We start from the raw sequence: 60,948 nt of genomic DNA, 5'->3' as shown, positions 1-60,948 counted from the left end.
GTTGTTGTGAGGATCAAATGAAACAATTGTTAAGCACTTAGCATAGTGCCTTTCCTATAGTGAGCTTTATAGAAATGCTCGCTATTATTAATATTTTAAAGATGAGAAACTGAGACCCAGAGGGGAAGTGACTTGCCCAGGGTCACACAGTCATAAGCAGCATTTGCAGCTATGTCTTGTGATTTCAGAGTCAGTGGCCTTTCTCCTGTCTGAGATCTCATAACTAGTAAACGATAAGACTTTGACATCTTCCCTTCAGGGGCTTATTAGCTATGTGACCATGGGACCTGCCTGGGCCTCAGTTTCCTCCTCTGAGAACTGGGCATAATCATGCCTGAAGTGTCAACCATAGAACTGTTGGGAGATTCAAATGAGATGTTAAGACATTTTGTGAATTTTAAGGTGTTATAGAAATGTCGGCCATTATTGTTAATGTTTCATTTTTTTTCATTTATTCATTTTTTTTGACTTCACCATTTTGACAGCGCTTGGAAATGGCCAAGAATGAATCTTTATCTTTATGCATTGGAGCTTGTTCGGCCTAGAGGCCGAAGGGCTACCCGAGCCTTCCTTACCTGTCGTCCAGGTCTTCAGAGATCAGCCAGATAAACGTGTTGAGAGAAGAGACTTTCCAGAGTCGAACAAGGGTTAGGCTTTATTCAGGGTCTTGGTTACATGTGCAGGGTGAATTCTTCCTCAGGAGAGAGGAAGCCTCCTCCTCCCAAGGGGCAAGGATCATACATCAAGAGGATGGGAGCGGAAGAGGGGGGGAAACCCTCTTCCCTCCAATGGCCCCTCAGCGTGAAGAGCCCCTGGAGGGGACTCCGCATCCAGAAGAGGGCCTTCAGGCTTTCCTGTCCCTACTTAAGCTCTCCCGCCGCATAGTTTGCACGTGAATACTGTGCGTGCTCTCAGCCCCTAGCTAATTAACAACAGACCACGGACCAATCTCAAGGGTGGGATGCTCTCCCCAGCAAGTTTCCCACTGAGAAGAGGTGGAAATGCACGAGATAGCCCGTGTTTCACGCCTCAATCCCCAGCTGTTCCCTGGGGGGCCTCGTGAGAACTCTGAGGTTTAGAGGTCCTCACTTTTACCTGCCCAAGACTGTCCTCATGAAACTGAGCTTACACCCCTAACAGGAGCTTAGATAGAAACAGACAACTTGCAGCCCTGTTCTTGAGTGGTCAGTGTTTGGCAAAGTCTTGTGCTAGTGGGGAAAAAAAAGAACTGGTTTTTAAGCATTTCAAAACAGTATTGAGATGCAGGACCATCTTCGGTAGGCTGGCAGACTGGGACAATCATTCCATCAGGAAGCCTTAAGCACCTACTATGTGCCAAGCACTTTGATAAACCTTGGGTATACAAAGACAAGGGACTAGTGACCTCTGTAGTAGAAAGACTATGGGAATAAGACAGGCTTTTTCTTGTTCTCCCCTGGTTTGAATTTCTAACAGGAAGTTTCTGTATCTTGAAATATTTTCATTCCAAGTTATCATCATCATCATTAATGTTGAAAACAATTATCTCAACGTGATGGGAGAAAACTGACCTTGGAATCAGGGAGAAGAAGGTTCAAGTCTACATACAGTGACACACACTATCCCTGTTACTTTTCCCATGTGTAAAGGTAATTGTCATCATTCACTTTTAGACGATTTTGAGTTGCAAATTTTTGCTGCCTCCTTTGCCTCCATCCTCCCCAGATGGCATGAAATCTGATATAGGCTTTACATGTACACATGTCCACTTTAGTCATGTTGTGAAAGAAGAATCATAACAAAGGAAAAAAATGAGAATGAAGAGAGAGAGAGAGAGAGAGAGAGAATAGTCTGCTTCACTCTGCATTCAGACTCCATGGTTCTTTCTCTGGATATGGACAACATTTTCCATCATGAGTCTTTAGGAATTGTCCTAGATCCTGGCATTGCTACGAAGAGCTAAGTCTGTCAAAGGTGGTCATCGCACGATGTTGGTATCACTATCCTCATTCTTGAAGAGGACCAATGACTTCAGGAAGGTGATGCCATGACTTGAAAGTGAGTTGGATTTGAGTGAGGGAGGGCTGTGCAAAGTCACCAACCTCACTCTCTCCCCCAGACACATCTGGGTCTAGTGGCAATACATAGGTCAGGATGGCTAACAATGGCCCTGATGCAGTGGGAACTTTCCATTTTTTAAGTGAATTTCTCAAAGAGTTACCAGGATTTAGTAGAAGCAAAAGAGATTATGAAATCCAGAGGTTCATATTCTCCCTATGGGTAGTGGATAGCAGGGAGATGGGCTAGGCACCTGGGGGTTAGTGGCATCTGCTGAGAAGGAAGGTAGCTCTGGGCTAGCAGAGGATGTGATCATAGGGCTAGAAGGTGGTCACCCCTATTCTTTCTCCATTTGACCATCCAAACTAATCCTTTCCCCCTGCTACCCCCACTTTCCCCTCCATCCCAGATCCTGCAGGGTCTTTCCTAACCCAGGTCACCTGTCACTTTCTAGGCCTCGTGCAGGGCCCCGAGGGAGCATCGACCCATTGACCTAGGAGTTCAAAGACTACTGAGCTTTGTTTCAGAGAAAGTCAATACCCCAGGAGGGGGAGGAGGGAGGGGATGTCCTCAAACTCAGTGCTGCCTCCCCCAACCCCAGGGCTAATGAGCTCCCCCCCCCCACACACACACACACACTTATGACTCAACCTAAAATAAGGAAGGAAGATAGTCAGTGAGACTGGGAACTGAGTGAGAGATAATAGGGAAGGAAGGGGAGCTGGCAAGGTACCAGACTTTGGGCTCATCAGTACCAGGAGGGAGAAGGACAATGACTGCCATGGCGATGTTCCTGGGCATGTTCCTCCTGGCTCACCTTTCGGGACATCTGAACGGTAAGAGCGGGGCCAGGGGCACCCTTGGGCCTGCCAGCGCTGGAGTGACCAGCTAGGGTCTTGAGGGTGGGGGAGCTCTATTTCCATTGGGCTGAGGGAATCCTCTGGAAGGGGAACCGGCACCGAGTAGCCATCAGAAGCCCTGAATGAAGAGCTAAGCATCCTGGGGGTATGGTCTAGGGCAAAGAGCACCACATCTGGTGCCAGGAAATGGAGTCTCAGGTGTCACGGGCTCTGGGATCATGTCTGCCTGAGTTAGCTGCTTAATCTATTTGCTTTTCCATCTGGAAAATGGGGAGAATAACATTTGTACCGGCTTCCTCCTGCACAGGACCGTCATGGGGCTAGCTGGTAATTTTGACAATGGCTTGTTCTAAGTCATTGCCAGGGCTGCCCCTGGAAAGGGATTGGGGTCAGAAGACTGAGAATGAAAGCTCGGCTTTACTACTAAGTAGCTGGGTGACTTTGGGCCCCTCACTGCACCTCAGTTTCTTCCTTGAAACATTATTCAAACTATTATTCATAGGCAGACTAGGTGACCATTTAGGGAGAGGGACCGTACCTGATAGCACTCTAGACTTGGAACTGGGAAGACCTGAATTTGAATCCTGCCTTGACCGTTGCGTGACCAGCCGTGTGGTGCTGACCAAGTCACCTCAGTATGAAAAGAGAGGCTTGGATTCAATGACCCCCAAGAACCCTTCTTGTTCAACTATAATCCTAGGAGTAGAATTTGATTGCTATAGGGAACTCCCAGGGAAGTAAGTGCCTTCTAATAAAGCAGGTCAGCACTTTCTCTGAAATGGCAAGACTTCCAGAGCTGCCCAGAGCACAGAGAGGTTGACTAATTTGTTGAGGGTCACTCAGTGTCAGGAGCTCAAGATGGGACTTGAGCTCAGGGCTTCTTGACTCAGAGCCCACTGAGGCTCCCAGGGATTCTGGAGGTCTCCAGGCCTCCACCTGTTTCTGAGAGGGGAAATCAGTTCACTAGAGCCTAATCCCTTTAACAAAGGCTGTGATCCCCATCAAAAAGAAATCTCCACTCCCAGAGTGAAGCTGTTATCAGGCACTGAGACGTGAGTCTCACTATATAGAGTCTCATGAGTCTCGTTCTATAGTCTCACTAGGGGTCAGGAGGTCCAGCTCTGCTTTTTATTACCTGCTTGAACTTGGACAAGGTACCTCTGTGTCTCAGTTTCCTCATCTGTAAAATTTGCCAGTAGAGGACCTAATTTGGAATGGTTGGTCCATAAGGTCTCTTCCAGATCTGACATTGTCCATTCTATGTTCTAAGTGCCGCCCCTCCCCTCCATGCTGACATTCCAAGTTCTAAGTTTCCTCCAAGTTTTGGCACACCATCATCTAGAATTGTAAATGGAGATTTTGATAAAAAGGGCACAGTAGGGCATTTGGGAGCTGTTGTGGACACTGTGGGGGGTCCACTGGGTGGTGGAAAAGGATGAACAAAGAGAAGGCTGGATCAGCTGCAGGCACATTTCTCCCTTCTGCCATGACTGGGTCCTCCTGGCATGTTGTGGAGTGATGGATGGGTCCTCCAGGCTTCATTTGACCTTCCCTCCTTTTTCCCATTCCAGCAATTGTCCAGCAATTGTCAGTCCTGGATCAAAGAGCCTACCATTTGCCCCAGGCTCTCCACAGATCAAATTTGTGCAGTAGGGAATGTCAGGATTATTATCTCACCCCGCATTTTACAGAGGAGAAAACTGAGGTTCGGGGAGCTAGGCTCAGACAGAAGCCACACACACTAAACCCATAGCCAGGGCTGGCCTTAAGTCTTGTAGGGTCCATCCCTTGTTCTTTGCTTCCTTCTTGTTGGTCTTTTGTTGAAATCTAGAACTCCATACCCAGGGAGGACCCTTGACTTTATCCCCTTCCTGCCCTTCTCTGGGCCTGTTCTGGGGAAAGGACCTGCTGTGAGCCAATGATTGATCTCCATGGATCTCCCAAGGGAAGAGACCTACAGAAAGGGAGGCCCAAGCCCTCCAAGCAGGTGGAGGGGGTTGGCACTTTCCAAATTCACTTCTCTTTAAACTATACCATCTCCCCATATAGTTTTGCTAGAAGGACCCTAGAGCTGGAAGAGGCCTTAGGACATAGAATATCAGATCTGAGATTGACAGGGCTGGTAGGGGATTTAGAGCATACAGTGCCAGAGTTAGCCAAAGCAAAAGGGCAGGTAGGCGGTGCAGTGCATAGAGCACCAGTGTAGGAGTCAGGAGGACCTGAGTTCAAGTCTCACCTCAGACACTTGACCCTCACTAGCTGTGTGACCTTGGGCAAGTCACTTCACCCCAACTGCCTCATCCTGATGAATATCTGGTCACTGGATTCAGATGGCTCTGGAGGAGAAGTGAGGCTGGTGACCCGAACAGCCCTCCCTTACTCAAAAACAAAGTCAAGTGCCAGTCATGTCATTATTTCTCTGATGGCATGGTCTCCTTGGGCAACAAAGGACAGACACATAGCCAGAACATTAGGATATGGAGAATTAGAGCTGGGAAGGACCTGGATTATAGAGTGTCAGGGCTGGTAGGGACCTTAGAACAGGGAAAGGCAGGGCTGAGGACCTTAGAACATAGGATCATAGAGCTAAGGCAGGCCCAGTGACTATTTCCCTGAAATCCTGTTTTATCCTGTCCACATTTTCAGTAAGGTTAGGGACATTGCTTAATCCTTACTGCTGCTCCCTAGCTCAGAGCTGGGGAAGGAGCAGTTCAGTTCTGGTTCCAGGTCACTGCTCCCAGAGAAGGTGATGGTCAACTCTGTTTCTGGTTTGTATATCTCCAGCACCTAGGACAGTGCCAGACATGTGATAGTTGCTCTCTAGATGATTGTTGATTGATCGTTTGATTTGGGGAAGAGAGTACCATTCCTTCCAGAGCCAGGGACTGAACCAAGATGACCAGTCTCTCCAGCCATCTTCTTGATCAATCATCAAATCTTATAAAGCACCCATGCTGTGCTACCAGAGAAGAGTGGTACAGGGGATAAAGCCCTGGCTCTAGGTTTCCCTGTGTGAAGACCTTGAGCAAAAGCCTTCCCCTCCCTGGGCCTCAGTTTCCCTTTCCGTAAAATGAAGGGATTGCTCTAAATGGACCCTGAGTTTTCCTGCAGCTCTAGATCTAGGATCCTATGTGCACCATTGGATGACTCCCTTTTCCTCCTTGAGCCATGGTTTCCTCCTCTGTAAAATGAGAGGTCAGGCTAGGTAGCATCTGAGGTCCCTTCCAGCTCTAGCTAACCATTTCAAGTTGGAGGGGGCGAGCGCCTACTGCTTCACACTTTAGTGACAGCCAGGAGAGAAGGATGTTGGCTATCAAAGAAATTGTGGATGGTGAGGAGAATGATTGGAATGGGGGAAGGGGCAGGGAAGACGGTATTGAGGATGATATTGATGAGAACTGTGGGCACCAGTGTCTCCCTTAAAGTTCACTCCAGCTGGACTATCCCAAGCTCTCTCTTTGGGAATGCCTTTCACCAAGTCAATCACTCTTCAGGCCTTGGATGGCAGATTCTCATCTCTCTCTAGCCATTACAAAGTAAGTCAGTTTGGAAATGGGGAGAGGGAATAGAGAATAAAAAGACAGAAGGGTGGAGAGAGTCATCTAAAATTCCTTCCTGGGGTTCCCCAGGTCCTGAGAGAATAATGGGCAAAAATGGAAAAGCTGTGTGACCTAGGGTAGGGTTACCCACCCGCTGATCTTCAGTTTCCCTGTTTATAGAATGTGGACAGTAAAATACAACCTACCTTCCAGGAATGGAACTTTGTCAACTAAGATACATTGAAGAAATGTTAGGGATCAGGATTATAACGATTTCTATACCCCATCTCCCAGCTGTGCCCAACTTGGAAGGACCTGTCAAAATGACTGGCCCCTGGAAAGGGAATGTCAACATTGCCTGCACCTACCAGCCCATGGAAGGTTACACCCAAGTCCTAGTGAAGTGGTTGGTCCAGCAGGATAATGACCCTGTCACCATCTTTTTGCGAGATTCTTCTGGAGACCACATTCAGCAGGCCAAGTACCGAGGCCGCCTAGAGGTGAGCAGAGAGCCACCTGGAGATGTGTCTCTGTTACTGGAAACTCTGGAAATGGATGACAGGGGTCGCTACCTGTGTCAAGTAACCTGGAAGGGCCCTGATGGGAGGCAATTGATGAAAGAGCGCCTGACAGAACTTCAAATTCAGAAACGTGAGTTTGGGACTTGTGGAGAAGACTTGGGCAAGGGGGAAGTCTAGAGGAGAGGGCCTAAAGTCTCTTCCTGGGCTGACATTCTCAATTCTCAGTTCTAAGGGCCCTACCAACTCTGTCATTCACTGCCCCCAAATCCTCCTCAGTTCTGACATTCTGTGTTCCAAGGCCCCTTCCAGCTCTTACATTCTGTGTTCTAAGAGCACTCTCATTCTATGTTCCAAGAGCCCTCCAAGCTCTAACATTCTGTGCTGAAAGCATCCTCTCAGCCCTTACATTCTGTGTTCTAAGCTCCTCCAAACTCTGTCATTCCCTTTCCTAAGGCCCTCCCACCTCTGACCTACTCTGTTCTAAGGCCCCTCCCTGCCCTGACGTCCTGTGTTCTTAGGTCCATGACATCTGTGACATTCTCAGTTCTAAGCTCCTTTCCAGCTCTGACTTCCTCCCCTCTTGGGTCCGTTGTGCTTTTGTGGACACTAACCTTTCTGTTTGCCTTTGCCCTTTCCCCATTCCTCCATCCCTTCCCAGCATCTCTCTCTTACTTCTGTGAGCCAACAAGGTCTTCTTTTCTTCAGTATTTTGCCTGTTCTAGCCCTCCAGGCCTGTGCCCCAAGCCACACTCGCCTCATGAGGACCCTAATTCAGTCACCTTCCAGCTATGTATCCCAGGGCCTTGCTCTCAGTTTCTGCATCCTTCCTAACCGTTTCTCTCTCTCCCTATTGCAGTTCCTGCCTCCAAGCCCCGGGTGACCACGGGCTCTGGCTATGGTTTCCAGGTACCCCATGGCATGAGAATCAGTCTTTTGTGCCAGGCCCAAGGCTCTCCACCTATCACCTACAAGTGGTACAAGGGGAAGCCAGACGGGACCCAGATCCATGTGAATTCTCTTGGCACCCTCTTCTTTAAGCCTGCCCAGGTCTCTGACTCAGGGACGTATTTCTGTGTAGCCAAGGCACGTGTTGGTTCCGAGCAGATAAGTGATGTTGTCCACTTTGTGGTCACAGGTAAAGTACCACCTCCTTCACCCCATTTTCACACTTGTGACCCAGGGATGGCCCTGGGGAAACTTGGTTTCTTTCGTTGAACTGCCTTTGCTAGCTTCAGTCACCTCCCCCCGAAGCCTAAGGCCAGACTTATTCTGGAAAATTATCAGAAAAGAAGGCTGCTCTTATATTCGCAGAAGGCTTAAGCATTGGAAGGAATGCTAATAGTCAATCAATCAGTCAATCAGCAATCATTTATTAAGTGCTTACTGTATTCCAGGCACAGTGCAGAGTACTAAGGACCCAAAGTGAGGGCCAAAGACCAAAACTTGTCCGCCCTCCAGCAGCTTACATGTGAATGGTCACTTCCAGACCAGTGACAAAAGCTATTTTGGGAGGTGGGGCAGAGGTCAATGGGATGGAGATACAAGTGCAGCTGGTTTAGCCTAATCAAAAACAGTGTGCATTGTGGGAAGGGCACTAGATTTAAAATTGGAACTGACTTTTGAGTCTTACCTCTGACACACGTCTTTTGTGGGAAGTCACTGTACTTCTCTGAGCCTCAATTTTCCCTTCCATAAAATGGGAATGATGGTATTGATACCAACTACCTCTCAGCACTAAAGAAACTTCAGTTATTATTTACATGCTTAGATGAAGGTACCTAGAACCTCAGAGTCATACCAGAAGCTGCTTGAATCATCCGAGACTGGTTGGAACCTACTGGAACCTGCTAGAATCAGAGACACAGATTAGATTTTTTAAGCATCATCTGATGTCACCAGCTCACTTTACAAATGAGGAAACTGAGGCCCAGAAAAGGGATGGAGCTTGCCCAAGATCACACAGCTGGCGAGTGACCAAGCTGGGATTCAAATCTCTGACCCTGGCACCTGGTGACCTCAGAGCTCAGGATCATCTGAATTGGACCCTCACAGCTGGTCAGGGTTGGTAGAAGGAGGGCATTTCAGAGATTGCAGAGATGGAAGGGGAAGAGCTAGGGACATATTGGGTTTAGGCCAGACCCTTGACCCATAGCAGTTATCCATGGAGTGGGAGAGAGGGGAAAAAAGATGACAATAACTGGTATACTGTTACCTCCCCTGGCAGACTCTTCTAAGAAGCCTACATCAGCGATGCTGCCTGAGGAACTAACAACCACTACACCCCTCCCTGAAGGTGAGTCCTATTGGAGGCCAAGGAAAGGTACCAAGATCTCTGGTGAATCAGGACGAGACAGACAATTTTGAGACTTGAGGGCCCACCAGGAATCCAGAGAGGGTATCATAGATGGCAGTGCCAGGGTACAAGGGCAAGGAATCTTGGTTCTGCCACTTCCTGGGCATGCAAAATTGGATTCAATACTCACACCAGCAAACCTTGGCTGCCAAAGTCTCTCTGAACTAGGAAACATCAAAGATTTTGGTGACAACATTGCTGTGCGAATTATGAAAGGGCCGGAGAGATGTGAGTTCTTGCCATGATGAGGATCTTTCCTGCTCTTAGTCAATATTGGTAATGACACTTCCATGAGATGCAATTCCTTCTCCTGAGAAGTTTATAATCAAAAGGCGAAGTCAAGGCTGGCACTTTTGGCCATCCATCATCTAAGAGAGACCTACATGAGGAGGTGAGGGGCACAGATGAGGAAGCAAAGGGAAGGGAAGCTCCTTAGCTGAGGAGATGAAGCCAATTTCATTCATTCAGTCAAGCATTCGTTTAAGGCAATCATGGGACTAGGATCAAAGACTTGTGGAGAAGTGACTTACCCAAGGTCATAGTAAGTGGCAGAACCGGATCTTCCTGCTCTCTAAAATGAGGGGATTGGGTAGATGGTGTCTAAGGGCCCCTCCATCTTAAGATATGCTCAATCTGACCATCACTTCTGACTGGATGGCCAGAGCAGATTTCCTGGAGGAGGTACAATTTGACTTGGGCCCTAGAGGATGGGTAAGATTTTGACAGATAGAAATAGGGGATGGATGAATGAGGTAATTCCAGACAGAGGGACTTGTGTGAGCAAAGACATGGAGGTGGGAATGTACAATGTATTTTGAAGAGAGCTGGGTTTGGAAGGAACACAGAGCACATAAAGAGGAAAGCCACTTAAAATAAATGATGAATTATATTCAATGACAGAGTTTCGGCATCAGAGGTTCTCTATGCCGACTTGGTGGTATTGTTGGTAACATTTTCAGAGACTAGATTTGGACTGAGGGCACTAAGAAAGCCCTTTGAGGAAGGGAGGTGGTGGTTTGGGGCTTAGAGTGCCATCTAGTGCCTTCCCCCCCACATAACACCCTGACTCTGAGGGCCTGGAAACACCACCTGCTTGTAGCTGTATGACCATGTCAAGAAAGCCAGGGCTGTGACCTTTCAGATCTCTGACCTTCATTGCAAAAGGATAATAAGAATGTGTGGTGCCCACTTGGTACTGAGATGATGGAATGTGAGAGGCCCCAGCCTCCCTCCCACAGCCTCCCCCCTCACGATCTTCTTTATACTTTTCCCAAATCCTTCAAGCTGATTTTTTACTTGCCTGTAAGAGCCAAGGGGAAGAGCAAAAAGCACGAGACTTAAAAGTCCTCAGTCCTGAGTTTCAGTCCCAGGTGTGGGACTTATTGGCCTTGTGACTGTGGCTAGGTCACTTGAACATCTTTGGCTCTCAGTTTCCTCACTTGTAAAACAAAGTTAATAGGACAGTACTCATCTGAATTTGGAAATTGCGTAACCCACAGCCCACACCTTCAGCCTTTGCTTCTTCCCTTGAGAGGAAAACAACACTGACCTGGGGTCAGGTGACTTGAGTTGCCATCTTAGTTCTTCAACTTTGTACACAGAGTTCATGTGACCTTGGAGAAGTCATTTATTTCCCTTCCTCTGGGCCTCAGTTTCCTAATACATGGAATGGGAGGCTCAGGCTAATTTCTAGCAGTGCCTCTGACTTTGGCGCTGTAGTCCCTCTGTCTGCTGATCTCTAACCTTCCCTCGAGGTCTGTTTTCCAAATCCTTGGATACCTCGATTGTTCTCTGACTCATCTTGAAGTTCTCAGCACCTCAGCTAAACACAGAGATGACCTGGTAGAGGGAAGGCTTAATCACTTAGGAGGACTGGTCAATTAAGCCGTGGTTCTCTATGTGACTTTTGATACATACATAAGCTTCCTGTTCCGTGATTCCCATTCTGGCTATACTGCACCCTGACCCTTGGAGTCTTTTCTGTCTAGTGTTCCGTGGAGTCAGCCATCAACATATGAGTGTCCCCTGTACTCCTTCCCAAAGTCCCCTGATCTCGTTTCCTTGTTTGCATAGTAATACACCAGTCAAGCACAGTGACCCCAACTAGAGATCAGCCATCCACAACGGGTAGCTTTTCAGGGGCAAACACTATTGGACCAGATAAAGGAGAGACCAAGGCTTTGCACTGCTCCTTCTGTGTCTGAAGAGCCTCTGAGCTCGGGGTCTCCAAGCACCTCTTCTCTGCTCACAGAGGCCCAAGGTAGTAGGAGAGGGCCTGGAGTAGTGGCTAGCTATGTCCTCACACTTGTGTGCAGGGCTCAGCTCCCCACTGAGTGATGCCTTCATCTTGCTTCTCTGTTACCATAGCAACCCATCGTGCTGCTACGGAGACATCATCCAGGCAACAGGCAACTATTCAAGCGGGCCACGCTGGCACAAGCAGTGAAAGGCCAGGTAAGATCAGCACAGGGGGATCCTCCCTCAGCACTTATCTAATGATCTTCAAGCACCTTGTCGATATACAATGGAGTGTCTGGGAATCTGGGGTTGAGGTCCCTGCCGTGCAGGACCTCTTCACGCCCCCCTTCTGGGCCCAGTGTGTTGGAGGCACCTCCTCCAGCCAGCAGTCCTGACCTGTCAGGCCCTGGCTTTACGATTCCTCTCCCGGGGCAGCATGGCCCCAGCTGGGCACCAGAATAGCTCACTGCTTTTAGACTAGTCCTAGCTTTGGACCTTAGCTTCCCCTCCCTCCTCTCTCTGTTTCCTCATCTGTTGATTTAATAATTCAATAATTTATTTGATAACTTAATAATTATGACAGTTCTTGCTATGTGCCAGGTACCATGCCAGTCACTGTACACTTATTATTTTATTTGTTCTTTACAACAACCCTGGGAATTAGTTGCTTTTATTATCCTCTTTTAGAGATGAAGAAACTTGTTCGGCCTAGAGGCCGATGGGCTACCCGAGCCTTTCTTACCTGTCCTCCAGGTCTTCGGAGATCAGCCAGATAAACATATTGAGAGAAGAGACTTTCCAGAGTCAAACAAGGGTTAGGCTTTATTCAGGGTCTTGGTTACATGTGCAGGGTGAATTCTTCCTCAGGAGAGAGGAATCCTCCTCCTCCCAAGGGGCAAGGATCATACAGCAAGAGGATGGGAGCGGAAGAGGGGAGGGACCCTCTGCCCTCTAAGGGCCCCTCAGCACGAAGAGAGCCTTCAGGCTTTCCTGACCCTACTGAAGCTCTCCCAGCCACATAGTTTGCACGTGAATACCGTGCCTGCTCTCAGCCCTTAGCTAGTCAACAACAGGTGTGCTCAGACCACGGGCCAATCTCAAGGGTGGGATGCTCTCCCCAGCAAGTTTCCCACTGAGAAGAGGCGGAAATGCACGAGATAGCCCGTGTTTCATGCCTCAATTCCCAGCTGTTCCCTGGGGGGCCTCATGAGAACTCTGAGGTTTAGAAGTCCTCACCTTTACCTGCCAGAGACTGTCCACGTGAAAACTGAGCTTACACCCCCAACAGAAACTGAAGGAGACAGAGGTTAAGTCATACACCTAATAAGTATATGATGTTGGATTTCAACTCAGGTTTTCCTAAGTCCTGGCCCAGTGCTCTAACCACTGTACCACTGAGTCTCCAAGGCTCACTTCATTTAGAATGCTATAGACTCATCACAGTGTCCATTGCCGTGATCCCAAGGACAAGGGAGGAGAGGAGCTCAGCATGGAGTGGGAGAGGTGTAACTGGATTGGGATCAGTGGGTCCCATTTCTTACTGGGCCAGAAATTCTTTCCTCCAGGGCTGTATATCATAGTCTTTGCAGATGTGAACTTGGACATTTCTAGGCTTGGCTTCTGGGCCCTAGAGGCTGACTGACTGATACATGGAGATGTGTGTATACTGCCACTCATAACCTCCTCAGCCATTGGGGTTTAGCTTTCAAGCCTCCACCCCTTAGCTGACAATCTCCAATGTTGATTGGGCATCAGGGCTATCTATCATCAGGCTCTGCTCTGCATCATGGCCTTTGGGAAAGGTCCCCTACTTTATCCCTCCACTGATGGTCTCTTGCCATACTCACAGTCCCTCAGTTTGGCTCCAAGGGGCAGAATGACATTCACTAGGTCAGGTGAGGACATTGACCATAAATGTGGCTCTAAAAGACAAGAATATGGCCCCTGTCTGCCATCCAGCCTCTAGAACCACGAAATGTCAAGGCTGGATGAGATCATGGTTGTCAAGTGCTTTGCAAGTCTTAAAATGCAGCCCAAAGTTTTTAATCATCATCATCACCATCATCATCTAGTCCAACCATAGTCCAGAGAAGGAAGAGAGTTGTCCAAGGTCACACAGTGTCTAAGTCGCATAGGCAGAATTTGAATCTGGTTGCCTGACTCTGCCTGTTGGTCTACACTGTCTTGCAAAGACCATAGACCATCCCCATGCTCCTCCTCCTTTGCAGGTTCAACTTCAGGAGTTGCATTGAAGAAGGAAAATGTCAGCAAAAGAGGAGGTAGGAGTGGATGGGGGAGGGGGGGCTAGAGGAAGGAGGTGGCCTGGAAAGAAGGTGGCCCTGGGCTTGGCTGCACCAAAAAGCTATGTGCCAGACACATTGCTGCCCAGTGATCTTTCCGAAGCTTGAGGTTTAGCATGGCTTGGGGGGGAGGGCTCCTGGGAGCTGCCTCAGTGACAAACATTGAGTCCACAATGTCAGGACTGATCCTAAAGGCCCTGGGAAGGGTCCTCTTTACTCTGTACATGGTGACTATGTGCCACATGCGCAGCAAAGGAGGAGCCTCTGGGCCCTGTACTTGGCCTTCCAGAGAACTTTTGGTGACAGACAAGTGACTGGACCACCTGCTCAGAGCACAGGGCACCAAGTCTAAAATCAGTTAGCCTGCCCCTCCCTTCCTCTCCTCTCCCTTCTCTCTCCTCCCCTCTCCTCCGCTCTCCTTTCCTCTCCTCTCCCTCCCTTCCCTTCTCTCTCCTCTCCTCCCCTCTCCCTTTTCTTCTCCTCCCCTCTCCTCTCTTCCCCTCTCCCTTTTCCTCTACTCCCCTCTCCTCTCCCCTCCCCTTCCTTCTCTCACCTCTCCTCTCCCTTCTCCTCTCCTCCCGTCTCTTCTCTCCCTTCCCCCTTCCTCTTCCCTGTATTCAACCTCGTCAGCCTCTCTCCCTTCCCTTTCACTAGATCTCTTGTCTTCAGGGACTAGAAAGCAGACTGAATATGTTCAATGATCCCTAATAGGACTGTATTCTTGTCTTGAGCCTGGGGCTATGGCCAAGATAGGAAATGGACACGTGGGAGAACTGGAAAGTCCAGGACTGGCCTTGGGGGAGGTCACCCACCCCACCACATCTGAGAATGTCTCCTTTATTAGGTGGACAGGGCCTGCCCCTCTATGCCATCGTCCTTATCGCCTTACTCTGCATGGTACTTGTCTTTGCCACGATCTTTGGGTTCTGCCGGAAGAAATCACAAGGTGGTGAGTGTGGTAGGGCTTTGTGTTTGTCAGTGTGTGTGTGTGTGTGTGTGTGTGTGTGTGTGTGTGTCAGTGTAAGTATGTGTGTGCCCCCTCAGACAACCATTCAGTCGTGCAATCTCAGAGCTAGAGAGCACCCTAGAAGTCAATTTGATCCAGCATCCAGGCTTGGCTTGAATACCTTCAATGACAGTTAACTCACTACCTACCTAGTACCTTCCACTTTGGGACCCTCCAATTGGCAGGAAGTTTTTCCTTATATCCAGCCTCAATCTGCCTCACTGCATCGCCTGTTGTTCCAGGTTCTACTCTCTGGGGTCAAGCTGGACAAGGTTAAACCTCTTCCACACACTCACAGTATAGCCCATCAGATACTTCAAGATAGGATCATAGATCCTCCTATCTTCTCTCCATTAAACACCCCAGTTCTGTTCAATCATGTTCAATGATGTGGACTCAATGCCCTTCATCTTCCTTGTTGCTCTCCAGTGGACACCTCCACTTGGTCAATGGCCCCCTCAGATATGACCCAGAAATGAACACAGCCCTCAGTCTGACCAGGACAAACCTGTTGAATGGGTCCTTCACTCCCTCAACAAAATCTGCCCCACAGCCAGAGAATGAGAGGACCCAGTTTCTGTGCTCACAGAATCTATAAAATGTCAGAGCTGGGAGGGACCTTGAAGATCATCTAGTACAATCACTTCATGTTGCAGAGTAGGAAACTGAGACTCAGAGAGGAGAGTGATTTACTCAGGACTCTTTCTGCATTACATCAAGGTGCTCAGACTCAGCTTAGGAGACTAGAGTTCTTAAACTTTTTCCACCCTGGACCCCTTTTCACATTTTGGCAGCATTCCTTGGCATCATGTGGCCTGAGGGCATGTGCAATACAAAGTGCGCATGCTGTGTGTTCAGAACCAAGGCTATAGGGTAGTTGTGCTATGGAACCTGGGCAGGTGCTGCCAGAAACACCTCAGATTTTTTAATGCTATTGATTTTTAATTCATTTTTGATTGTTGCATGTTCAGAAGGCTTTTACTGTTGCCAGATTTTCCTCCACTCTATATGGAATCACAACCCACAGTTTAAGAAGTACTGTCCTAGAAAGTCAGAGAATAGAGAGTGCAGACTCTAGATTCTGGAATCCGGGAGAGAAAGTGCTGGGCTTACGACTAACAGCCTCACTCTGACACTTCCTAGCTAAGTCGTAGAATCATAGATTTAGAGTCAAAAGGGACCTCTGAGGTCATATATTCTCATTTTGCAGGTCAAGAAACTGAAGTCAAAAGTGAAATGACTTACACACAGATAGTGACAAAAGTAGGATTTGAACCTAGGCCCTCTTTACTCCAAATCCATTGATGAATTAACAAGCATTTAGTAAGTGCTTACTGTATACCAGGCACTGTGGTGAACACTGATGATATACACATAGGAAAAATAGTGATCACTTCCACATTGTAGGGGCTTAGGGATGTGGTGCCCCCTGATCTGGAAAACCTGCACAAAATTTTTTGATCCTTCCTTCATACCAGAGAAGAAATCTGAATTGCTATGGTATTAAAAGATAAAATATGTTCTTATACAACACTATACGTATATTTTATGCATTTCTGAGTTTCTAAACATTTTCTGTGTCATCTGCAACTTCCACAAAATTCTCCAAAGATTCCCATTTAATTTCTTATGCCTACCTGCCATATACTGAAACCGTGATGGGGAACATCACAGTGTGGAATGGAGAACTGTACAACCCTTGCCCGCAGGTAGCTTATATTCTAATGGAGGAAATAATGTCAGTAATTAGGCTCATCCAAGGTATTCATAGAGTAGATGGAAGACAGGCTTAGCGGGAAAAGCACTAGTGTCTTGGTGATGGGGAAAGGCCTCCTGGGGGAGGTGTTGGAGGTGAGGCATGTGCTTTTCTACAGTACCAGGCAGAAAGTGATTTTATCTCCCATGGCCTCATTTTTCCATCTGTAAAATGGGGGATTGGACTAGGTAGCTTCTATGATCCCTTCTACTTTAAAGCCATGAAACATAGCAGGAGGAGGCAAGGATCAGAGGCATTTCTAGGTAGTGTGGAGCAGTGGTTAGAATACTGCTCTCAGAGTTTGGAATAACTGAATTCAAATCCTGCCTCAGACACCTATTGCCTATGGGATCCTGGGCAAGTTCTTTATACTTTCTGGACCTCAGTTTCCTTCTCTGTAAGATGGACTTGATGATTTCTAAGTTTCCCTCTAGTTCTAACTGTATGATCCTCTGAGATTAAAGAAGCCAGTTTGATTGGAATGGGGAGGGGGGGTACAAAGCAGAGAGAAATTAAAAAGTGAGGAAAAGTCCAGGATGTGAAATCTGAACTTTATCCTGTTGACCATGGGGAGTTATTGAGGGTGCTTGAGTAGGGGGATAGCATTTTGGGTGCTGGTTTGCACCATGGAGCCTTTGGAGGAGGTGGGGGAAGAGAGAGGACAGCCCTTCTTGTACTTTCACATCAGAACCATCTGCCCTTCTCTCTTGGTCCTACCCCTCCCCTATCCCCACCACAACAGCCTGGCTCACAACTACCTTTGAAGGGCCAGAGTAAAATGAGTTGAGGTCTTGGAATGAAAAAAGCAGTAGCTATTCAAGTCAGCCTGGCAAGACAGCAATAATATCACACCAATCCTACGCTCTATAATTTTCAATGGTTCCCCATTATCTTCAGGACAAAGTCCAAGCTCATCAGTCTGGTATTGAAGTCCCATCATGCTTTGGTCCCTTCTTTTCCAAACTTCTAACCTAGTTGGATTTATACCAGTGATTCTAGGATGGTTCAAAATTAGCAAAACAATTATAAAACTGTATTGATTATATAGTGCCTACTATGTGCCAGGTACTATGCTCGACTGATCCTCACAATAACCCTGGGAGATAGGTGCTATTATTATCCCCATTTTACAGTTGAGGAAACTGAGGAAGATGAATAATAGAATCAAAAGTATATATTTAAGCCAATAGTGAGAATTATCCTCAATGGTAAAATAGCAAAAGTTTTTCCAATAAGCCCAAGGGTAAAGCAAGGAGGCCTCCCTTCTCCCCACCACTATTTCAGAGACCACCTTGCCTAACCCTTTCTCCATTTACAGAGGAAGAAATTGAGATTGAGAGGCTACCCAAAGTCATACAGGGATTAAGTGGGAGAGTGTTTGAACCCAGATTCTCTGACTCCAAAGCCACTGTTCTTTCCATGGGATCACCATCAGTAAGATGGTGGAAAGAGGAAAAAATGCTCCAAACTTTGTTCATCCCACTCCCCTTCCTGCACCCTGTGCTCTAGTCAAATCGATCTCCACCCACAAATAGTCTCCTTTGCTCTCCCCTCCTGAAATGTCCGTTCCCCTTCTCCCTCTATCCATATCCTCTCCATGCATGAGTCTGGCCCTGATCCCTCCCTCCTCATTCCCTTTTCCCTGACCACCTCCAGTGTCCCTTCTCTCCTCTGACTTTCCTAAAGCAAACTGCTTTTCAACATGCCATTCTCTTACCACCGCCAGAAACTCCCCAAAGAAAACATCAGCGCTTCCCAAATCCGTTCTTTCTCATGGCCCAATATTCTTCAACGTGAGGAGCTAAGGCACATTGAATGTTTAAATTGGCAGCATTGGGGGAGAATCAGGAGCCTCTTGCATACAGTTTCCCTTCAGTGAGAAAGAGCAGCTGTTTTTGCTCAGTTCTTTGCTAGTTCAAGGTCTGACGTGTTTCGAGGTTAGTGCTTATGTGGAGGGCGTGTGAGTAATCGACAAGTTCTATTTATTTTGCAAATACTGTACTTACAATTCTGTGTGTGCTGGGAAAGCGAACTTTATATTAACCACTTCATTTATACATTTTCTTTCATCTGCAACAACATATATGTAAAAGCTTTCGTGACCTGTCTAATGATGCTCAGGGCTCACTCACATGTGCCCTTCCTTTGAGAACCCAGGATAAAGGCTAGACTCAGGCTCCAGACTCTCCAGGCTCTTCCAGTCCTGACCGTTTCCTGCCTTTTCCATTTTTTTCTCTTCCTACACCCCTTCCTATTCCCTCTGCTAAGTAAGGCTCAATTCTCACTGTCTTCAAGTAGTGCTGCTCTTGAAGTCCTATAGAGTTAGTCATATCTTCTGGTGTATGAGTCTCATTTCCCCAACTAGACTAGATGCTCCCTGAGGGCAGGGACTGTGCATTACATCTTTCTGTCAAGAGTCAACGCACTAGGAAGATGTCTCTTTCTTGCTTCCTCTCACCTCCCACTTGGATTTTCTCTTCTCAAAAGCTGGAAATTTTACTTAATTCCTAAATTTGGCTTCTGTCTCCTAGAGTTAAAATGAATTTATCAATCCCTAATGGACACTGAATATCTGCTCCCTCTGTGAAAATGTGTTCCACTTGGTCCCAGAGGGTGACACTAAAAGCAATGAGGCAGATAAAGGCTTGATAGCAGTCAGTCCAAGTCAACAAGTACTTAGTGAGTGCATGCCATATGCCAGGCACCTTGCTAAATGTGTCAGGATAAACTTCCTAACAACTGTGGAATGGACTGCCTTGGGAAGAAATGATTTCCCTGTCATTAGAGGTATTCAAGTGGAGACTGCCCCCTAAGCCACTCCCTACTCAGGAAGCTCTCCTTGGACACCCAGGGGAGATACCCTCCTCCAACCTTTCCACACTTGTCCCACGGGTCTTGATCATGCCTGGCTGGCTAGTAGAGATGACCAGACCTATCCCTGGGTGCTACTGCTACCCAGGGGCTCCCATCCTGACCCTGTGTCTTTTTTTGCAGAGCACACCTATGAAGTGGCCAGGTAAGATTCTTCCCCTCCTTCCTTCCTTCCTCTCCTTCCTCTCCCCCCTCATTGGCCTCCTTGGGACTGGCTGGCAGACATTAAGGTCTAGGACCATTTGAAGGGTCACAGGTTTCAGTACTGGAAGGGACTTCAGAACCCATTGGGTCTGATGTCTTCATTTTGCAAAGACAGAAACTGAGTTTCAGAAGGGATTCTCCAACCTAGAAGTGACCAAGCTGGGAACTGAAGCTAGGTCTCCCAACTCCACACCTGGGGCTGAGGAAATGGCTCCACTTTTGTCAGCTTCATTCGTTTATTTAGTCGCTAATCATTTCTTAAGTACCTACTATGTGCCAGGCTCAATGCTGGGCACTTGGAATACAAAGACAAAAATGCCCCAGGCCCTTCCACTGAGATGTTTCTATGCTATTGAGGGAGCTGGACTAGTTTGTACAAAATAGATCATCATTCCCAAGGTGGAGGAGGGTGCTAGCAACTGAGGGGCAACCAGGCCACACCTTCTAGTGGAAGCTGGGATTTAAGCTGTTCCTTGAAAGAAGAGAGGGATTCTATGAGGAAGAAATGAGGAGATCAGCATCATAGAGGGAGTCATAGTCTTACAAAGACATGGAGGTGGGAAATGAAGAAATAGTAGCCTAGAATAGTAGCCTGAGACCAAACTGGGAAGTAGCTTTAAGGGCCTTTATCCTAGAGGCAAGAAGGAGCTATTAATGTTTGTTGAACAGGAAATTAACCTGATTGGATCTGTGCTTTAGAAATAGCAAATTTGGTGAGGGGGGAATGGGGAGAGACTAAAGGTAGGGAAACCAGTTAGGAGACTATGGCAAGGAGAAGTGATGAGGACATGACCCTGGCCCTTCCAGCTCCACATCCAGGATGCGTGACCTTGGACAAGTCCTTTCCCCTCCTTGGGCCTCAGCTTCCCCCTCTGTAAAATGAAGGAGTTGCACTAGGTAGCCTCTGAGATCTTGTGCATATAGATTTTTTTTCTTCATTTTATAGATAGGAAAGGAATAAAGGCCTCCCTCAGGGCAGGGGGATCACGGGTCCTGTTCTCTACCCTCCCCAGCTCTCCCTGAACCCCTTCTTCCACTCTGTTCCATTCTTCACCTTGTGTGTTGTTGGCTACAGGATGAGTACAGGAAATATCCCCAGGGTTACCATCTATGCTGGGGGCACAGGAGAGGCAGAAGCTGAGACCAGGGCCCTTGAGAATAAGTATCACAGTGACCCTACCAGCAACCAGGACTACCAGATCATCACCCAGGCCAACAGCGACTACGCCCGGCTGCTGTGTGGGAGCAGCTCACCTGAATTAGAGATACAAGACAATGGAAAACCTAGCTGCTGAGTACAATGGAGCTGAGTGGGGAGCCACAGGGCCCTGCCACTGGCCTGTCTTGGCCTACTTTCCCTTCATCCCTCTCAGACATAGAAAGGGTTCTACTCAACGCACTCTGTCCATACCCCTGCTGCATCCCATCCCATCCTTTCCCATCTCACCCCATCCTGTCTCCTGCCACAAACTCCTTGGTTCCTGGTCAATGGGACATGGTGTTTCTGGGAAATTTGACTTTAGCTTGGAAAGTTGCTACTGTAGGTGCCAGATTTGCTCCTAGCCTTAGGCCTACCCGCCTCCCCATCCTGATAATGCAAAGAAACACCAACCCCAGACTTGATCACCAAGGGACTAGTTTTATATATATATACATATATAAAATGACCATATATATATATATACATATATATATATGGTCTCTTCATGTTTTGGGGGGTCTAGAAGAAAGGATATTGAATTGAAATAACTAGAACACTGGGCAGACATGGGCTCTGTGCTCACTGCCTAGCACATTTTTGGTGCTCAATAAAGGTTTACTAATAAGAGAGCGATGGAAATCCACTAAGTCAGTCTCACTGATCTTTTGGTGTGAAATAATGCTCCCTTTCTTCTCATATGTGATTTCAGTGATGCGGCTGCTTCCTCTGTGTCTGCCCACCCTGGCCAACTCAAGGCCATGGTTTTCCATGAATCCTTCAAAGAGGATCCTCCTTCATCCAGCTCTTTGGACAGTGTCTGGACACTCATAAGGCATTTGCTGTCATAGATCACTCTTAAATCATGACCACCTTACCTTCCTTCTCCTAATCCCACATTTCTCTCATGCTGTCTTACATGTGACTTTTTGCTTCTGAAGCATCATTGGTGATATACTACCCTGTGTGCCAAGCATTTTAAAGCTTGACAGGAATACCCTCAGTTTACAGGTGAGGAAACTGAGGTCCAAAGAGAAAAAGGGACATGCCCAAAGACACACGTAGGATCCTGCCTCAAAAGCCCTACAGGATGTCCTTCAGGAACCACTCATTTTACAGAGATGGAAACTGAGGTACAGAGATGCAAAGACAGTTATTGAGTCCCAGGGAGGGGAAGATATTTGTCCAAGGTCACACTAGGCTCTTGGATTTAGAGCTGAAAGGGACCTCAGAGGCCAGTTAGTCCAACCCAAGTGACCTGATCAAGACCACATGGGTAGCAAGTGGTCAGGGCCTGAATCTACCATCCCCATCAGGGGTTTGGAGTCCCAGATCTTCCATTTACCAGCTGTGCTACCTTAAGGCAAGGTCTTTTATCTCTCCTCATCTGGAAAATGGGTACACTAATGCTTCATTCCTTACCTCAAAGAACTGTTCTGAGGAAAGTGTTTCATAGTACACTCTATAAAAATGAGCCACTCTTGGGCTTACCACTAAGACAAGCCTGGTGGCAGGATAAGGGCCTGGCTTCATTCGGGAGCCTTGCAAAGCTGACAGTGGAGAGATCCTGAATTGGAGTTCAAATCCAACCTTAGATGCTTATCAGCTGTGTGACCATGCAGAAGTCACTTACCCTCTCTGTGCCTCAGTTTCCTTCTCTGTAAAATGGGAATAATAGCACCTACCTCTCATGATTGTTGTGAAGATCACTTTTATAAAGTGCTTTGCAAACTTTCCAGCACTATCCAAATGTGTGCTATTATTTAACTCAAAATTACAAGTGATCTAGCAGATGATTGAGTACTGGGATGGGGCTTAGGAGATCTGAGTTTGAATCCAAATCTTACCACTCAGTAGAGTATTAAATAATACCAGCACATTTTATTTTTAATACTATAACAATTTAATCTTCTCTACTATGAAGGGAAGGTCAAAACATTTTACACAGATTTTCCAGATTGCAAGGGTACCACACCCCTAACTCCCACGGCGTAGAAGGGATAACTGTATATATACAGGAAAAGTCAGGTAGATAAATCATCCCCATTATCGAGATGATGGCCGGTCCTTAGACAGCTTTCGATGCTCACCAGTAAGTAGAGTTTTACATAATAGACAGATGCAACAAAAAGACTACAAGTTAGGTCCAGAACCAAGTAGGAGAAGGAGACTGGACTGATTTGCCGTTGGGAAGTTAGAAAATTCCTTTAATGATGCTGAACTTCTCCTGGAAGTCCAAGGCTCATCTTTTTTAATACAAATATTCTACCAATGTTGATTTATGTATGTGAGTCATGGAACACAAGGCACAGTCTCAGTAGAACAGAGTGTCAGAACTTAAACAATATTGGAACATGAAAAGATCTTAGAATGTAGGATAGCATGGCTGAAAGAGATTTTACGATACAGAATATCAGAGCTGGGGGTGATGAGGGGCTGGCAGGGTCTAGGAGGGACTTTTTTTGTTATTGTCGAGTCATTCCAGTCGTGTCTGATTTTTTGTGCCCCTTTTGGAGTTATATTGGCAAAGATACTAGAGTGGTTTGCTGTTTCCTTCTCCAGCTCATTCTACAGATGAGAAAACTGGGGCAAACAAGGGTGAAGTGACTTGCTCAGGGTCCCACAGCTAGCAAGTGTCTGAGGTCACATTTGAACTCAGGTCTTCCTAACTCCAAGCCTGTTGCTCTCCACTGCAGCGCCACCTAGCAGCCCCAGGAAGATAGAATTTACAACGGAGGGGACCTCGAAGTCATCAAGTCTAATGCCTCACACTTTTCAGAGGACAAAACTAAGGCACAGATGGGAGAAATGACTTATCTAAGGGTTTATATAGTAACTAAGTATCAGGGCTGAAAATCAAACCCAGGTTTGTTTTTTTTGCTTCTTAGCTCAGCATACATTCTTCTTTTTTCTTTGTCTTTCTTTTTTCTTTTTGTCTTTCTCTATCTGTCTCTGTCTCTCTGTATTTCTCTGTTTCTGTCCCTCTTCTTTCTCTGTCTCTCTCTGTCTTTCAATCTCTCTTTTCCTCTCTCTCTCTCTGTCTCTTGTCTCTGTCTTTCTAATTTAAGTTTGTTTCCACTTGAGGTTACTTCTAATTCCATGCCTTGTTTCAGTAAGAAGGACACCAATTCTATGTCTGTGGCTCTGGGCAGATTTCCAGGGGCACAAATTAGCTTCACATTACACAAACTGAAAGAGAATAGTTGAGTGAGTGAAGGAAGGCAGGGAGGAAAGGAGGAGAAGGGGAGGGGGAAGGCAGGGAGAATAATAGAGAAAGAAACACAAACGTGAGCCTTTCAATCCCACCTTCAATGCCAACCTGCTTTGAGGGAAAGAAAAAGGGGGCCAGAGGGAGCCAACTGCCTGGGATGACTGAGCACTCGCCCCTGGTGCTGGGCTTATCTGCCACATTTCAGCCCCAATGAGAAGCACTTTTTATAGCAAAACCACTACAATAAGTTCTCCGACGCCTCTTGGACCATCAAGCTAACACCCCTTAGCTTTAAATGTGAGTGTAGAATTCGGTTTGGGCCGTTAAGAAGGGAAATAAGTGCCCTCCTGTGCACTGACCCTGCCTTTGAGACCCTCGCTCACCCTAGAAGACTGATGGCTCCTGGATGGAGCCTCCATTTCCTCTGGTTATCTTGGCACATCTGGCACTGAGACCATCCAGCCCAATGCTTCCCAAAGCCTCCATGCAGCCCTGTAGGTCACCGGTGTTCTTTCCATTATAAAACCTCGGAACCCACAGTCAGCCCCACAGGTTGTTAGGAGCAGGGTGGGGAGGAGAGAAGGGAAGCAAGCACCTCTGTCTCCTAGCCATCTGGTTCCTATTTTCCCCTCAACAGCAGGTCCAAAGCCAGTTCTGACAGGCAGTGGACCCAAGGTCACGCACAAGATCCTGGAGCTGAAGGAATCACGGGGGACATTATCTTAGCCCCTGACCCATTTTACAAAGAAAGAAACTAAGCCCCAAGGACATGACACATCAAATTCTAAATCTATAACTAGAAGGAACTTCAAAGCCCATTAGTCCCCCTCTTTTTACAGAGGAGGAAACTGAGGCACAGAGAGGTTAAGTGATTTATGTAGAGCCTTGGACTTCCAGGAGAAGTTCATGCAGGGTCATGGAGCTAGTGAATGTCTAAGGTGGTTTTCAAACCCAGGTCTTCCTGACTCTGAATCCAGTGCCCTCTCCACTATTCCACGTTGATTCTCTTTCTCACACAGTGGAAAGTGGCCCCAGGATTATGGGTATTAGCTAAATTAGCATGGGTTCTGGCTGAACTGAGAACATCTCCTTAGGGATGTTTACCTTGCCTGGAGGTAAAACCAGGTTCTGATAGCAGCAAGTGTGGAAGTTATAAGATCATAAATGAGTAAAAAGAACTGACAACTGAGAACATAATATGTGTAATGTCTGCAAAAATAAAAATGGAAAACAAAATAATACCCCATGACACTGAACTTTCTCTACAGTTATCCCTTCCACATCTTGGGGCTTAGGGACACAGTGCCCCCATTATCTGCAAAGTTGCATAAAATGTTTTGGCCCTCCCTTTATACCAGAGAAGAAGTCTGAATTATTAATGTTTTTTAAAAAAAATGTTGATATTATACACTACTATACATATATTTTATATATATCTGAGTTTCTAAACATTTTTGTGTCATCTGCTGGCCTTTGTGTGTCATCTGCCCCAAAATTCCCATTTAATTTCTTATCACCGACACCAGTTATATATCAAAACCACAATGAGGAAGGTCATGATGTGGAAGGAATAACTGTCTTTATAATGACTACTCTTGGCCTTAAAGAAGACATGAGAAAGTACACGTCCCTCCATTCTCTACAGTGGTGGAGAATGGTAAGTGTTGTTTAATTTTGCTGAACTGCTTTTATTCCCCTTCTTTTTTCTTCTTTGTTACAAGGAGTAGCTTTCTGGGTCCTCTAGGGAGCAGAGATATATTTGGAAATGAAAGTGATTTGCAGATAAGGTATCATTAAAAGTTCGAAAAAATAAAGAACATTTTAATCTAAGCTGACCAAGGGAACATCAACAACCATTGGCCAATACAACGATGTGCCCATCCCATAGTTCAAGAGAATAACCTGGATACTGGTGGGGGGCATTGTGGCTGATGACCAAGCAGGCTTTGACAAGCAATATTCCACAGAATGAAAGATGTTAGAAAGAAGCTGTCACTGGGTTTACACTTGTATCCAAGTCATTAATTTGATAAAGCAAAACCTTGTCTTCAAGGCACTCTTCCAACAAGACATGACCCAGACACACATCAAGATTAGCCAAAGTTGCTTAAGAGATGGAGACAGAGATAATATTGTTTAATGACCCTCTGATCCTCAATATCAAGCAAGGAATAAAACAGGGAAGGATGCACTCAGCAAGGCTGCTCTCCATGGTCACAGAGGAGATCCAGCGTGGAGTCCAAGGAGGAAAGGGCTTCCCTAGGGATGGTGGCAACCTTGAGGGGCTCATTGCAAAGTATTCTATACTAGCTCCAGAAATCCTCAAGCATATGGCCTAATTATACACACAGGAACAGCCAGGTAGATGAAGACTACCTATTGTCAAGGTGATAACATACCTTTTAATGGAAAGCTTATCACACTCACCAACAAGTATATACTTTTATATCTTGGACAGACACTGCAGATGGACCATGAGTTGGATCCTGAATTAAATAAGAGAAGGAGACTAGACTGACTTGCCTTTGGGAAATTATAGTTTCTGAACTTCTCCTAGAAACCCAAGGTTCATCTTTTTTAATATCAATGTTCTGCTGATGTTGATTTATGAATATGAGCCATGTAACACAAGGCAGTCTCAAAAGAATACACAGTGTCAAAGCCATGAAAAACCTTAAACCAAGAGGGTCAGACATGAACAAATCTTAGAATGTAGAATGTCAGAGATGAAAGGAGACTTGGAATACATCATGTCAGAGCTAGTTGGGAACTTAGGTCACAGGAGATCAGAGCTGGACTCTGGGAGGGACCTTAGAGTAGAGAATGTCAGAGCTGGAAGGCAACCTATAACACAGAATGGCACCCTTTCTGCAACTTGTAGTCTTAGTTGCTTAAGACATGGAGAGGTTTAAATAACTTATCCAAGGTTGCACAGTTTGTATGTACAAGATAGATATGAACCATAAGAATATACAAGATATATTGAAATAAATATGGGATGATTTTCGAGGTAGGAGATAGAAGCTGGAGTGATCAGAATTCAGTTCAGGTAGAAGGTGGCACTTGAGCTAAGTTTTGAAGGAAATTTGAAATCCTAAGAGGTAGAGGGAAGGAAGAGAGAGGGCTGTGTCTTGCCTTGGATGCCATGCTTTGGCATGGTGATGGGAGATGAGAGATGGAATGCAATATGGAAAGAGTAGCAATGAGACCAATTTGGCTGGACCTCTTGGAGTGTGGGGAGGAGAGTGATGTCTAATGATCCTGGAGAGGTAGATGAGAGCCAGACTGTGAAGGACTTTAAATGTCAAACAGAGGAGTTTGCACTGGATCTTAGAGTCAATAGAGAGTCACTGAGGTTTATTGACCAAAAGAGCAACATGATGAGTCCCAGGCTTTGGAAAAATCACTTTGGCAGCCATGTGAAGGACAGGTTGGATCCAGAGAAAGACTTAAGATAGCAAGACCAATCAGGAAACTGTGGAGATATTCCAGGTGAAAGGGGATGAGGAGTGACTGTGAAGGGTGCCCCAAGTGAGGGATGATGGGTAGGGTTTGAGTGAGGGATGATGGGTAGGGCTCATAAGGGATGATGGGTAGGGTTTGAGTGGGAGATTATGGGTAGAGTCCACATGAGGGATGATGGGTAGGGCCCAAGTGAGGGATAATGGGTAGGACCAAAGTGAGGGATGATGGGTAGGGCTTGAGTGAGGGATGATGGCTAGAGTCCACATGAGGGATGATGGGTAGGGCCCAAGTGAGGGATGATGGGTAGGGCTCAAGTAAGGGATGATGGGTAGGGATTGAGTGAGGGATAATGAGTAGAGTCCACATGAGGGATGATGGGTAGGGCCCAAGTGAGGGATGATGGGTAGGGCTCAAGTGAGGGATGATGGGTAGATGTACATGAGGGATGATGAGTAGGACCCAAGTGAGGGATAATGGGTAGGGTTCAAGTGAGGGATGATGGGTAGATGCACATGAGTGATAATGAGCAGAGTCCACATGAGGGATGATGGGTAGGGCCCAAGTAAGGGATGATGGGTAGGACCAAGTGAGGGATGATGGGTAGGACGAAGTGAGGGATGACAAGTAGGACCCAAGTGAGACATGATGGGTAGGGCTCAAGTGAGGGATGATGGGTAGGACCAAGTGAGGGATGACGGGTAGGACCAAGTGAGGGATGACAAGTAGGACCAAGTGAGGCATGATGGGTAGGACCAAGTGAGGGATGATGAGTAGGACCCAAGTGAGGGATGATGGGTAGGGCTCAAGTGAGGGATGATGAGTAGGGATTGAGTGAGGGATAATGAATAGAGTCCACATGAGGGATGATGGGTAGAACCCAAGTAAGGGATAATGGGTAGGACCCAAGTGAGTGGACAAGCCTTGGCAAATAAATGGATATGGAGGGTGAGGGTGAGTCAAAAGTGTAGAATGACACTGTGGTTGTGAACTTAGATGACAGTGCCTTCAACAGCAACAAGGAATTCAAGAAGAGGAGTATCTGTGCCCATGCACAATACCCACAGCTCCCTGGGATCGTAAGGATATATTCATGAGGCAATCCGTAGACAAACCTTTATTAAGTACCTACTATATTTCAGGGACAGAAACAAAAGCAAAACAGTCTCTGCTCTCAAGGAGCTCCCATTCTAACAGCCAATGAGCAGGAATGATAAGAACAGCAGTCATGTGACCTCCCACTTGTGTAACACTTTCTCAATTACATATTTTAATCTTGCCTTGACAAGTAGGTAAGGCAGGGATTATTGTCTCTATTTGACAACTGAAGAAGTTGGATCTTAAGAAGAATGACTCTAGGGACAGCTAGGTGATGCAGTGAATAGGGCATTGGCCCTGGAATCAGGAGGACCTGAGTTCAAATCTGGCTTCAGACACTTGACACTTACTAGCTGTGTGACCTTGGGTAAATCACTTAATCCCCTGCCCCTTTCACAAAAAAAAAAAGGAGAAGAAATGACTCTAGCAAGATAATGCAGATCAAGAGCCAAAGAGGGGATTTGGGTTTTCTAATTCCAAATCTATCTCTGGGGGGGACTCATTGGATTGGACAATCCTTACAAAGGGTTTAGCCCCACAAAGCCAAGTCATGAGATAATGTGCCTGGGGCTTGGGCCCTCCCTCTTCCCGCCTCTGGGTAGTCTGTTCCTGGTTCCCACAAAGCTCTGTGACCTGAGCAGTGTCCAAAGAGGGAGCAGTGTTCAAAGAGAGCTCCAGCTCCTTTGGAGAGTGGCTACTCCTGGAATGAGAGAAGGCCTCAGAAGCCTTGGGATTATTAATAGTGAATTCATGTGTTGTGCTCTACAATTTACAAAGCACTTCATATAAATTGTCTCATTGATTCCTCATCAGGACCTATTCAATAAATGCTTCAACTGAGGGGAGAAGGGACTTACCCAAGATCATGCAGCTAGGAAATCGCAGAACTGGGACTCAAGCTTAGCTTTCCTGACTCTCCTTGCTCTTACAGTATCTGAGGAATTCTCTGCAACCACTTCCCCAACACCCTGGGCCAAGCTGAATGCACCACCCACAGCTGGCCCCTTGATCCACTTGGCATCCGCTCTCCGGAGCTCTAGGCCTGGAAATCCAAAGCTGGCAAGGACAGTCCATCGGTCAGCCACTTTGCCCCAGTCCAGAGTTGCTAGGCAAAAGTCTCACTTGGGGTATTTGACAAACTGACACTCTACCACACGGAGTGTCTGACTCAGCTTGTCAAATACACGGAGTGTGGCACTGCAGGCCTTCGGTCACAGGAGAGGCTGGGGAGCTGGAAGCGAGGAGCAGCCCTGGGGGAGAAAGAGACACGGACTGACAGACAGTCACGCAGACAGAGACGGACAAACAGACACAGGAAAACCGAGATAGGCTCAGGCACACACAGAAACAGAGACAGAGAAAGGAACAAAAAGAGAACGAGATGGAGAGGAGGAGACAGAGAGAGAGCAGAAGATCGCAGAGTGAAATGGACCTCAGAAGCAATGTAGTCTAACTCCCTCATTTTACAGAGGAGGAGACTGAGGCCCAGACAGGGGAAGGGACTTATCTAAGGTCACACATGAGATCACACATGCCTAGATCTAGAACTCTAAGGGACTTCAGAGGCCACCTAATCCAACTCTCTCATTTTACAGATGAGGAAACTGAGGCCCAGTGAGGAAAACTGACACACAGGTGGTAGAACCAGATTTTGAACCTAGGGGTGAGGACATGGGGAGAGACAGAGACAGACAGACAGACAGACAGAGAGAGAGAGAGAGAGAGAGAGAGAGAGAGAGAGAGAGAGAGAGAGAGGGAGAGAGGGAGAGAGAGAGAGAGAGAGAGAGAGAGAGAGAGAGAGAGAGAGAGAGAGAGAGAGAGAGAGAGAGAGAGAGAACAGGAGCGAGAGAACAAGAGGGAGAATAAGAGAAAGTGAGTGTGTTCTGGCCTAAGTATAACCTTCCACTGCAGAAGAGGAGGCAACAACTTTCTTGGGTCTTGGACCTTGAATCCTCAGCTCTGAGCCTCAGTGGGCCTCTCTGTACAGTGGAAAGAGGATTGTGTGGTTATGCCCACACCTTCTGAGATAGCAGCCTTCTAAGCCCCAATTACCCTCCACCCTTACCCCTCCCCCAAAAAGAAAATGCCTCTGCTCCTTCAGCTCCCCACCACCTCCACCCCACCTGTACTCTCAAGAGCCTGGGGAGTCTTTCCAACCTGGGAACTGGAAGTGATCTTAGAGCTAGTTCATGTGGCCCGACCTCTTCATTTCATAGTTGGGGAAATCAAGGCACAAGAGGGGAAGGCACTTTCCCATTGTCTGTGAGTCTGGAGATGGGGGATAGAATATCATCTTGGAAGTGGTCTTGGACAATTCACTTCCTCTCAGTTTCCCCTACTATAAAACAATTGGGTCGAAGGTGATGCCATCCCATGGCACTGTCTCCGCGGTGATCTGGCTGGATCTTTACAACTACCCTGCAAGGAAGGAAGGGGAAACCTCGAAGTCAGAGAAGGGAGGAGGGAGAGGATGACAGAGAGGAATGGAGAAAGAGCACCAAGACATCCTGTGGTAACTGAAGGAGATAGTTTCTTCTCCAGAGATTGCTAAGCAGGGTATGATGGGGGTGGGGGAAAGGGGAACTAGAATGGATCCCTTCCTCTCCTCTATCCTCCACCCATTAACACATCTGTCCAGGCCCATGGAAGGTTAGGTAAAGAAGGGGGAACAGTAGGAGAAACTGAGGCCAATGCTGAGGTCACCTGAAATGTAAGTCCTTAGGAAAGGACCTGGAAGCCTCCCTTCTTGTTCTGCCCCACCCTGAAGGTCAGGAGTAATTCTTGCTCACCCCACTCCTACATCTACACACTGCCAATTGCTCAGCCCACTGCAGGGGGATGGACAAATTGACCACTGAAGAGCTTTCATTGCTTCTAAAATTCATGTTCATATCACTTACAGTCTGGAATGTCCAGGCTGGGACAGGCTTTCAAGATCTTCTCATCTCATCCCTTCCAATTGTTCTTAAGAGAATGTTGAGGCCAAAAGAGGGGCAAATGCTTGGCCAGAGTTTTACAGTTTGGGTGGTGACTTCCTTGGGAAGCAAGACCAGGTCATGAGAGGATGGGTCCCAGGAGCAGTCTAAGCCATCTTTGATTGGGGGTGGAAAGCAGACAGAAAAGTCACCTCTGGGGGGTCAGGGATGACCCTCTGTGTAGAGGGGTGGCTGCCTGAAACTCTTTGGACACCTAGAGAATGGAGAGATTGCTGGGAGGGCCACAAGGCCACCACTGGAGGCAGCCTATGGCAAGGTGGGGGATTCTGAGGTGGGGTAGAAAATTAGGGAGATAAGAAGAAGACCCCCCCCCAGTTTCGAAAACCAATGAAGGGGTGAGGAGCCTCAGGGTCCATTGAAAGAAATCCCTGAGAAGTTCTCAGAGGTGGAAACTGAAGTCACAGCCTGGTTAACAACAAATCCTGGAAAGTATCCTATCCTCACCCCTACTCCAGACACTGTTCAGAAACTTGGGAAATCCCTCGAGGCCAAAGTGACCCTGAAATGGTCCCTCGACTCTGTGCGTCTAGGTGATGTGGGTTATCAAGGCCTCCTTTCCCCAACCCCCCAGTGCACATGTTTCTGGGCTCCCAGACCACTTTTTGACCCAACCTAGGTACTCAGAGCCCCTTCTCTCTAGCTTCCCCCCATTCTTTCACTCCCTCCCCTCTCAGGTCCTGTGCTCCTGACATGTCTCCCACACTACCTCTGCCTTTCGAAACGTCCCCTCAGCCCCACCCCCACTCTGTTATCTAGTCTCAGAGCCTAATTCCCCAGAAGGCTTTGGTAGTTGATTATTTCATATCTTTTCCCTCCCACATAGAATATCAGTATTTCCACAAGGCTCTTGTAGAAACAAAGTTGTGATCTCCAGGGATGTTTGGAAGATTTCAAGATAGAAGAGACCTTGGAGATAATACCATCAACCCCTCTGGGTCTCAGTTTTGCCATCTGTAAAATGAGGGGGTTGGGTTCAATGCCCTGTGAGGTCCCTTTTAACTCAAAATCTATGATCCTCTGATCTAAAAACCTTCATCATATAGGGGAAGAAAGTGAGGCACGTGACTTACTAAGGTCACACAGATAGTTAACCCAACCTCAACTTGTCTGATCCCAAGTCCAGCACTGGTCCCAGATTCACTCTTCATCAGACTGCCTTGTCTCTAGCACCAGAGTCTGGGGGGCCTTGATGGGCTGATAGGGACATGGTTTGGTTCCAGTCTCCTGACAGCTACCACTGTATGTAGGAGCAGTCCAGGCCAGAGGACTTGGTTTGCCATTTTTATCCTGTACTCCCCCAAGGGAACAGCTCCAAACAGAGTCCAATGAGTCAGGTTGAGTTGGAAGCATTGCCCCCTTCCCTGGCCCTCAGGGACTCCAAGATAGAGAGGAGTAATGTCTTCTCTCCTATATACCCCCTTCCAGAGAACCCGAGGTAGGATCAAAGGCAAAGGATGAGGGCAAGGTACCCCACCTACTCTCAGCTCGGGTGGAGTCGTCTGAATCAAGGCAATTGTGCTGCTTAATGACTGCAATCTTGACCAAGTAACTTCGTTTCCCTGGGCCTCACTTTCCCCCACTATAAAATAAAGGGGTTGGAGCAGATTGCCTCTGAGGTCCCTTCCAGCTCCAATACTGTGATCCTATGTGTGATCTTGGCCAAGTTTTTTCTTCCCCCTGGGGCCGCAGTTTCTTCCTCTGTATAAAATTGAGAGATTGGACTTGCTGGCCTCCAAGGTCCCTACCAGCTAAGAGCCTATGGTCCTATGACTCCAAAGGACCTTCTCTAGGGAGAGATTCCCTCTTTGCAGTCCCCCATCATCTTCCTCTGCCCTGTCTGGAAGTGGACTCACAACTCACCCCATTACCCTCTTCTGCCCCAGTGTGGAAGTGGAATCACATCCCATTCCATTACCCTTCTTTTCCCCAGTCTAGGAGATCCAGCCAAATACTGTACCTGAAGTACTGAGAGATGGGAGCAGTAGGAGCTGGAGCTTGCCAGGAGAAGTTCCAGGGACCAGGGAGAGCTAGGCACTGAGACTGCAGGCAGGAAGGCTAGGGATTTTGAAGGGTCCCTGGGTTCCTGCAAGAGGAAGCCCAAAGCAGGAAGATAAGGCTGAGGTTGGCCAATGGAAATCTGGATGGGTCGTGACAAAACCCCCTGGCTGGAAAACTCCCCCTTCCCCCGCTTCCTTCCCCAACCCTCTTCCCGCCTGCTCCAGAACTTGCTGTGGACTCTGGCTTTTGGCCTCCCTCTTCCCCTTCCCCTCCCCCTGGCCTATGGTCCAAGGCTTCAAGTCCAGTGGCCCACACTGGTCAGGACTTCCCTTCTGATTCTTGAGGAGCCCTGAAAGATTCTCTGTCAAGCTGCACTCACATCATGAGAGACAGTATAACAGGGCAGAAAGACTTAGCTTTGGAGTTAGGAGACCTGGAGTCAAATATCTAGTTCTGGTGTTTATGATCTCGGTGACCTTGGACTAGTCCCTTCCCCTCCCTGGGCTCTCTTTCCTCCTCTGCAAAACTAGAGGGCCCCTGAGGTCATTTATAGCTCTGGTTCCAGCCGTTATCATGAGCTAATCTAGTCTCTGAGCCTTGAGCCCCAAGTCCTGCCACGCATTCCTCTTCTAGGACTGCCAGGCCAGGGTTGATGCTGTCACCTGAGAGGCTAGGGCAGTAGAGTGAGGAACCAAAAGGTAGATGAGGCTGCTGTCCTGGTGGATGGGCAGGAGACACTTCTCAGCCACGGGCAATATCCCCAAAGCCAAGGGAGACCTTCTCTGCCCCACTGGAGGTCCCCAAGCAGAAGCCAGATCACCACTTGTAAGTGACATTGAACAATGGATCTCTAGAAGACAAGTCCTTGGCCTTGCTGCCTTCCAACTGTGGATTTCCCAGTTTCCCCTGCAGCCTAAGGGACTTTCTAGGCCTTCATAACCTTCCTTTTAACTTTCACCCCTGAGCCAGGCCAGCCTATGATGGTGCAGAGGCAGGGACAAGGATGAGGACAGGGATGGGACAGGGACAGGGACAGGGACTTTGTCTTGTCCTGCCCTCAAAAGAAGAGCTAACAAACGTCTAAAGCTATCAGGCTCAGAGAGAGGCCCCAGTGGAGGGACCCCCAATGGAGGGGCCACCAGTGGAGGAGTCACCAAAAGTCTTAGGGGCAGTTTAAGGAGATTAAAGCTTAAAACTTCACTAAAAGACCTTCAAGACACCCTGTATTAGTGTACTATGCATATGTGCATATATGTGTGTGTGTATGTGTGTGTGTACAGAAGACACTGCTATTGGGGTTTTCTTGGCAGAGACGCTGTAGTGGTTTTCCATTTCCTTCACCAGCTCATGTTATAGATGGGGAAACTGAGGCAAACAGGGTTAAGTGACATACCCAGCGTTGCACAGCTAGGAAGTATCTATATATACATATATGTGGGTGTGAATATATATGTTGTGTATGTATACAGAAGGTCACCTCACACGTGTGTGTGCATGCAAAGGGCTACATATATATGTATATACGTATAATATGAGATAGCCCTTTGTATATACACATGAGTGTATATGTGTACATATATACAAACACATGAATGTGGCAGCCCTCTATGCACACATAGATAAATAACATATACACATATACATACATATATAAAATATCAACTGAAACTCACAACAACCCTGTGAAGTTGGTTCCGTTTTACAAGTGTCCATTTTACAGTTCTCTGTAAAAGCTGAGGCTAAGTGACTTAACCAGGGTCACAAAGTGCCCGAGATGGAATTTAAACTTTGGTTTTCCTGACTCTACCAACTTCACCACCTGCCTACCTCGAGCCTTAAGGAATTCTGACCTTGGGATCCACAAGCTTGTTTCTCTGAAAATCCTTTCATCGAATTGGTTTCCTTTGTAATCCTCTAGGTTTGATTTTAAGCATTTCAGATGTTGATTGGGAGGATCCAGTAGACTTTCTGACCATCCAAGGGGTCTGTGGTACCAAGAAGGGTCAGAAGCAGATGAAGATGTCAGCAGGGGGCCTCCCTTAGGCTCAGGCCTCAAACCCCTCTCCCTCTGCCCCCCTTCCCTCCTCTCAGTACTTTAGTCTCTCCCTCCTCAGTCTACTACCTCCCACCTACTCCAGCAGCTCACCTTGCCTCATTCCCCTTCCCCCTTTTCGAATTCTCCAGTCTCTTCCCCCACTATGTCATTCTCTGTGACCTACAGACACACTCCAGTCCTTAAAAACCTTTATTGGACCCCATCACCTCCTCAAACCACTATCCTACTTCCCTCCCTTTTCACACCAAAGTCCTAGAAACAGCCTACTAAATGGACTCACTACTTCAGCCTTCTTCCTTCTCACCCTGCATCCTTTGCTCTCTGACCTCTGGCCACCATTGGACAAAAACCACTGTCTCTGAGGTCATCAATGATCTCTTAATTGTTCAATCCAGTGGATTTATCCTCATTTCTCATCCTTTGACACTGCTGACCATCTCCTCCTTCTCCTTCTCTGGGTTTTTGTGACATTGTTCTCTCCCCATTCTCCTCCTCTACGTCTGACCTCTCCTTCTCAGTCTCTGTCATCCATGTGCAGCTCCTTCACTGTGAGGATACACCAAGGATCTGTCCTGGAAAGGCCTCTTCCCTCTCCACATTGGCTCACGATGGCCTGGATCCATTCTCTCATGAGCTGAATTCTTAGCTTTCTTCAGAAGACTCCCAGATCCATCCACTCAGCCCTGGGTTGTCTCTTGAGCTCAGGTTCCACATCACCCACTGTCTCTTGGACATTTGGGTGACCCATAGGCATCTTAAACTCAAGATAAATAAAAGAGATCTCTTTCTCCCCTCCCCAAGCCACGACTTTTGCTAACTTCCCCTTTCTTTCTGTCCAGGGTACCGCCATTACAATGTAAGGTTCTCCAGAGTAGCAACCGTTTCCTTTTTTGTCTTCACACGCCTGAGTCCAAGTTTGGCAGAACCAATCCTTTCCTTAAGGGGCTTTGTTCTGTGAAGTTTGGATTCTGTCAAAGGGCTGCACTTGAGGACCTAGAGGGCCACATGTGGCCTCAAGGTCACAGGTTCCCCACCCCTGGCTCAAACTATGAGCAAATTCCCCTTTAAATTAAACTGAGCTCTACCCACCCTCTAGTGCCAAGTAGAACAAGGTGAATCCCTTTGGCTACCCTACAGATATCTGAAGATATGAAGTCTTCTTTACCCCAGACTAAATCTCCCCCATTCTTTCACCTGATTCTCACATGGCTGGCCAGCTTTCCAGTTCCCTCTCCATCTTGGCTATTCTCCCCAAGTTGGGCCAGAATAGGTTCCTGTTTCACTATACCTTCTGACTAAACCCTGGAGGCTTCTGGGAGTTGTTTTTTTTTTTTTGACTAGGCATCTACCTTCCCAATGGGAAGGTCCAAATACCACCCCTCCATTCCTTCTCTCTCCCCTTCAACCTTCCTTCCCATCCCTCCCCTCCCTTTCCAGATAAACTGTTGTATTTAGTTTTAGCAGAGGCTTTGTGGAGACAAGGTTGTCACAAGTCAACAGCAATGCTAATAACTCACATTTCTAGGGAATTTGAATGCTGACAAAATATGTTTTTCAATCTGACAGCTATCTGTTAAGGCCTGTCTATGGGTAAAGCCCTCGGCTAGACATCAGGGATACAAGGCAAGATCACACACAAATATTTCCTTTGGAGACCTTAGAATCTAATAACAGAGAAAGACATGCGAATAATTCCCATTTCTTGAGCATTATAAAGTTTACAAAGTGCTTTTCTCACAAGACAATCTGTACAATATAGAATGAAAACACATAGGGGCAGGGTTGGGTATCTGATCCTATAATTTTGTTGTTATAGGGAGCTCCCTGCGAGAAAGCTCCCTCTACTATCAGAGACTAGCAAATGCCCCACTGCTGATAGTCTTAGAAAGCTGCCAAGAGTCACACCGCCACGATGTGTTGGTGGCCAGACTCGAACCCAGGTACAAGATCAATCTTCTAACCACTCTTTAAAGCTTATTACACCCCTTTTATAGATGAGAGAAGCACAATGGATTAGACAGAAAGCTCTGGATTCCAATTTTGCCTTGGACACTTGCCAGTTGTATGACCTTGGGTAAGTCACTGAATCTCCAAATGTCTCAGGCACCTCCTAAGGGCTTTTCAGCTATAGAGAGTTGGAGGACAAACCTCTAATCTTTGTGCACAGATGAGGAAACTGTGGCTCCCAGATGAAGTAACCATCTAGAGGTCAAACAATCCCCAGAGTGGAAATTGGCAGTTTGATATTGCATGATCTTTTTCCTTTGTGCCAGTGGCCTTGGGATGTTTGTCTTGCTTTGGAAGTCCTGAGGCCCTGGGATGGCTCGTTATTTGTTTCTGCTTAAAAGAGGAGACCAAAGGTGGGCAGAGTTTAGAAGCCTTCTGACTCGGCTTACTTATTAAGCTTGTGTGACTTGTCATTTGAAGATTTGCCGGGTTACGTGTTGTTAACTCTAATGTCTTGAAGCCTGTTGGTCTATCGTGAGTTGATTCCAAAATGGTCTCTTGGATGAGGTACCAAAGAATTCTCACCTCATGACCTTTGAAGCTGCTAGGCGTTTGGATGGGTACAACCAGCAGTGGACAAAAGCTGGTTTTTCCCAGCTTTCTGAGCTTGGTCTTCTCTTGTACTCACTTGAAAAGAGAGTGCAGATTTCAATTCACTCATTTTATTACTAGTCAACTGATTAGGCATTCCCTAATCATACATTCCCTGTCATACTCAGGTGTTCTTCTGAAGGCACATTCTTAGCAAATTCCTTCATAATTCATGGTGATTTCAATGACTGCCACAGTTCTTTGAGGTCATAATCACTTTTTTTTGTTGAAAACCATCTCCCCCAAGGTATCATGGGATTGATTTAGAGAACCCTGACTATAGGGAAAGGCAGTGAGGCATGTTGAGAAGTGAGCTGGTCCTAGTGTCTTCAGCCCTGGCTTGGACAGACAGCATCCATGTAATAATCTTGAGTAAGGTCCCTCTGTTGGAGTCTTAGAACACAGAATATGAAAGCTGGAAGGGGCCTTACAATGTGGACCATCAGAATAGGTCCATCAAGGAGCACTACTGAGTAAGAGCCTACTACGTGCCAAATACTCTGCACTTGCAAAGAAAGGCAATGAGAGTCACTGCTCTTGAGGAGTTTGCAGTCAGATGAGGAAGACAATGCACAAAGAACCATGTACAAAGAGGAGATATAGGAAATAATCACCAGAGGGAAGGCACTAGAATTAAGGGGGATGGAGAAAAGCTTCCTGTAGAAGGTGGGATTTTAGCTGGGACTTGAAGGAAGCCTGGGAAGCCAAGAGGTAGAGATGAAGAGGGAAAGCTTTCCAGGCATGGGGGACACAGCCAGGGCAAAAGCATGCAATCTGGAGGTGGAGTCCATTTCAGAGTGGCTCAGAGCTGCTAAGTAGTTAACTGTAGTTAAGCAGTTAAGCCCACACATGTCACATAAGTAACAGAGGTGGTATTTGTTTCTGGTGTCAAATTCATTGCTCTTTCTACATTGTCTCTCCACGTAGACCCAGAACATTATGAACTTCAGGATCACTTCTACTCTGTTTCTCTTCTCTAAAATGAAGGGTTTGGCCTAGATCAGGGGTGCAGAATCTATGGCCTTGAGGCCACATATGGCCCTCTAGATTCTCAAGTGCAGCCCTTTGACCAAATCTAAACTTCACAGAACAAAATAAAAGGATTTGTTCTGTGAACTCTGGATTTGATCAAAGGACAGCACTTGAGGACCTAGAAGGCCACATGTAAGGATATGTTCTATGAAGTATGGATTCAGTCAAAGGGCTGCACTTGAGGACCTAAAGGGCCTACACATGACCTCGAAGCTACAGGTTCCCCTCTCCTAGCCTAGATCCATGTTTCCCAAACTCAGTTGATCCCGGAACAACTTGAGGGGGGGCTTCGAATTTTTTTGTAGGAGCCATAATAAATACTGCTCGAGGAGGTCAGAAGCATGGAGTATCTTCAAGGTATAGGGGCACCAAGGATTTTTTAGAGCAAAAAAAGGGAAGTTGAGCCTGTTTTCATACTGGAAAATCACCAAATGTGGCAAGTATTTTGTACTGGTATGATTCCATATTTGATATTTTTAAAAGGAAAATCTTCTTACTATTGAAAATTCTTCCTGAGTCCTTTCTCACATGAAAAGGAACCCAGTCTGACAAAATCCAGTTGGACAAGATCATCTTGGAGGTTTGACAATCCATGATCCCTTCTGGCTCTGACTTTCTATGTTCTAACTCTTCTGTTATTGTCTGGACTGGCCTGTTCTGTTCCATCCTTGGGCCTTCCATGCCCAGCCCAAGCCAGTCAACATGGCCTGTTGGCCCATTGGCCACCATGTTCTGGGGCTTCTCCATATTCCTCTAGAGCTGGCACTTTGCAGCTCTCATGGCCCCTGCCCCTCCCCATCCTCCAGGTCACTTTGAGCAAGGGCCCTCTGAGCCAATTGCCACTTTCAGCCCACTTCCCTTTGCAACAAGCCAGTGTCCACACAACCCAACTCTCGACTAACAAATACTATGTAACTTCACATGGAGTTTCCTGACAATGCAACTCTGTGCTTGAAGAATTTCCTGTAGCCTGATTGCAGTGGGCTGCCCACTCTAGCTGGATTTGAGTTCTTGCTCTGCCGTGGGAGCAGCATGGTTCAGTAGAACAGTCTCTGGAATCAGTGGACCTCGGTTCAACTTTCATCTCTGACCTTTCCTATGTGTGTGACCTTGGATGAGTCATTTCCCTTGTCTGGGCCTCAGTTTCTTCCTCTATAAACCTGGAGGTTGGACTCAATGACCTTTCCTCAGAGCAAACTCACTTCATGGTGCCTCAGTTTCCACCTCTATAAAACAAGGGGCCTAGACTAAATGAAGTCCTTTCTAGTTCTACATTTATGCCTATTTGTGTGACTTCGGGCAAATCACTTCCTTTCCCTGGGCCTCAGTTTCCTCCTCTGTAAAATGAGAGGATTGGACTGAATGGATGACCTCTGTGGTCCCTTCCAACTGTGGATCTAGGTTGACTTACTAGCTGTGTGAACTTAGCCAAGCCATTTCTAAAAACAAATCTCATCAGCAAAATGGGAACAGTAACATTTACATTCACCATATTATCAGGTTGCGAGTCCTATGTAAGCTTACAACGTTCTTTTACTAAGAACATTAGGGTAAACAGTTGCCATTGGTAGTTCAATTTAATCAATATTCATTAAACATCTCCCTGGCACAAGACACTGTGCCCAGAGGATACCGAGATGGTTCTGTTACATGCGTCCTGCTTCCATGGAGTATAAAGGAAGCAGGGTGAGGGGTACAGGAAACCAATCAGTTAATCATTCAAAAGTATTTTTCAAGCTCCCAATGTGCCAGGCCCTGTGCTAGATACAATGATGAAATGTGAAACAGACCCTGGCTTCAAATGCAGGCATTCTATCTGGGGAAACATTCTCTGTTAGTGCCTTGTAGATTTTCATGTATTTACACCTATCTGTACAATTGATGTAAAGACACTGATGGCTGCATTGGCACCTGGGTGGATCCCATGCCCAAATCATGATGAAAAGAGAAAGAATGAGATAAACACAAAGAGGTCTGAGCATAGGGTCTTAAGGACTGTCTAGGGTCTGGGGAGAGAGCTAGGGAGGGAGAAGGCTTTGTGGCTTGCATAAGGCCTTGAAGGAAGGGAGGGAGGATCACAAGGTCATCAACCTAGGGATGAAAGGGACAGCAGACTCCATCTAGTCTAAACTCCTCATTTTACATATGGGGAAACTGAGACTCAGAGAGGGAAATGACTTGTCCAAAGTCATAAAGGTGGCAAGTGGCAAAGCTGATTTCTTCAAATCCAATGCATTGTTAAGCAAAGGCATGAGTATAAAATGAGAAAGATAGGATTAATAATAGTATCCATATAGTACTTTAAGGCTTCCAAAGCTTTGTACAAACATTATCTCATTTGATCTTCACAGCAAACCTAGGAAGTAGGTGCTATTATATCTGCATTTTACAGATAAAGAAACTGAGGCAGATTGAGGTAAAGTGACTTGCCCAGGGTCACACAGCCAGATTCAGGTTATAGGATGCCTTGAATGCCCAGCTGAGGAATTTACGCTCTGTTCCTTAAGGCCTTGGTGAGCCATGACTGAAATGCATTAGGAAGATTCTTGAGGTAACAGATTCAGACCTGATTGGGAGAGGTGGAATGAGGTTGGGGAGATACTGGAGAAGCAGGGAAACGAGTTAGGGGGTATAGATTCAGGGCTGACCCTCTAGTCCATCCTTCTCATGTCACAGATGGAGAAAATGAGGTTAAGTGACTTGCCTGAGGTCACAGAGCTCATGGATAATAGAACCAGGAGTTCCTTGTCTAGAACTGCAAGGTAACAAAGGAAGTGGAGGCAAGAAGAGATGAGGCTCCATTCCTCTAGTTGACTTGCAGGTGGGTCACTTCATTTTCTGAGCCTCAGTTTACTGATCTGCAAAATGGGGTTAAATAATGAAGCAGCATAGTAGAGTGGAAGGAACACTGAATTTGAAGTCAGAAAATCTGTCTCCGAAAGATGGCTCTGGAAATTATTATTACCTGGGCATCCTGGGGCAATTCACTTGGTCTTCTCCAGGTCTCATTTTCCATCTCCGTGAAATGACGGGTTGAACCCAATGGTTTCTAAAGATTGTTTTCCTTCACCATCCTCGAGCCCCCACTATTGTGAAAAGGAAAACATTTTGCAAACCTTTAAGCACTCCAGAAGTGTTTGTTTATCATTTACATAAATGAGTTAATAAAGACTAAAACATAGGGGGGGTGAGGACGTAAGTACCATCTGTGTATGACTGTTCCCCAGGGCCTACACTGGAACACATGGGACTTGGCTAATAGCAAAATACGTCTCCATTAGATGAGTTTCTTGGCAGGAGAAAACCTGTACCTTGTCCCTGGTCGAACTCTGGCATGGTCAATCATAAGTAACTACCCATCATCCCCCGCTTCGCCCCCCTCCGCTCCCTGCCACCTTCCCCCCAACCCCAAGATCAACTTTACATAAGAAAGACATAAGCAAACTTCTAGTCAGTCTGAGAAACATTTATTAAACACCTACTTAGGCAAGTTCTCTGTGCTGTAAATTGAAAATAGAAAGATAGATTTGACATACAAGGAACTGGGAAAATGCAAAGTGTGTATACAAACAAGTCTGATAAAAGCTAAGCAATGATGGAGTAGAGAAGAAAAACTAACATACTGTTGAGGGAAATGGGGAGAGGAAGGTCTCCTATTTGCTCTAAGAACGCATGGAGGTGTATAGGGAACATGATCTAATTCTCTCCAATCGCGACCTTGTCTGGTGTCCTGTGAGACCCCTCCCTGTCTGTCCTCTTATAATTCAGTGGGGGGGAAGGGGGTCCACCTCTTGTGCAGAGTTGGGAGCTCATTCTCTTGCTTTTTCTCAGCAACATACATGTCATACACCAGTTATCTTTTGCATCACCACCTTTAAAGTCGGAGGAACTTCCTCTATCAATGCAGATCAGCACGTTCTCTGCAACTCAAAATCTTAGAGATACACCTAGAACATAGAGAAGTAAGTGACTTTTACAGGGTCACACAGCCAGAATGTGTCTGAGGCAAAATGGGAATCTAGGTTTTCATGTCTTTGATGTGAGCTCTATAGCCTTCTACATAGTTAATCTGAAATCTCATGTCCCACAGTGGAGAAGGTAGGGCTACAGAATAATTAATAAAAATCTCTATCAGGAAATTAGTCTAAATAAATAAAAATTTTAAAAAATAAAGTCAGGGGAGCTGGGTTCAAATATCACCTCTAAGGATCAGTGTCTGCTGTGATCTGGGGAAAGTCACTGTTCACTTTTCTGGGCCTCACTTTTCTTATCTATGAAATGAAAGAATTGAACTAGTTAATCATTCAGGTCCCCTTTCATCTCCAGAGAGATAGATTGCTTTCTTTTCAATCATACATTTATTTCATGACACTCTTGATTGTTCAGCCTAGAGGCCGATGGACTACCCAAGCCTTTCTTACCTGTCCTCCAGGTCTTCGGTGATCAGCTGGATTTACATGTTGAGAGAAGAGACTTTCCAGAGTTGAACAAGGGTTACGCTTTATTCAGGATCTTAGTTACAGGTGCAGAGTGAATTCTTCCTCAGGAGAGAGGAATCCTCCTCCTCCCAAGGGGCAAGGATCACACAGCAAGAGGATGGGAGTGGAAGAGGGGAGGGACCCTCTGCCCTCTAAGGGCCCCTCAGTGCAAAAGGAATGCCTTCAGGCTTTCCTGTCCCTACTTAAACTCTCCCAGCCACATAGTTTGCATGTGAATACTGTGCCTGCTCTCAGCCCTTAGCTAGTGAACAACAGGTGTGCTCAGACCACAGGCCAATCTCAGGGGTGGGATGCTCTCCCCAACAAGTTTCCAACTGAGAAGAGGTGGAAACACACAAGATAGCCTGTGTTTCTCGCCTCAATCCCCAGCTGTTCCCTGGGGGGCCTCATGAGAACTCTAAGATTTAGAGGTCCTCACTTTTACCTGCCCGAGACTATCCTCATGAAACTGAGCTTACACCCCTAACATCTCCCCTTTTTTGTTTTGTGCAGAGCGCACGTGGCCCTGGAGTGAATAGCATCTGGAGGCTAAGTGGGTTAGGGAGGCCTTTAACATATGGGTACTCCACAACAAGAATTTCATTCACACAGAAATCTGCAGCTAGCACAACAACTGACAAAGAGAGGCATCCAACAAAACAAAGATGAAACTAAATGGCTGAATTACACAGATTACAACAAGAGGAAGTGCAATCACTAATTCCAAAGCATATTCTAAGAGAGGTAGCGCAGTGCTGGCGCCTTACACTCCACCACCCCCTCAGTCATGCAGAATGGACCGCACGGCGAAGCCTGTGGAGTTCAGGCGAAAAGTTGGTCACCCCCGTGCATCCTGGCTTCGTGATGCCAAAGTCCTCCTTCAGCTGCTGAAAGGAGATGCCTTGATGGAGTGGGCGGCAATGTATCAGTCTGCTCAACAAGAACCGACCATGATGGATTTGGTAGGAGCACCTGGTGTTATGTCAGTGTGGCAGTGGTTGGGATGAGTGCTGCTTCCTCTCTGGGCAGCAAGGTCAAAGCTGTCAGCAGCAGACTCAGGTGGTGCATGGTCCTTCTCTGGGGTCTCCAGGCTCGTCGCTTCCGGCGTCTCCGTCATCTCCGACACCAGTTTCCACCTGTGGATCCTTCTGATGGGGATCCACGCATCCCCTTTTCCTGTGGAGATACAAACATACCCTGGACCCCATATTAGTATCTTATATGGACCTTGCCATTTCCCTGAGGCTATATCCTTTACCATGGCCCATGTGTCCTTATTTCCAGCCTGAGTATTATTTTCCTTGCAGGGTTGTCATGGAATAGTCACAAAATGTCTCATAGCTGGAGTAGTATGCGAATTTTTTGAGATATGCAAAAAATTGTGTGTATATACAGCTGTATCGAGCTCTGATTGTGTTAGGCGACCTCTTCCCCTTTTTGGTTTAGCAAGGATTGCCTTTATGGTGAAGTTGGCCCTTTCTGCTATGGCCTGGCCTTGTGGATTGTAGGGGATTCCTGTAACATGTCGAATCCCTAGATCATGGAGGAAGTGTGCAAGGGTTTGAGAAGTGTAGGCAGGACCGTTATCTGTCTTTATTTCTAAGGGTAAACCTGAAACAGAAAAACAGTGCCAAAGATGTTGAATTACTTTAGCACTTGATTCACCTAGCTGCAAGGTCGCCATAAGGAATCCAGACCATGTGTCAACTGTCACATGTATGCACTGGCCCTTAAGATGGGTAACATCCATTTGCCAAATTTCGCTGGGTGCCAAGCCACGAGGATTGACACACTGGTCTAGAGATGGGTGGAATGGGATACATTGGAGACAGCTCTTAACAATTTTTCTGGCTTGTACGAGTTATCCCATAGAATTTGCAAAGGGCTTCTGTGGCTAGGTGGAACCTATCGTGAGCCTTTTGGGCCCTTTCCTGTGGTTCCATAGTGTGCCCTACGAGGTATAGTGAATTGTCTGCTATTTGATTTCCTTCAAAAATTGGTCCTGTGCCATTAGTATGTGAGTGCATAGGTAAAACATAAAAGGGGTGTGTTCTGTTATTAATGGAGGTCAATAGCCACTCACACTGTGAAAAGATATTGGACCGATAATCTACAATAGAGTCATTATATATTTGGAGAGCTTGGATTATAGCTTCCAACTCGTTCTGTTGAGTAGAGGTGTAGGGTGTGTTAACTATATATATCTGTTGGGTAGCTGAATTATAAATGGATGCCTTGTGATGTTTTGTGGCATCTGTAAAAATGTTAGGCCCCCCTACTGGGTTTGGTGAGTACCTTTTCTCTGGTGCTGGGGTCCACTATAACAACTCTTTGAATAGAAAAGTCGAATTTGGTTTCACCTGGGCCCACTGGAGTATAGTGGCCCAAGAAACATGATTCTGAGCTAACTCTTCTACATCCTTAGTGGTGAGTGTAGCATAAAGAATTGGCTGTTTTTGGTATATGTGGATAGCTCTTTTTACTGCCTCTAGTGCTAACCGTCCTAGAAATTCCCACTTGTTTAGTAAACTGCTTCCTGTTTTACTTAGATACACCCACTCTAGGGGCTTCTCTTTTTGATGTACTGAGTGCTTTAAGGGAAGGGCAATAGCTATGGGAAGCTGATTGTCTATATGAGCTGGTTCGGCTACCACATTGGAGCATGGAAGTGCTGTGGTGCTGGCAGGATAAACTCCTGTATACATAATTACGGGTGCATGGGAGGGGTTCTGCAATATCAGGGATTCCTCCTGTATGGCGTCTCTCAGGGGAATCATAGTAAACTGATGAGCCACAAGCTGGCATTTATCTAAGCTGTAAAGGTGTTGCGTTCCTTCCTCTGGTCCCATAATCTCCTGTATTCTCCCTCCAAGGGGCCATCCCGAGTCTCTGCCAAAGGGTACATTTTCGGGGCCCTTGAGGGGCCCCTCACCCTGTTTCCCGAATTCCTATGTTGTCTAGCCAGGTGACCTGGCTTTCCACAAGAAAAGCAGGGGTCCTTGCCCCTCCCCATACTTATTTCTTTCCTACACTCTTTCTTAAGGTGTCCCGGTTTTCCGCAGCAAAAACATTTCCTCTCCAGGGAGATGTTATTTAAGGCTGCAGCCAGATACTTCCCTTGGACCTGTGCCAAGTACACCTGGCTCCCTACCCTTTCACATCTCTGTGTCATTCTTTGGCAGTCCCAGCATTGCCTTTTTGCAGTCATGATTACAATTCTGCCGCAGCAATGTCTTTAACACTATCTCTGTCCCTTGACTCTCCTCTCCCATGTCTGGACCCACTGCCTCCTGCAGCCTGGCCACAAGGTTAGCAAATGACTCAGTGCTTCCCTGCATAATCTTAGTCATGGGAAGCTCTCTCTCTTTCTTAGAGGCTATAATTTTCCAGGCGGCAATAGCCACTCCCGCAATCAAAACGTAATCGGCGGCAGAGCACTGTAATTGATATCCTGTACCCTCATACTGCCCTATTCCTGTTAATTGCTGATAAGCCTGGGGGGCCTGAGCCCCCAGCCCACTGGTAGTGCTCCACCTTCTGAGCAAATTCTGACACCCAAATCACATTCTGCCCAGGGGTAAGGCAGGCTCTGGCTAAGCTCTTCAAATCATTAGGGGTCAGAATGAACTGACCACTGAGAGTCTCAAGCATGGCTATAACAAAGGGTGAATTGGGGCCGTGCTTGGTACAAGCCTCTTTGAGAGTCGCTACTCTCTTCCACTCTATGGGTATGTGGCTCCTCCAAACCCCACCGGGGACATTGGGGTCCGCTATTTCTACCACAGGGAATGTCCCTACGTCTTCTCCATTCTCTATGGCCTTTCGTATTCCCTTTTCCAAACTAGACTGTGGCCCTGGACTGTCTGAGCAATGGAGTGTCCTATAAGGAGGCGCAGAGGGAAGACAACGTATATGCTTTCCTGCATCACCTTTCCCATCTGCTAAATGGAGCTCCGAACCTATTTTTTCTTTACACTCCTTAACTTTCTTCTCACCAGGGCTCTCTCCTCCCCTCTCTCCACTCCCATTCTCATTCCAATCCCGCCTTGGTCTCTCCAGGCCTTTCAGCAGGCTCTTTATCACACCGAATATCAGGAAATCTAAATCCTCCAGCTCCCCGGGGCATTGTTGTTCGTAAGCGGTCATTTGTTCTCCTACCACTCCCCATCCTTCTCTTGATACTCTGGTGTGCTCAAGCCATGGAGAGACCTTCCAGATCCTGTTACAAAACTTTCGGAGGTCGCTTAACTCTATAGTGACCCCCGCATTCCTGCATTCCTTGTAAAGTGTCTTAGCCCAGACCTCCTGTTCCCCTGCCTTTATTACTGGCAATTGATTCCCCATCCCTGCCCTTTTCCCATGGGTATGGGAAGCTACTCACTCTTTCTCTCCTTCCAAATCTAGGATTCGGGACTTGCAGTCTTTCATAGCCCCTTCTGGGTGTCCCACCACCCAGGATTTCCATGCTGGTCCCTGTTGGAGGCGGCAACTGTTCGGCCTAGAGGCCGATGGACTACCCAAGCCTTTCTTACCTGTCGTCCAGTCTTCGGTGATCAGCTGGATTTACATGTTGAGAGAAGAGACTTTCCAGAGTTGAACAAGGGTTACGCTTTATTCAGGATCTTAGTTACAGGTGCAGGGTGAATTCTTCCTCAGGAGAGAGGAATCCTCCTCCTCCCAAGGGGCAAGGATCACACAGCAAGAGGATGGGAGTGGAAGAGGGGAGGGACCCTCTGCCCTCTAAGGGCCCCTCAGTGCAAAAGGAATGCCTTCAGGCTTTCCTGTCCCTACTTAAGCTTTCCCAGCCACATAGTTTGCACGTGAATACCATGCCTGCTCATAGCCCCTAACTAGTCAACAACAGGTGTGCTAAGACCCAGGCCAATCTCAAGGGTGGAATGCTCTCCCCAGCAAGTATTTGAACTGAGAAGAGGTGGAAATACACAAGACAGCCTGTGTTTCTCGCCTCAATCCCCACCTGTTCCCTGGGGGGCCTTATGAGAAATCTAAGATTTAGAGGTCCTCACTTTTACCTGCCTGAGACTGTCCTCATGAAACTGAGCTTACACCCCTAACATTTGATCTCACTTCTCCTTCAAAATAACTCATCTGTTCCGTGCGGCAGCTCACTCCCACCCACCATGCACCTCTGCACAATTCTATGAGTGATACTAAACTGAAATCCTTTGGAGACTGGGTTTCGTGCTCCATGACTCATAGCTGAGTATCAGTACCGACAGAACATTTGTATTAGAAAAGATAATCTTTCATTGTAAGAAGTTTAGCGTAATTAAATGAACTTTAGATTTCCACAAAGGCGATTCAGCCCAATCTTCTTCTCCTGTTTGATTCAAGACTGAACTTGCAGTCTATTTGCACTGTCTGTCTAAGGCATAAAAATATATACTGGGTGGTGAGCATGATAAATTGTTTAAAGGCACGTCATCATCTAGACAATAAGCAGTCTTCATCTACCTGACTTTTCCTGTGTGTATAATTGGATCATATGCGTGAGGGGTTCCGGAACTTGTCTAGAAGATGCTGCAGTATTCTTGAATTTGATGCCAATCACAAATAAAACATGTCAAGGACCTCACCATCCAGAGAGAATCCCTCTCCAAACTAAGACTCTTAGCTGAAAAAGTCTACACCTTTCTGATTGATTCCTTGCTTAATATTAAAAGTTAAAGGATCATAAAACAAGGTTTTCTCTGTGTCTCCATCTCTTATGGAAGCTGGCATCATTTTGGTGTGTGCCTAGAAGGTACCTTGTTGGGAGAGTGATTTGTATACATCAACAAATGGGAAACAGAAAAGGAGCTTGAATTCTCTACGAATTTTAATCAGTTCTGTGATGGTAAAAAACGTAGCTCTCCGTTCAAGCACAGATCAGATTGTATCACAGTAGGGGATCAATAAATATTTGTTGAATTTAATTGCTGAGGCTTATAGTTGGGTATATTACAATCAGGAAATCAAAGAATTACAGAGCTAGAATCTCACGGGACTTGGAGACTGTTCTCCAGCAGTACGGTCACTGATTGAGCATTGAACAAAGGTCTCACATTCAGAACACCAACAATCAAGTTAATATTGAGAGATGCTTGAAATAATGTGTGCTTTTAAGCCCCTTCTGTCTCCTTTCCTGATACGTGGCTGCCATCACCAGAGAGGGGGTGGGGTGGATAGGAGGACGCCAAACACAACACCAGGGTCTGTCTGCGTTGTTCCTTGTTCCTTGGGCTTCCCTGCTCAGAGACTCCAAGGCTGAGCTTTCCTAGACCAGGCCTCAGTGGACAGGCCTCAGGGGCTGTTGATGCTGCTACCAAGACCAGGCTCAGAACCTTCACAGCTTGATAGAAACTGTCATGTGTGCCTTCTACTGGCAGAGCCTTAGACAACCAAGGGTCACTGTCCCCATGCCACTAGAAACCCCCTCAGCCCCAAGCCAAGAGGACCTGGGCGTAACCTTGAACAGGCTATAGAAATGGGAGGCTTAGGATGATCATTTTCATCCTCTCTCCTTTCTCCCCTAGTGTTCTTGCTTCTGCTTCTTGCTTCCTCTCTGCCAGAAGGCTGACTACCAGTGGCCCCTAGAGGTACAGCTGAGCCAGACAGAAGAATTCAGACACTGCAGAAGTAGCTGGGTCCTGTTCTAAGGTGTTGGTCACCCCCACCCACCCACCTTCTGCCATCAGCCCTTGGGGCTCTGTCCATCTGACCTGGAGTGGAAGGGAACGTCTCCTCCGTGGAACTGAGCCCACTCTAGCCACCTCCAACCTGGGGCAAGATAGAGAGAGTATGGCATAGTGCTGTGATGGCAAACTCTGATGGAGACTGAGGCAGGGCTGCCAAACCATACCTGAGGACCCCTGAGGGCCACAGTTCACTGAATTTTACAATGTCATATTGTCTCTGTTTTGTTGCCTTTTTATTTATTCTGTTAGATATTTCCCAATGACATTTTAACTGGGTTCAGTCAGGCCCACCCAGAAGCGTTGTAGGCCTCATGTGGTCTGTAGGCTGTGCTTAACTGAAGAGGTTAAGCCACTTAATTTGGAGTCAGAAAGACCTGGGTTCAAATAGCAACTCAGTCACTTACTAGTTGCATGACTCTGGGCAAATAGTATCACCACTTCAGGCCTCAGTTTCCTTCTTTGTAAAGTGAAAGGTTTGGACTGTCTGTCCACTGAAGTACCTTCAACTCCAGGATCTTGCACATGACCTTGGGCCCACTGCCTGTCAGAGCTGGCTTTGGGTATGCTGTTGAGGGGAAAATAGGAACCAGATGGCTAGGAGACAGAGGTGCTTGCTTCCCTTCTGTCCTCCCCACCCTGCTCCTAACAACTTGTGGGGTTGACTGTGGGTTCCGAGGTTTTATAATGGAAAAAACACCAGTGACCTACAGCTCCTACAGGGCTGAATGGAGGCTTTGGGAAGCGTTGGGCTGGATGGTCTCTGTGCCAGATGTGCCAAGATAACCAGAGGAAATGGAGGCTCCAACCAGGAGCCATTAGTCTTCTGGGGCAGGAGGGCAAGGGTCTTGAAGGCAGGGTCAATGCACAGTGCACAAGAGGGCACCTTTCTCCCTAATGACCCAAACCGAATTTTAGACTTTTAGATATTTAAATTTAATTTAACATTAATTTTTAAAATTAAAATTAAATTTTAGAATCAAAAATTTTAGAATTTTAAAACTAAGTCTTGTTCTCTTGATGGTCCAGGAGGCACTGGAGAACTTATTGTAGTGGTTTTGCTATAAAAAGTGTTTCCCATAGGGGCTGAAATGTGGCAGATAAGCCCAGCACCAGGAGCGAGTGCTCAGTCAACCCGGGCAGGTGGCTCCCTCTGGCCCCCTTTTTCTTTCCCTTGAAGCAGGTTGGCATTGAAGGTGGGATTGAAAGGCCCATGTTTGTGCTTCTTTCTCTATTGTTCTCCCTGCCTTCCCCCTCCCCTTCTCCTCCTTTCCTCCCTGCCTTCCTTCACTCACTCAACCACTCTCCTTCAGTATGTTTAACATGAAGCTAATTTGAGCCCCTGGAAATCTGCCCAGAGCCACAGATATAGAATTGGTGTCCCTCTTACTGAAACAAGGCATGGAATTGGCAGTAACCTCAAGTGGAAACAAATTTAAATCAGAGAGAAAAAGAAAAAGAGAGACACACAGAGAGAAACAGAATGGAAGGAAGGAAGGAAGGAAGGAAGGAAGGAAGGAAGGAAGGAAGGAAGGAAGGAAGGAAGGAAGGAAGGAAGGAGGCATGCTGTTCTGACAGGCAGAACACCCAAGTTTGAGTTTCAACTCTAATGTTTAGTAGCTTAATAAGATTTTAGCCAAGGCTTTTCTCCCTCCAAGTCTCAGTCCCCTCCTTTCCAGAGTGGTGAGGAGAGGCGGGTCATACCAAACAGCCTCGAAGATCCTTTCCAGTTCTTCCATTGTATATTTTCTCTGACATTGTGTTCTCCAGTGTCTCATCCACATCTAACATTCTACTTTCTAACATCTCTCAGAGCAATGGTCTATGGTCTAAGGTCTAGTCCAGCTCTGGCATTCTCTGTCCTGAAGTCTATTTTTGTTGATTCAGTCAATTAGATCTTGGAAGTGGTTGGCAGGTTTGGGTTGTCTGTGTTGAAGTAGAGGAGGAGTTGGTAGGTGAAATGGGCCCATTCCCCATACTGTTCCTGGGGTTCCTCTAAGGGCTCTTAACTGAGTTGGATGTTAACAAGGTGGAGAGCCAGATATGATTGCCAAATCTTGATGGTAGCTTGTGACTAGGAGCCACTATAAGCCTCTATTAGTTCTGTTGCATGGTGTCGGATGATCTGGAACCAGTCTATCTCTAATGGACCCCCTAGATGAGTAGCTAGCCTACCTGCCTTTCTAGCTGGCTCAGTTCTGGACAGGAAATGGAAGCTGTCTGGATCATTGTGAACTTGAGTCTTGGCTCTCCCAACTTTCCATCACTTTCTGACCTCTCAGTGACTTCTCCACAATGAGTCAAAGAGAGAGCGTTATCACTCACATCAAAGACGCAGTGTTGCTGTTTGTCCTAAGTTCTGGAAGAGGGCCAGTGACATCAGGAAAGTGATATCTTGACTTGCAAGTGAATTGGATTTAAGTGAAGCAGGGCTATGCAGAGTCATCAGCCTCACTCTCTCCTCTAGAGTCCTCAGAGTTCAGTGGCAAGACATAGGTCAGGATGATTGGAAATGACCCAGGGTGTAATGGGAAACCATTCTCTTTTTAAGCTAAGGTCTTTCCCAGGTCTCAGTTTGTCTGAGTCAATGCCCATTCAATGATTAAAGGCTATTTAAGAAAGGGCAGCTGGGTGGTACAGTGGATAGGGTATTGGGTCTGGAGTCAGAGAGACCCGAATTCAAATCCACCATCAGATATTTACTAGTTATGTGACCTTGGGTAATTCACTTAACCCTGATTGCCTCTAATTAAAAAAAAAGTTGTTATAAAGGGAAGCAGCTCCAAAGGATGTGAAAATGGTTAGAAGAGAGTTGGTAGAGGCCATCCATCCCAGAAGTGTAAAACATGCAGCCTACAGGCCACAAATGCCTGCGAAACTCCCTATTTGCAGGAACAAGATTAAAATGTAATTGAAAAACAAAAATGCAACCTAGATCATATTGATTGGTAGTTTCCCAAGTCAATATGTGGTCTGCAGGGAACCGTTTTCGTTTGAGTGTGACACCATTGTCTCAAGAGTTCCGGTTTCCTGCTATATTCTGCTCCTTGGCAATCCTTTCAGCTCCTGGGAATGCCCTACTTGAAGAGCAAAGCAAATGAGTTAGTTACATAGCTCGAGTTTGAAGAGAAGGGGATCTGCTCTTTCAGTAAGATCTGGAAAGTTTGCCCTTGAGATGTCTACTCCCCAGGGTGTTATGAGTCTTGGGGAGACTATGTAAGACTCCATGAGAAAGAGGAACTCATGAGAACGACAAAGGATTGTCCTCACAGTAATCCCAAAGTCAGTTCCCTTCAAAGGATGGGGGCAGGGTGTGTTGGGGAGCTGAAGGACCAGTTGGAAATAGGCCCCTGAGAGTCCTTAATGTTTATGCACGTTCTGGCCAATGAAATAAAGGCCATCGGTACCCAATAACAATATTGTATGTTGTCAAACAGTGCAGGATTTGGGGATCCTCTAAACGTGACCTAAGCAAGTTTTGGTGGCAAGACCTTCCTAGATTTTAATCCAAGGAGGAACATCAAGTTCACAGAAGAGAAGTTGATTCTTTGAGGACAGGCCCTACAGGATGGACTCAAGGTGGTATGATGGCATGACCCCTTTGGGCTCCCTTAGGTTACAAGTCTAAGAGAGGAAGATGATGACTTTAGTTTGCTACTACTTCTCATTCATATTTCAGAATGATAGCAGAGACCTAGACAACCACTAGTTTTCATTGTCACACACCCCATAGGTGTAACTTCTGAAATAAACTCACTCTAGAGTAAAGCTTTGCTTATAGAAAACAAAGTTAAATTTACCCAACATTGTTGTGATTGAGTCAGTTCAGATTCTCTATCACCCCATCTGGGATTTTCTTGGCAGAGATACTGGAGCGATTTGCCATTTCCTTCTTCAGCTCATTTAGCAGATGAGGAAACTGAGGCAAACAGGGTGAAGTGACTTGCCCAGGGTCACATGGCTACTAAGTGTCTGAAACCAGATTTGAACTCAGGTCTTCCTGACTCCAGACCCAGAGCTCAGTCCACTGTGCCACCTACTTGCCCAGTATGCTTTGTTATGAATATAACCTCAGACTCAATATATGTAGATTGGACTAAATTATTATTTGAATATAAAAAAATTAAAACTATCCAAAAAAACACTTTCCAGGCATAAACTTGAGGGGCCACCTTTGTTAACCTTTATGAACTTTACAGCAATGATGACGTCTAATCAAGGATAGAGCAGTGCTTTTGGAGTCAGGAGAAACTTGATTTTAAATCCTCCCCCTGTAACTTGGGCTGCTAGGTGGCGCTGCAGTGGATAGAGCACTGAAGTCGGAATTAGAAGGACCTGGGTTCAAATGTGACCTCAGGCACTTCTTAGCTGTGTGACTCTGGGCAAGTCACTTCACCCTTCAGTTTCCTCATCTGTGAAATGAGCTGGAGAAGGAAAGGGCAAACCATTCCAGTATCTTTGCCAGGAAAACCCCAAATGGGGTCATAGAGAGTTGGACATGGCTGTAATGCCTCCACAATAACAAAACCTGTAACTTGCTTACTGTGGGATTGTGAGCAATTCACTTCTGGACCTCAGTCTCTTTACCTGTGAAAGGAGAATAACAAAACTTGTAATAGCTACCTCTCAGGGTTTGCTGAGGTAGATTTGCTTAATGCATGTTCCATAACGCTATATGAAAGCATCTATTATCATCATTATCACTCACCAGTCATCTCTCCCCACTAGGGCCTTTGGATTCCTTCTCTTCCAGACTCCAAGGCCATCTGAATGTCCCAGGGGTAGATGAGATTCTCCCTCCACCCCGACTCACAATAATCTTCCTTCTTTGCACACTCCCACCAACTAATTACGTTCTAACTTGTACTAATCTGTGTCTACCCCCCCCACCCCCCCACCCCCAATCACAAAGGCCTTAGAGGCTCAAGCTGTGACTTTGCATTCCCAGCATTGAGTCCTCATGCACAGTAGGTTTTTGACATGCATTTGTTGGTTTGGGTTGAATTGAAACCAGTGGGGAAAGGGGCGTCAAGGTCAGGAGAGGGAGGAAATTTTGCAAACTCACTTCACTAGTGATGTGGGCATCTACTTCAGGATCTTAGTAACTAACAGGCTTGGTTCTTATCACCCTCAAGTACAGTTTCACAAGAAGAACCTTGGCCTTGAAGAACATTCTGGGAGGCAGAAGGGGGAAGAAGGAGGGAAGCAGAGTTGGCAGCCGTTGACCTCCGATAAAAGCACATGCCCAATGGAGTTGCTACTGTGTTTTCTCAAGCTAGGGACCATGGGATTAGAGGAGACAGAGCCAAAAGGGATCCTCAGAAGTCAGTTAGTTAAACTCCTCCATTTTACAGAGGGAGAAACTGAGGCACAGGGAAGTGAATTGACTTGTATAAAGAAACACATAGGATCCTAGATGTAGAGATGGAGCGAACCTCAGAAACCAGCTGATCTAACTCCCTCACTTTACAGAGAGAGAAACTGAGACCCAGGGTGGAGAAATGAATCATCCAAGGTCACACAGGCAGTGAATAGCAGAATGAAGATTCTAATCCATGTTTCCTGGCAGCAAATCCAGGGTCCTTTCCATGATATGATATCAAGTTCATGTGAAGAAACTGAGGCTCAGAGAATAAAGAGACTTGCCCAAGGTTACCCAGGTAGCAGATCCTCTCATTATAAATCCAATACTTTTCTATGACTGGTAGATAGTGTAAGCATTATCCTTAATTTACAAATAAGAAAACTGAGGCTCAAAGATGTTTAGTGACTCACTCAAGGTCACACAGCTAATAAGTGTTAGAAGTACTATTACAATCCAGGTCACCTGGGTCCTCCTTTGTTCATGATGCCACACTGCTGCCCTCTACCCAGAATCCCCTGGGTTGGAAGCTCCCTTCCCAGCAAATCTGTAGACCTGCTCACTTCTCTTTCCACCATGAGTGCTCAGAGACTTCTCTGTTTTTCTATAATTAATGAGGTAAGGGAATGAATTGGGCCAGGGTGGAAGGAAAATGAAGACAGATAGAAAGCCAAGAACCACAAGGAACAGTGCCAAGACCTGGCCTCAGCTCCTCGGATCTCCTGTGTGAACTTTGGCAATCCCTGAACCTCTGTGGTCCCGGTTTTCTCACTTCTACAAGGAGGGGGTTTTATCAGGTAGCTTCAATGAATCACCAAATTCATGCCAGGTACTGTGTTGGGAAATGGAGTCATAGGTAGAGAATGAAACAATTCCTACTTTCCATTCTAATGGGGAGTGTATGCAAAATCAATAGAACAAGAATAAATACAAAGGAGTTAAATATAAGGTAGTTAGGGAGGGTAAGAACACTAGCAGTTGGAGAAGTCAGAAAAATCTTCATGCAGAAGATGATACCTGAGCTATATCTTAGAGAAAGACTCAGTAAGGTAGAGGTGAGGAGGGAGAGACATTCTAGGCATGGGGCAGAGCCAGCGCAAAGGCATGGAGTTGAGAAATGGAATTTCACATGTGAGAAACAGAGAGAAGGCCAGTTCAACTGGATCATCAAGTGAGGGAGAAGGAGTGATGTCCAATGAAAATGGAAAGATCCACTGGGGCTTTAATGATTTATGCTTCTATGACTTGAGACCAACAGGTCCTCTACAGGAGGACATCTTCTAGGTAAAAAAGAGATGACTGTTTTCTATCTTAACTCAAAGCCAGGCCTGGAGGCCCTATGTTGAACAGGATTTATCCTTTCAAACAACATGCTTCCGTTTTTTTCTGCTTCCTTAAATTATCAAAAGCTAAGAAAAGCTTTGTTGACATCAAAAAGAAGAGCTGGTTTAGTTATCAAAGAGGACACCAGATGTCTTACATCCTCCTCTCCTCCCGCCATGGTTTCCCCTTTGTTAGGGCAGCCCTGCCCAAAGTAGAATGATCTTCCTTGAGAGGTAGCAACTTCCTCTTTCCTAAAGGTCTTCAAGAAGAGCCTGGATGACTAATGACTGGGTGTATCATAGAGGAGAGTCTTGTTCAGTTGTAGCTTTGGCTAGATGTCCACTGTGGATTTCTTCCAACTCTGAAACTTGACCTCTACCAACAGAGAATCTTTCAGTTCTGAAGAGAGAATCCTTTGCACTTACCACACACTCCTCCCTTCAGTCTGTTAGGACTCTGATGGCCAGTCCTGACAAGATGGAGGTGACAGAAGAGAGAATCATCCTATTCAGAGGTGATCACTGAGTCCAAGCCTTTCTTTACCTATAAGATAGTAAACGGAAGAGCCAGGATTAAAACCCAGGTCCTCTGCTGGTAATCTAGCACTCTTCAGGTCATAAGATCCTAGAGCTAGAGCTAGAAAAAAAACTGAGAATTCAACTGATCCAATCATGTCATTTTAGAGGAGAAGAATGGGAGACCAGGGAGATGAGGGGATTTGTCCCTGGTCACTCATGGGAGCCTGGATCTCCAGCTAGAAGGATCCTTAGAGGTCAACCTCTTCATTTATACAGATGATAAAACTGAGGCTCAAGAAAAGTAGTGATTTCATCAGACTCACAAAGCTAGAAAGTGTCTGAAGAAGGATTCAAACCCAGATCTAGCCATTACACCAGGTTACAACTGAATGAAGCTGCTTTTCAGCTGAGACTCTTCCTTTCCCCCATCTCTTGTATCTAATCAATTACCAAATTCTGGCAATTCTACTGTCATAATAGCTTTCTCTCCTCTTTTCCACTGACACCAATAAAAATCAGGTCCCCTGTTACCAACTACCTAAACTAATACAATTGACTCAGAACTGCTCTCTCTGTTTACTCTCTGTCTGCTCCAATAGTCCTGCACATTCATTCACCCACTAATCCCCCTCTGTTTGATGTGGAATGCTTTGGCCCCAACCTCATGTCTGGCCAAAATGGCCTCTTCTCATGTTTCTCATCCATGGTTCTCCATTTCCCACCTCCATGCCTTTGTACAAGCAGCTCCCTATGCCCTCCTCCCCTCTGCCTCTTAGAATCTCTGGCTTCCTTCAAAGCTTAGCTCAAAGGCCACCTCCTAGGAGACTTCTCCTGACCACCCCTTCCCAGCTGCTAGCGTCTCCTTCCTCCAAAAGAAAACCAAACTCACCTTATAACTATCTTACCTCTGTATGTGCATGCTAGCTCTCCCATCGAGCTCCTCGATGGTAGGAGCCATTTTGATTTCTGTTTATATTTTCCCAGCACCAAGTACAGCGCCTAGCAGAGAGCTTAGCACAATAGATGTGGCAAACAAGCAGCAATCATTTTATCAACTCCTCTTGCATACAGAATTGTGTGCTGAGTTCAGGTTGAGATAATACATCCCCTGTCCTCATGGAGGCTAGCATAGGAATTCTTAACTAGGGCTCCACTGGGGTCTGTGGATAGATGTCAAGGGTTCTCTGACATTGGATGGGAAAAAAAACCTTACATCTTTATTTTCACTAACATCTAAGAGAAATTCCATATTCCCTTCAATTACCAGAAAACCTGATTCTGAGAAAGGGCTTCCCCCAACTGTGTAAGGGGTTGTACCAGGAACGACAAAGGTGAAGAATCCCTAGTTGGGCAAGAATGGAAAAAGAAGGTAATGAACTTGGCAAAAAAATGATCATGATAGTAGCTCTCCGTGGCCTAACTCTCAATCAATCAACAACCATTTTTTAAATATCTACTAGCCAAATACTATGCTAGGCAGTGGGAAGATAGCTGCCTAAAAGCATGAGCATTGGACCTGGAGTCACAAAGACTTGAGTTCCAATGTGGCCTCAGACACATAACTAGCTATGGGATCCTGGGAAAGTCACTTCGCCTCTCTCTGTCTCAGTTTCCCCATCTGTAAAATGGGGGTAAGGATAATGTCAACTTCCCAGGATTTTAGTGAGGATCAAAGAAGATACTAATTGTAAAGAGTTCAACACAGTGCCTTGCACATAATAATTGCTAACATTTATATGGTCCCTACTATGTGGCAGGAGGGCACCTAGGTGGTGCTGCAGTGGATAGAGTGGCAGTTCTGGACTCAGGAATACTCATCTTTCAAATCTAACCTCAGACACTTCCTAGCTGTGTGACCCTAGGCAAGTCACTTAAACCTGTTTGCCTCAGTCTCCTCATCTGTAAAATGAGCTGGAGAAGAAAATGGCAAACCACTCCAGTATTTGTCAAGAAAACCCCAAATGAGGTCACAGAGAGTGGGACTCAACTGAAAAACGACTTAACAAAAACAAAACTTCCTGACTCTGGATTCAGTGCTCTGTCTTCTGCACCATTCAACCATGCTATAGTAGGCACTATGTAAATTCTTATTCCCTTCTTTACAAATACAAAAAAGAAAACAATCCCTATTCCCAAAGAGTTTCCATTAGTCTGACATTCAAAGTCTTCTAGAGTCTAGCACTCAGCCTCCTCTTCCAAGCTCTCCATTTCCTCTTGGGATGGTTTGCCTTCTCCCACACATGTTACTGCTCATTTGATGACCCCAAATGCCCTTCCTGGCCCTTCTCTGCCTTTGGAAATCACACCTCCAAGGCCACCTCCTCCAGAAAGCCCTTCCTGACTGTCCCAGCCCAATATATAACAGACTTCACATGCAATCGACCTGTTGGGCCTATGTACTTGTCATATTCTAGTTTATTTTAGTTATGTTTGTATGCCCTGAAGACCAGTACAAGATGTAAGGGCAGGACCCAGATATTACTTCCTTCACTACCTCCCTGGTGGCCCAGAGAAAGCATGAAATAATGGTTGTGAGGAGAGAGGAGCACAAACCAAAGAAGCTCCAGCTGTCTCAGAGGAAGAGATCGTGGTGGGAGCCCCAGCCCCAATCCTCTAAGCTGTGTGAAACCATACATGATCCAACTCTGAAATGAGGGGGTTCCTAAGCTTGGGAATTCTGGGATTTCATGACCACAGAGATCATGGCTGCCACCCCTGGGGCCCAGAGATCTAGCTTTGCCCGACTTGGGTCTGAGAAAGTGGGGGAGGGAGGAGACAGAGGGGCTGGAATGGGTGGCTTATCTTACACCACCTCCCTCCTGTGATGGGGTTTCTAAATAGCCTTCTCACAAACCCCAAGCCCTCAGCCTGGCCTGCAGAGTCATGATGGGAGGGAAGTCCTGTTCACCACAGCCTAGACTCCCAGCTACCTCAGTTGCTCAAGAGTGACAGTTGGGCTTTTCATCAGCACCCCCTCCCTCAACCCCACTTGCCCTTTCCTCAACCTTCCTTCCCCTCCCCCAAGATCTCAGTAACAGAAGTCTGGGTTCTTTCTCCAGCGCCCAACCTCCTTCAGGGATGGCATGGGCCATTCCTTCTAACTTCCAACATGGCAGCCAGCCTTGGGGGGGCTCTCAACTCCACCTTCCCTACATGCTTGGGTTTCTCTGAGGACCCCCAACGTACTGAGTTGGATTAACTCACAGCACACCCAAAGCCTACCACACTAGACCTGAAA

At 46.5% G+C, this 60,948-nt stretch overlaps 1 protein-coding gene across 4 annotated transcripts; it reads left to right on the top strand.

Moving 5' to 3' along the window:
• Nucleotides 1–2,624: 2,624 nt before the first annotated feature.
• LOC140516070 (V-set and immunoglobulin domain-containing protein 4-like) lies at nucleotides 2,625–49,635 on the top strand. 4 transcript variants are annotated; one of them, XM_072626999.1, is made up of 9 exons: nucleotides 2,627–2,873; nucleotides 6,731–7,087; nucleotides 7,814–8,092; nucleotides 9,182–9,250; nucleotides 11,678–11,764; nucleotides 13,777–13,827; nucleotides 14,693–14,794; nucleotides 19,605–19,626; nucleotides 20,761–21,533. In XM_072626999.1, the coding sequence occupies exons 1-9, from the start codon at nucleotides 2,810–2,812 to the stop codon at nucleotides 20,978–20,980; spliced, it is 1,251 nt and encodes a 416-aa protein (XP_072483100.1). In that variant the 5' UTR covers nucleotides 2,627–2,809; the 3' UTR covers nucleotides 20,981–21,533. The 4 variants fall into 4 exon arrangements, with proteins under 4 accessions (XP_072483102.1, XP_072483100.1, XP_072483101.1 ...); XM_072626998.1 differs by having other exon boundaries at nucleotides 2,629–2,873; nucleotides 14,693–14,797; XM_072627001.1 differs by lacking the exons at nucleotides 19,605–19,626; nucleotides 20,761–21,533 and adding an exon at nucleotides 48,217–49,635 and having other exon boundaries at nucleotides 2,625–2,873; nucleotides 14,693–14,797.
• The last annotated feature ends 11,313 nt before the right edge of the window (nucleotides 49,636–60,948 follow it).

The sequence above is a fragment of the Notamacropus eugenii genome, chromosome X, assembly GCF_028372415.1.
Source record: "Notamacropus eugenii isolate mMacEug1 chromosome X, mMacEug1.pri_v2, whole genome shotgun sequence".
NCBI classification, from domain to species: domain Eukaryota; kingdom Metazoa; phylum Chordata; class Mammalia; order Diprotodontia; family Macropodidae; genus Notamacropus; species Notamacropus eugenii.
Note: the sequence above shows the minus strand (reverse complement) of the source record. Positions and strands in the feature narration are given on the sequence as shown.

Excerpts from the sequence above, each read along its gene's own strand:
- LOC140516070 (XM_072626998.1), top strand. The coding sequence starts at position 2,810 with ATGACTGCCATGGCGATGTTCCTGGGCATGTTCCTCCTGGCTCACCTT. Across the intron at positions 8,093-9,181 it reads TGTCCACTTTGTGGTCACAG|ACTCTTCTAAGAAGCCTACA; the intron begins GTAAAGTACCAC and ends CTCCCCTGGCAG. Across the intron at positions 9,251-11,677 it reads CACTACACCCCTCCCTGAAG|CAACCCATCGTGCTGCTACG; the intron begins GTGAGTCCTATT and ends CTGTTACCATAG.